Here is a 60,948-nt window from a genome sequence, read left to right as displayed (position 1 = left end):
TCAGTGTTAGGTACACTCAGACTTGATGAACGATGCCATGTCAGGCTTACAAATGTCCATTTGTGCAATGGGTAGTGACGAGCAGCCAACATTCTGGACGAGAACGAAGGGGTTGGGGCGTTGGGCCGAAACCCACCCGGGCCAGGCCAGACAGGCAGCAACCAACCTAGAAAAAGGGCATCGAGAAGACTGGGACCCCACAAGTCAGTGTGCTATAGGCTACGACGCGTCAACGACCGACATCCCCACGAACAAAATCTCCTCTGAATTCGGGCCGCGCTCCACTAATCCTCATCTCTCGGTCGCTAATGGCGTGCTGATCTTTCCACCGTCGCATACAGGCAGCAGGATGCTCTTTATTCCCCTGTGTCAGCTTCAGCGAAGCTAATCCCATTCCAGTGCCCGTACCGCGCCGTCCCTATCGTGCCGGATCGCCACCCGCTCGCTGCGCCCCCACCTCCCCCCCTCGCCGGTTCGCCACTTCGCCCCACCTCCGCGCCTCAGATCCATCCCCAATCCGGCAACCCTAGCGCCGGGTTCCTCCTCCTCGTCTCCGCCCGCCGCCGCCTCCATTGCCAGAGGTACCGCCGCCACCTCGTGCTAGAAGGGATTCCGATTTACGGCCGACGCGGGGCCTCGCGGGCTGCGGACGCATCCCGCCCCGCGGCATTGTGGGAGATTTACCATTTTGTTTCGACTTTTTCTGGCTAATAATCTGAGCGATGCTGTCTGTGTTCATGTGACCAGGTGATCGAGGGGGAGAGATAGAGCTTGGGTGGTCGGATTAGGGAGAGAGAGAGGGAGGGGAGGATGTCCAGAAGGTCGGTGAACCCGAGCCGGCGGGTGGCGGACGGGGGCTTGCCGTCCTTCGGCGGCCCGTTCCACCCTAAGTCACGCTCGCCTCCCGTGCTCACCATTGCCCTCGTCGTCCTGGTAATTCTAGCTTTCTGCTTGTTACCCGGCTGCTACTGCTGTTACTTCGAATTTTCCGGGTGCTCATGGTGCATATGCTCATGTTTGCAGGGTGTCATTTTTCTCATTGCCTACTTCAACAGCAGCCCAGGTCGGTTAAAGATTCTCGGTTAGACTTGCTCACTCATTTGCCTAATTAATGTTTGGAAGTTTCTTCTTGGCGATAGAACATGGCTTGTGTTGCGTGCAAATCAAACTCTTCATTGTAGGGTGGCGAAAGAGTTTGCGAGTTTTTAAATAAAATTAATCAATTACTTTGTAGTCAGTAACTCAGTACATTGTTTGAGAGTGTGGACACAGCAACCATGCACAATTGCTAGTTGTTTGTCAAAAAGTAACAATGTGCAATCAGTGTTTTCTTGTACTTCTTGTTTGACTCGTTCTTTAATGGCCAGGTGTAACTGTTACGAGCAAAGAGACCGTGACCAGGTCTGAAGGTACAATTTTTGTTTCTCTCTTCCATGTCTTGTTTGGGTCGAAAATCACCTGCTTATTATTTCTTTACTCATCCAAAATTCATTTTCCCTTAAACTTACTCTTTAACGTGTCATTAGGCTTGCAGCTTCAAATATTTGTTGGTCTCTCTGATTACAAGGTTGCACTTGCTATTTTAGTTTACAATTAAGATACTCAACTAGTTTTACTTCAGTCTCACGACATATCTTACTCTTGGCTATGTTATTGTTATCTTAGCATTGGTTAGTAATGCAGTTACCCCAGAATCTCACAGACACAACACAATCTGTATGCTTTTCCTTAAGAGCAATATCCTATGGAGACCCTGCATGTTCTGCCTCCATTTTTGCTGTAGTTGTGTCCTATTTCCTTTGTAACTTATTTGATGTTTGTATTCTTCAATAGGGTATGAAATATCTAGTAGTACATTCAATACTAGTAAGTAGTAACTGGCGATCAGTAATCAACCTCATGATAAATAGGATCCCCCCTCTGAACACTGAAACTCTGCTGTGGCACTATGATTTGGCTCCCTGATTCTTGGTAATTTAAAAAATGTGCCCCGTGATCAGGAAGATCAGTAGCTAATTTTCTACATTAGGTACATGATTTGAGAAATCGGTCATTATGGGTGTAATACAAGCCAAACTGCATAAATTGAATTGGCCAATATTGCAGTGGACAGTAGAGTGATTATTTAGCTTTAGTCATCTTCACAATTTTCTTTTCTCAACATGTTGATGAGGGAAGTTTTCTTCTCTTAATCTCAGACTTCCTGTCTACATCTGCATCCAGGTTCTTGCACATCAGAAGTTATGCGGGCGCTTCCATATCTTAAGAAGGCATATGGCAATGCCATGCAAAAGGTTCTCCATGTAGGCCCTGATAGTTGTACAGTAGTTTCTAACTTGTTGAAGGAAGGAAAGGTTGAAGCATGGGGAGTGGAGCCTTATGATTTGGAGGATACTGACAGTACTTGCAAAAGACTCGTGCGCAAGGGCTTTGTCCGTATGTCTGATATTAAGTTCCCCCTTCCATACCGTCCAGATTCTTTTAATCTTGTTATCGTGTCAGATGCTTTAGATTATCTGACCCCAAGGTATCTGAACAAAACACTTCCCGGTTTAGCAAGGGTTTCCACAGATGGCCTTGTGATTTTTGCTGGTATGTGTTTTTTCTTGAAATATTTATCGCCTTCTCTTTTTATGGGAAACCCTCATTGGACCTACAGATACCAATAGTTGTACCTTTGTGTGGTAAAATATATTTTATATAAGTGACCATGTGCACTTTTTTGCTATCACCAAATGGTGAAATACTACTGATTGTTTATATTCTTTTGGTTGCTGTTATATTCTAAACAAACCACCTTGTACTTGAAATATTCCTGTAGAATAATCTTAGATCTTGCTGTTGTTTTTCCACGTGTCTTTCTTTAACTTTATTAAGAACTCCTAAAAAACTCGACCCTTGTATTAATAACTCCATCTTAGCTGTGTGTCTTGAACTAAATGGATTTTCTTCCCAAGTGGAAACAAAAAGGGATCTTATGGATGGACCTTAAAGAAGTATGTGTTTCTATCTTAAGATAACAGATGATGCATGGATGATCCTTAAATATGTGCTAATGCAATATCAGATGATACAAGGAAGAACCTTGAAAGTAGTATGTGTTTCTATCTTAAGATGACAGATTTATATCTGGGGTACTGCAACATCAGATGATACTATTCGGTCAAAAAAAAACACACCAGATGATACTAACGTCTTGGAGACCAAAGTGTTATCAACTTTTAAGGTGTGTTCTCTGAAGTAGGTAGGTACATTGATTGAACTCTTGTGGTGGGTACTGGAGCTGAAACTTTTCTGCTCAAACAGATCTATATTCTTTTTTGAGTAGTCATTCAAAGTTGGCAATATGCTAGTAATGTCCACCTAGGCCCTGAATAATGCTTTACTCCTGTTCTTTTTATACCATTATCAAATGTTTAAACATAACTTTTTGTGGTATACGTGGATGGCTTAGATCATCTGAGAAATGTTTGTTTCATTTCTTCTTTACAGGCAATCCTGGTCAACAGAAAGCTAAGGTCTCAGAACTACCAAAATTTGGAAGACCGGTATGCATAGATGGTTTCTATTGGTTGCATGCACATTTGTTTTGCATATGACTTAACTACAAGCTGTCCCATTTACGAAGCCAAACTATTGTTCTGCAGTCTGCACATTTCCTGTTCATGATATAGCAACACATTGTATAAAGAGTTAAATGCATCAGTGGCCTCTCAATTTGTCAAGGGATGACACTTAGGTCAACAAACTTTGAAAATGCATTCCTAAGTCCTTGAACTTGTTAAGTGATTTATGGCTTGTGTTGGGTTTCAACTCTAGCCTACCCAAGGTATTTGTCATGGCCGGCAAATTAGATTCTTTCACTGACAAAATCTACCTTTGTTTGTGTCCAGGCAAAACTGCGGAGTTCCTCGTGGTGGACAAGATACTTTGTCCAGACTGGCTTAACAGAGAACGAAGGGCCACTGAAGAAATTTGAAGAGGCTACATCCCAGAACAAATACCAACCAGATTGTCAGATCTTCCACTTAAGTTCGCCAAGGTGATGCGCATCCAGAACACCTTGGGTTGTTGTCAGTTGTCACATCAGTTCTGTAAGCAGCACCTTTGCTTACCCCTGTTGACTTGCGCATCTTTCGTGCGGAGGAATGGTCACACAAACAGAGCCAGCCATCAGCAGTAGGTTAGCTTGTGTAGAGAGGGAGAGAGAGAGAGAGAGAGGCCTCGACACTTGTTCCTAGAAAATCGTTCTGGAAATTAAATTATGTGTAACCAATGACTGAAAACTGGAGCCCGCTGGGATATATATGTAAGAACTTCACGCTGTTGTACTACTCAGCTATGAGCTATCCATGGTGTGTCAGGTGTTCACGCTGTAAGCTCTTGATGGTCCAGGAGGGGCTATTTGGCCACCAGCTCCTTGCCTGCTTCTAGCTGGACATGGCAGCCTAAGGTCTTGTTTGTTTGTGCCGGATTGGTGGGTCGAAACGATTCATAATCGGATTATATCTTTAATTTATATAAACTTTAATTAGCTGGAACGATTTCGGGTGTAATCCGACAGAACCGAACAAGGTCTAAGTTGGATGATGGTGTGTCAGGTGTTGACGCTGTTGTACTACTAGTCTGGAAATTAACATTTGCTCCTTGGTTCTCGGAAATTCTTCCCCTCTTTTGCTCCTCGGAACAAATAAAGGCTCGGATGGAGATGATATTGATGAGGTCCAGCCATTCAGGGAGTCCTTTGTGAAAATAGTCTCCTGCCATTGTATATACGTGATCAGTCGGGTGATTGCCAAATTACAGGCTCTCAGACACGGTACATGCTTGTGCTTGCAATTGTATATATCACTATTAATATCCGAACAACTGAACCAAAAGCTCAGCTTTCACAAGTCTTCTCATAAATGACTATGCGAGAGCTGTTCAGTTTCTTGAAAGATTCTCAGCAACTTTTTTTTAGCTTTCGAGCTGTTCCCTAGTTCAGTTCTTACACCAAATCCATACAAACACAACTAGTATCTCACTGACGTGTCTCGGTGTCTGTAGTGTGTAGTGGTAGCCTGTCACCGTCTCACTGACGTGTGGGCCACGCACGAAAGCCGCCAGCCCGTACGCATCCACCAATAAGAGCAGTCCAATCCAAAACCCAAGCAAAGCCCTCCTCTCCCCTCTCCCTCGCGGCCTCGCCTTATCCCCTCCGTCACTCACCTCGACCACCGCCATGGCCATGGCCATGGCCTTGGCCTCCGCGACCGCCGCCGCACTCTTCCGCTCCGCCCTGTCCGCGCCACACGGCGCCGGCGCGCGCGTCCGGCCGCAGCGCCGGCAGCCGTTCTTGGCTCCGCTCCACGCGGCGAAGGGCCCCGGCTCGGCGCCGGTGGTGCTGGAGGGCAAGGCCAAGGGAAAGAAGAAGAAGGGGCCCAGCTCCGGGAACCTTCCCGCAGCCCTCGACGTCGAGATCAGGGAGGCGCAGGAGTACCTCGACAGCGACCAGCAGGTGGCTGTGACTCCCTTGTGCTTCGCGACTTGTTGAGTTGTTCAGTTCCTGTCGAATTATGTGGTGAACGTGTCCCCCCTCATCGAAGCAGCGGGGATTTCGCGAGTACAGGAATCGTGTTGAGACGTATTAGACAGGAATTTGTGGTGGAGAGTCTAGATGAGTCGGTTAGGTGGCCTTAATACGTGTTGAGTTCGAATGCCAGTGGAGCGAATTTTAGGCTAGGGAGGTTCAGGGTTTTCTCGATCTGGATAAGATATCTTCTCTATCGAGCAATGTCCTGGGGCTGTTTTACCCCCTAGGTCAAGTTTTTTTTTGATAGGTAGGAATTTATTGCTTTCTGCTCACTGAGATCAATACTCGTGCTAGCTACTAATTTACCATTAGTTTGAAGATCCATCTACAATTTTGTATGTTAGGAAATTCGCAACAATGCCTAGCAGTCATTTTTTTAGCTAATCTGACTACTTAAATGCTACTCTCTTCATCACAAAATTTGACACATCTTGAATTTTATAGGGCCTAACAACCATTTTCTGTGTGACCCCTTCTTCCCAAATTATAATGCATTTTGACTTTTCTAGATACATTGCTTTTAATATGTATCTAAACATAATGTATATCTAAGTAAAATAACAAAAGTATGTATGTAGAAAAGCCAATGAAATGGAGAGAGTACTTTGCATAAAGGATTTGATTAATAACATGTACTATACAATGGAATGGGTTTATCTCCTGAAAGGTAAATTTATTAGTTTATTACATCTTTGTGTTTGGTGGTAGTAGATCAAACAATTTCGTGTTCTTACATGGATCGTGTTTCCATCTGCACAACTTGGTATAAAAAATTCTCCAGACATAGTATATATATTCTGTTAGTAGAAATCATACTGCAAATATGCTATATGAGTTGGCCCTCAGAGCTGTTTTGTTCCTTGCATCTGTTATTCACTGTGTTCAATCATCCAATAAAGCACGCTGGCGTGAGACTGGCTCGATACCATGTTGCCTCTTCAATCTTCATTATATAATGCAAAAGAAATCCACATATTTTTTATTGTTTTGCTTCTGAACAGCAGCAATCATTCGGCTGATGTCAAATCACCCAATCATTCTAATGACTTTTACGGATTGTGACTTCAAAATTAGTGGGGACCAAAAACCAATGATTGAAATTTTTGAGAATCCGGCTTCAAGTTTTGAACTACTTATGTGAGAGCAATGTTCAAGCTGACATTGAGGTTGACTGATTATCTGGTGATGACCAGTCCTAAAATACTTTGGCCAGATGTTACTTTCTGAAGATTTGACATGTAACATATAAAAAATTCACTTTCCTGGTTCCACACCACTTTGATTCCTTGATTTTTGCAAATATATAAGGCTGTTAGCTATATTCATTTTCCCTCTTCTTTTGTCAGGAACCTGTTCCAGACAACTTCCCATTTGAATTAATCGACGAAGAGGGCATGAGCGTGGTTATTTTGAGAAGGGACTACAAGGACGAGAAGGTCGAGGTTACTGTCAGCATGCCTAATTTAGAAGGAGGCCCCGAGTTTGGTGATGAGGATGGCGAGGGCGATGGTGAGAGCGCTGTCAAGGACGACGGAGAAGCAGAAGAAGATGACGAGAGTGCCGGGGATAGCAGCATCTCTCTTAAGGTGGTAGTTTCCAAAGACTCTGGCCCAAAGCTCGAGTTCACATGCACAGCCTTCCGCGAGGAGATCACCATCGATGATATGCTGATAGTTGAGAAAACAGACGACGACGACGGAGAAGAGAAGTTCCCCTACGAGGGCCCCGAGTTCACGTAAGCAGTAATCAGTTTTGGCATCCATTTGGGTCCTTGTAACCATGAATGAAATGCTAGCTATACTAATCCACTGATTTTTTGTTCTTTTTTACTTGTTCGTTTGTGTTGCAGCGAGCTCCCTGTGAATGTTCAGAAAGGCCTGTTCAAGTACCTGGAGCAAAGAGGGGTAACGCTGTCGGCTACCAACTATATGCACGATTACATGGTGACTAAGCAGGCTCAGGAGTACATCCGGTGGATGACTAAGCTGAAGGATTTCGTGACGCAGTGAGGAACAGCGTCGTGATTCGGCAGCATTGTTTGGTTAGCCTAGCCTTAGCATGTGTTACAGCCTTACAGGAACACTACGACTACACCGAATTGGCCACACTCCCCAAAAAACAAAAAAGGGGGAGCATTGTATCTGCTTCAATGTATCTGTATCAGCTGGCAAAACAGTAGCAAGTAGATTTCCAGTAATGTTTAGTGGTGGGCATTAGGTATTACGATACGTATCTGGATGAATGTTTTGGAATTCTGGTGGCTGTTAGAAATAAATGCGACACAAAATAGGATCAATCACAGAGAAGACACAGATTTAACGTGGAAAACCCCTCCAAAGTGAAGGGGAAAAAACCACGGGCGCCGGCAGGCAACTTCTCACTATTTTCAGGTGGTTACAGATCGCAGGAGATTTACAATTGAGATGGATATCTCCTGCGGCTTACAAAGATATTTATAGAGGTGAAACCCTAAAACGATCCGTACCGCGGGGGGCTCCGCCCCCCGCACCCCCAGGCGTCCCTGGGCTGTGGGAAGGCCAGTTGGCCTCGCTGCGCTCCGGCCCAAGCCTCCCGGCGACGGGCCTCCGCTTCGCTCGCCAACTTGGCCGCCTTCTTCAGAATTTGGATCACAAACTCAACAAACTCCACCTTGAGACAAATTCCTTGTAGCATCATAATAGCAAGCTCCACCTTAAACAAATGCATCATTATCTTGCCGACGCCAACAGCCACTAAGGGCTAATTTATAATACCAACTAAGTTTGAGCATAGCTCAAACTTAGCAACAGAAACATGCTTTGTCATCATATCAGCTGGATTATTATCAGTACTGATCTTGCATACCTTCACCAACCCTTTTTCAATGATATCACGAATGAAGTGATAACGGATATCAATATGTTTGGATTTCTCAGTAATCATCTGATCTTTGGTGAGATGAATGGCACTCTGGCTATCACAATAGATGGTAATGCAAGACTTAATTCCACATAGCTCTGAATATATACCTTTCAACCATAAGGCTTCCTTAGTAACTTCTGCAATTGCCATATACTCAGCTTCTGTGGTAGACAAAGCAACAGTATCCTGTAAACGAGCTTTCCAACTCACAGCACAATCTCCAATAGTAAAAACATAACCTGAAAGAGATCTCCTCCTGTCTAAATCACCACCATAATCTGAATCAACATAGCCAATCAGACCATCTCCAGATTTACCAAAACATAAACAAGCACTAGAAGAACCACGTAGATATCTGAAAAATCCACTGAACAGCTTTCCAATGCTCTTTACCAGGATTAGACATGTATCTAGCAACAACGCTCATAGCATGAGACAAATCAGGACGAAAACAAACCATAGCATACATGAGTGACCCAACAGCACTAGAGTATGGAACTTTTGACATATATTCAAGCTCAGCATCAGTTTCAGCACACTGTTTAGCAGACAGTTTAAAATGAGGAGCCAACGGAGTACTCACAGGTTTAGTATTTTGCATGTTGAAACGACGAAGGACCTTCTCAATATAATTCTTCTGGCTCAAGTACAGCAGTCCAGACTTCCTATCCCTGACTATCTCTATGCCAAGGATTTTCTTTGCAGCACCCAGATCCTTCATATCAAATTCGCTACTAAGTTGTGCCTTTAAAGCAGTGATTTCCTTCATGCTCTTGGCAGCAATCAACATATCATCAACATATAGCAGCAAATATGTAGGTGATCCATTAACAAATTTTAGATAAACACAACTATCATATTGAGACCTCTGAAAGCCCTTAGAAAGCATAAATGAATCAAACCTCTTATACCATTGTCTGGGAGATTGTTTCAGACCATATAAGGACTTCTTCAACCTGCACACATAGTCTTCTTTTCCAGGAACAATGAACCCCTCTGGCTGGTCCATATAAATGTCCTCCTCCAAATCACCATGTAAGAAAGCAGTTTTCACATCTAACTGTTCAAGCTCATAGTCATGTACAGCAACAAGACTAAGAAAGGTACGAATTGAACTATGCTTGACAACAGGAGAATAGACATCAGAGTAATCAATTCCTGGAATCTGACTAAAACCTTTTGCAACTAGCCTTGCTTTAAAGCGCGGAGGCTCTTTTGGAGTCATACCTTCTTTTCTTTTGAAGATCCATTTGCACTTAATTGCCTTTTTACCAGAAGGCAGCCGAGCTAGTTCCCAAGTGCCATTCTTATCAAGAGACTCCATTTCTTCATGCATAGCACCCATCCACTTTTCACTATCAGTACACAATATAGCTTCTGAATAATTCAATGGTTCCTGAACATTATCAACTTCTTCAGCAACAGCCAAAGCAAAAGCAGCATTGCACTCTTGAATCAGTCTTTGGGGCCGAACTATCTGCCTCCTAGTTCGGCCTTCAGCAAGAGACTAGGGATGAGACTCCACAACAGGTGATGAAATTTCAGAAACAGAATTTTCAGCAGGTTCAGCAGATGGTGGAGCATGATCATCAACATCCCCTCCGTGCTCCACCTGCACACTGATAGACTCAGAATTCTGGTTAGTAGCACTGGTAGATACAACCGAAGGAAACATGGCAGATTCATTGAACACAACGTTTCTACTAAAAAATGCCTTCTGTGTATCAGGATTCCACAATTTATATGCTTTAACACCAGATCCATAACCCAAGAAAACACACTTAATTGCTCTAGGCTCAAGTTTACCATTATCAACATGTGCATATGCAGTACAACCAAACACTCTCAACTGAGAATAATCATAGGGGGAACCAGACCAAACCTCAATTGGAGTTTTCTTATCGATAGCAGTGGATGGTGAACAATTGATCAAATGACAAGCAGTGGAAGCGGCCTCAGCCCAAAACTTGCGGCTCAAACCTGAGTTGGACAGCATACACCGAGCCTTGGAGATTATTGTTCTATTCATACGCTCTGCCACACCGTTCTACTGAGGTGTATATGGTATAGTGTGGTGCCTCACAATGCCCTCCTTCCTGCAGAAAGAGTTAAAATCACCAGAACAAAACTCCATACCATTGTCAGTTCTCAGAACCTTCAGCTTCCTCTCAGTCTGCTTCTCAACCATAGTCTTCCAAACCTTGAAAGACTCAAAGGCATCTGATTTTTGCTTAAGAAAATAAGGCCAAACTCTGCGTGAATTATCATCAATGATAGTCAACATGTAACGAGCACCACCATGTGAAGGTATACGTGACGGCCCCCACAAATCAGCATGAACATAATCAAGAATATTTTCGGTATTATGAACAGCAGAACTGAATTTTACCCTTTTATGCTTACCGAAAACACAGTGCTCACAGAAATCAAGAGTATCAGCATGGCAGCCATCAAGAAGGCCTCTCTTGCTCAATTCTGCCAAACCAGGTGCACTCATATGGCCAAGGCGCATATGCCAAATTTTAGTAGTCTCAGAATCAGATGCAACAACAGCATTAGCAGAGCCAGAACTACCTCGAAGCACATATAAGTTTTCAGCTTTCAAATCACCTTTAATAACCACAAGAGAGCCTTTTGTTACCTTCATGACACCGTCACCGGCGGTATACTTGTAGCCCTTTGTGTCCAGAGTACTCAGAGAGATGAGGTTCCTGGACATGGATGGAACATGTCGTACTTCAGTCAATGTGCGTACAATCCCATCGAACATCTTGATCTGCACGGTGCCCATGCCAACAACAGTGCAAGGGGAATTATCACCCATCCGAAGAGTACCTCCGTTCTGCACAGCTTCATAGGTACTAAACAGAGATTTTTTAGTGCAAACATGATATGAGCAAGCAGAATCGAGGATCCATTGGGCATCATCAGCAGCACAACCAGCAAAGGCAATAAGAACATCACCATTATCAGAATTATTTTCGGATGCAACAGAGACAGTACCTCCAGTCTTACCCTTCTCCTTGTTCCTCTTCTCCTTGTTCTGCAGTTTGTAACAGTTCTCAATTACATGGTTCGTCTTCTTGCAGTATTTGCAAAATAATTCATCGGATGACCCCCTTGACTTGGAGCGACCCCTCTGGTTCTTCCCCTTTCCTTTGCCACCTGAGTTGGACTTTTTCTGATCAGTGCGGCCACGGACATACAAAGCTTCTCCACTCGAGCCAGCAGCATCTTCCGAGTTAACCATCTGTCTCACTGCGCTCCGGCCCAAGCCTCCCGGCGACGGGCCTCCGCTTCGCTCGCCAACTTGGCCGCCTTCTTCAGAATTTGGATCACAAACTCAACAGTGGCTGCGTGCGACCGTGCGATGAGCCTGTCATTGTGCAGAAATGAGGGCGCCCTAAATCTTGGTTGAGGCATCTGCTGTCTTTGGTTGGTGTGGTGAGCTGCGGTCTATGCTATGGATGTTCATAGGGTCATCTGAAGGAGATATGTGGTAGATTAGATCTGAGATGTTCGTTGTTTATCTCGTTCTAGCTTCAGTACGTGGCATGGGTATAGTAGTTGGGGAGCTTTGTGGCTCGTTTCTTCGCCTTTAGGCAGCTTTACCTCTCTATATCGTCTTCAATGCTCGACCCAAAAAGAGGGCAATCGACTTAAAAGAAGCGGATCAGTGTGACCTCGATCCATACGAATTATAGACCGGAATTTGATATATGATTTATTTATGTGCACTTGCACATCAATTCATCGACCATAGTACATCCTTTTTACTGACAAGCCAGATGACACGTCCTGGTTAGTTCTCTAGCGCTTAGAGCCGACCTCTTCAGGAGAGGCAACGCTCAGGGAAAAAAAACTAAATTTTATTGTCGTATGCAACGCTAAGAGAAAACACTAAATATCATATAATTTATATATCTATAAAAGCTAAAACACTCCATTATTTATAAATGCAAAAAGTAGATCTCATGCTATAATCCCTATATGGTTTTTTTATAAGTTCATACATTTTGGTCATTTTACTACTATACTACTAGTAAATCAACAGGGAATGGCACTCGCGAAAAGAACTGCGAGTACTCGTGCCTAATCCTACAGCCATCGCTACAAAAGACGGCGCAGCCGAAGTTCCACCCTTCCGCCACGTCGCAGCCGCCACCCTTGCAACTTTTTTCCGGCGGCGGTACCGGCACGGAGCCCATGGTCGCTCCGTCCACCACCTTCCATGTCACCTCGCGGACCGCGTGGACGGCTAGCGTGCGGCACCTGACGCACTCCCGGTTGGTCTTCCGGCCGGCCTGCTGCTCGCACCCTTGGGCGCCGCCGCCCTCGCCCCCGTCCTCGCCTTCGACTTGCCTGATGTACCGCTCGGCCTCCTGCCTGTCGTCCCCTCCGTAGTGGAGGACGCCGAGCACGTAGGCCGCCGTCTTGTGGCCCGCGGTGGCCGCGCGCCGGAGCCACTCGACGCCGCCGCGCACCGCAGCCTCGGCCGCGGCCGCGAAGACGAGCTCGAGCCCGCGGACGAAGCAGGCCTCCGGGTTGCCCAAGGCGGCCAGGTTGCCGACGAGGGCGAGGTAGCGGTCGGGCTCGAGCCACCTCATGCGTTCCTCCCGCTCCAGCGCCACGCGGCTCCCGACGGCGCCCTCCTCGCACGCCCCGCGCGTGGCCCGGCACCTGCAAGACAGACAGATTAATCTATAACGAACTCTGTAATAACACGCGCGCGCGTAAAGCGTGGTCTAGTACGACGTGAATGCATGCATGCATGCATGTCGTCGTCGTCAGTGCGGTGCGGTGCGGGGTTGGGTCGTCGTCGGTCGATGGCAAGCGGGCACGTACGTGGCGCGTAGGCTGCAGATGTCCTCCATCGGATGCGGCGATGTCGCGGCGACGCGGGCGGCGATCTCGACGAGCATATCGTGCGGGAGCTCCCGCACGAGCGGCGTCCGTCTGCTGCCCGCCATATATATATAGGGCGCTCGTGCACAGCAGCAGAACGACGACGATGCTGCCGCCTGCTGGCCGCCGTCTACTCGATATTATTCCTAGTGTTGTTTTTGTTATATTCTACAAGATGTATAATGCTATAGCAAACGGAGATGTTTGTCGCGGACGGGATCGATCGACCTGCTAGTCAAGCATCCTTTTATATCTATCTATATATCTATATGGATGACGACGGCGATCACAACGACGTACCGGCCTTTTTAAGTCGGACATGAATACCCGATCGAACGCGTGTAGGAAACAGTTTTCCGATTCCGATTGTGGCATCGGTCCAGTCCCTGGTAGTTGCCGATTTCACCGACGGCATCGCACGTACGCGCGGCTTGGCGTTCGGGTGGCTGTTGCTGCAGCCTGCAGCTCGCCACTCCAGCAGCCTGTGTATATATATCATCTCCGGTGGCTTCGTCGGCCTACACTGTTGGCGCAGACCACGGTCCTCGGGGTCGACGGCTGGCGCGTCGCCGCCTTCCACCTCGTGGCCGCCATTAGCGTCGTCGCCCGTCATCGGGATCCTCAACTGGTTTCCTCGCCGCTGACCCCCATTTATTTCACGAGGGGCGACGACGACACCGCAAGCAGGCTGCGACGGTGCGGGAGGTCGATCGAGGAGGCCAAGTTCGTGGTGCGGATCCTCAAGTTCCAGATCTCCGTGGCTTATTAGGGGTCAGCGGCTCGTTCCCGTGGTCGGCAGCGGCACTCTCGTTCGCGTCCATGTGGTTGGAGTCCAATAATGGCTTCCACGCCGTACGTGTACAACCGGCGGCTAGGCTTCGTGCCGCCTCGAGATGGGGAGACGACGATGAGTGGAGATTAAAATCGGATCTGATTAGAGGGACTCGCATCCTCCCTAAGAGCTGATTTGGTGACCCAGGATCCCGGGAGGATCGGAGAAGATTGAGGGGTAATTTCCCCCTCAGAGCTGATTTGGTGACCCGGGATTCCGGGAGGATCAGAAAGGATTGAGTGGGAAATTAGTTCATTTTCCCCTCAATCCCCTCCAATTCTCCCGGGATCCCCTTGTCACCAAATCAACCCTCAATCTTCTCCGATCCTCCCGGGATCCCCTTGTCACCAAATCAACCCTAACAGATCAACCACCTCCCATTTGGATCTATTCCGAACGTACGTTCATAAATATATGACACTGTTAATTTTTTTGAAAAATTTAACCACTCGTCTTATTCAAAATATTTATTCAAATATATAAAATTTTAAGTCAAACACAAACTACCTTAAATGATAAAACAAATCAAAAAATGATAACTTATTGTTTTTTTAATAAGATGAGTGGTTAAAGTTTTTTAAAAAAAGTCAACGTTGTTACATATTTATGAACAGATGGAGTACTCATGAAAAAACCTCGTTTTTTGGGAATTCATGGACCTATAAATTTTATGGGTTTCATTCCTCGTCGTCGCGCTATGATCGGGCCTGGTAAGTAAGGACCTTTCTGGAGCGAGCTCTGCTTAACTTACCACTACCGGTAGTCGGCCCAGAATGATCTGATCAAAGGCCCGTTATAATATTGTTAAGGCCTTACTTGTTTCCCTTCATTTTGAGGAATCAGAATTTAACTAATAAAGTAGGCTATTTTTTTAGAATATGACATTCTATAACTTTCTAAAATTTATAAATAAGTTTATCTCAAATTCATGAGAGGAGAGATGGAAATTGATTCAATAGATTTACATGCTACTTTTTATTCCTTGGAAGGAGGGAAAATCAAAGGAATTTTGAAGGATTAAAACCATGTAGAAAGTGTTCTATGTGGTTCATTGGAATAAAGGATTGAGCTGCTACAACTCCTATAAAATATCTATGGAATTGAGCATTGTAGTGAGATTTTGAAGGATTTTTAACATGAGGTCCAACCTCTCGAAAATTTTCCTATAGAATTGAAGGTGACATACAACTCTATTCCTAAATTTTTCTCATCCCTATGTTTTACTAATCCACCATTCCAAAGGAAGTCGTAAGGTACAACTTATGCACATTCTTCTACTTACTTTTCTATATCATAAGTGTAGTGTATAACTATCTCTATCACATGATTTAGAATAATATATAAATAATATTGCATATATCTACTAACTATTAAGGGGTTACTGTAGACTGCCCCCGCCGCTACCGCACGCCCGCCCGCAGCGCACACTCCGCGAATCCCGCCGCGAAACGCCCGCCTCCCTACGCCGCGGGTCCCGCCGCCGCTACCGCACGCCCGCCCGCGCGAACCGCCCGCCTCCCACCCGCACGCCCGCTCGCACGCACATTGCCCGCCGCAAAACCCGCCGCCATCCGTTCGCCACGGCCCCGAGCGATTGGTTTTCCGGTTACAGGCTAAAGAATGTTTTCAGACCCCCGATGGTGGCTACCTGCCTGCCTGCCTCCACCATCTTGCTGCCATTCCGTTCCTATTGGTCACACTGTCCTGATCTGGGCAAATTCGAGCTTTCATGGCGCTAATGTTCTGTAACCCGGGGCCCCGACCTTTAGCTTAGCGTGAGGAACCATCTTTAGCTTTGGTGAGCAATCTACAGGGACAAGGGCTGCCCACAGCCACAAAAGCAACGGCTTTTGCTAGGTGCCCCCGTCTTGCAAGGCCAAAAAAGTTTGGTTTGCATATGTTCTACTTCTTCCGGATTAGATTAAGTAAACTATGCTCGCGTTCTTCCTTCAACCTAATGCTTGCACACATCAAGCTATCGCTTCTTTTTCCTAGCTATCCGCGTTGAGTGCTAACATTATCTTTTTATTCATTGTTTGGCTGACTGATGCTAGGATGATCTGCAGACCGAACATGGTAAGAGTTCAATTCACATGCTGTTACAATGAACTGTGCTTCTTTTGTTGAAATCCTGAGTATTGATGCATTTGTTTTCCAGATTACACTTACAGGTTTCATGTTTCTACTGACATCAACATTCCTTGGCTTTGTAAATAAAGTTTTCAATACATATGAAATGGTCATGTATTGTTCTTATATATATAATATATGTGCAAGTTTTTTCCTTTCTTGATGATCATAGTACTACACTACTAATAATTCAGAAAGTTTGAGCATTATTATTGCTCCCATTCTACGTGCAGTTATATTCACCCCATCTAGATACAGCACCCCCCCGAGATGGGTTCACCTTGCTCATGGACTGCTTCTCTTTCTTTATCAGGTTTGAAAGTCTTTATGTGCACTTCTAGCACTTTTTTTTTAATTCAAGGCATCTTCACATCCATGGTATCTTGGTTTTCGTAATCAATTTTGTGGATCTTAGGACCCCTGGATATCTTTCTGAACTTCTCATTGGGGTTTTCGATTTTCCTGGGATCTAATAGCTTCATTTTTATTGAAATATCATGTCAATCCTTCCATTTTTTTAGTTTACATCTAATGGTGTTTATGCAGACTTTTGATGATGTGGATGGAAAACAAGCAAGGCGTACCAACTCATCAAGTCCTCTAGGCGAGATCTTTGACCACGGTAATCTCCAGTTGGAATTTAAGTAGATGTACTCAGTTTTAATAAATACCGTTTGATGCTGACAAGTTTGCATTCTGTGCAGGATGTGATGCGCTTGCGTGTGCTGTAAGACCACCTGTCAATATTTTTTATTTCAAGTGCAATGATTTTCAAGTCGTTGTGAGCTCATTATTTTTTTATTTTGTATACTAGCATCTGCCATAATGAAGAGTCATGACCTGGCTTGTGCTTGGTGAGTCAAGGGCCGGCAAACCGCTACAGCCTCAGCCGGCACTGGCCGCCAAATGGTGTCACGGACCTGCTGCAGCGTCATCGTCGGTTGAAGGTGTTGCCCTCGACAGGTAATCTCTAACTCCATTTAACAGAGATGTATGTTAATGAGGTTTTACTAGGAAGCATCTTTCGCTACGATTATGATTGCTGAAGCAAAGATTACGATATGTCAACCACAAAATATATTAACATTTATGTACAAGCAAAGCAAAAGTATGCGTCACGCCTTAGTTTGCCAGATTATCTGCAAAGCTAAGCTCAGGTACAAGTCCAGAAAACTTCATTTTTCGTAACATATATTTTGTTGTAAATTGTAATAGAGGACAATATCAAATTTTCATATTTGAATGAGAATGGTGTCGTTTTCCTTGTCCTTCCTATATTCAATGAAGCTATTCTTTTAGTACTTATCATGATGATTGTCATAGAAATAGAACCACACAATATGATTTTGGTTATTTTTGCATGAAAACGTGGGCAGCATTTACATGTATTCAATATCAAAATATAACATATCCAACTACTCGACTACATCTACCTCTTCTCATTACTATAACATCCACCTCGTTTGTTTCTACTGCCAACAGGGGGTTTACAGCATCCCTCCCTGCTGCCATTGAGGTTGAAGGGACAACAAGGGTGGTGGAAGAGCAAACGACTATGCAGATCTTGTTGGTCTATAGGAAAATGAGGTTAATATCTTCCAGAAAGGCGACACTTGGTACCCTGGTTGAAGCTAATATGGAGGAGTGTAGTTTATTTTTAGTTCCCAAACAGGTTGCCAACATAGTTTTATTACGTTCATGGAACTAGACTCGTATTTATGGGCTTTCATATTTACGTTAACTAATGTGATTGAAAACATTAGTGTTACCATACAGATTAGTAGGGAATGGTTGTGTAGAATTACAGTACGCATCTATTAACTAATGTCAAAAATTAGAATGTAAATGTTACTTCTAAGTCCATATGTTTGTATGACTGCCATTGCCGTCCTGATTTTCCCTTCTAGATAATTAGTTTGAGCATTTCTTTTTGATGCAGGCATTTCTTTAGCAGTCACCATCGACCTTAGTCCATATTTATTCATTGTAACAAAGGGCTAAACTACAACAGAGCAATATAAGCTTGATTTGTTCATGGTCCATATTTCCAGTTTGTAAATATACATCAAAATGTATTGGTAGAGGAACACTTGTTGCTACCCTTCCTTACCTAAAGTATTATCAGTGTAGGTATTCAATAATGATGTACCCTTTGCAGGATCTTATTGACAGTTTGTGTTCAGTACAGGTGTTTCAGATTCAAAGCAGTCCCTTCCTTTTTTGTACTGGTTATTTCAGTTTTTATTATTCTCGTTGAGCTATGACCTTTTACTTGAGTTAACTATTAGCCATTGTATATAGATAAAATGGTGCTAATTGCTTTGGTAAACTGTTGTTTTCCTCTACTATCACTGCTCCAAACCTCCTGGCCATTATCTGTCTCAAATGCACCCAACTTTGTTTTATTAACAAGTAGCAGTACCTGAAGCACACATAATTTGTTATAATGTAAGGAAATTAGCTACACTTTTTTATCTGTTCAGTGTACAACATATCAGGGGAAGATGTGATTCTGGTTTATGTCAATCAGAGTCGAATTCAGATTTTCACATGATTTTTAAAATAGGCCAAACTATAGTTTTCTCTGCTTAGTGTATAGAAGCAGGTCATGCTCCCTTTTGTTTTTCACATTGTGAGTTCAGTAGGAGATCAACTACCTTGATAGAACCAATTTGATTTATTCTTTGCAGGACTATAGCATCGACGACTTATTTATTCTTTACAGGACTATTGTGAGTCCAGTAGTAGTTACATTTTTATATTCTATATTGTTATTTATTCTCAACTATGACATCCTCTTATGAGTCTTATCCCATTTCAGAGAAAAAGGGATCAATTAGGTCTGCCCATCTACTCATAATTGCCATCACCACATATTCCTTGGTAAAATTCTCATCTTGATTGGTTTGGAGTTGTGTTATGTGTATTTGTAAAATTCTCATCGCCATATAATGTATTTTAAGTTATGTTATGTGTATTTGTATTGGTACTGAGCAGAGATATTTTAATTGCCATCGCCATATACCATGATGGCAATGATAGCAGTATAGATATCAAATAACGAGTAGAACCATGATCATTTATATATACAGTCTTATATCTTAGATGTTAGCATATAAACATAATTGAAAGTCTGGATTTATTGTGTTAAGGCAATGAGAATATTCCTTTGTAGTAGATGATGTTATTCCTTTGGACGCACTTCCTGATAAACTCTCAAAAATAGGCAAGGTAAGCGATTGTAGTTTTATTTTATTGCCTCTCAGTCTCCTTTTAGTGCCGCTGACTTGACCTGAGTTTCTAATATAATTTCTACCAAATTTCATAAGCTTTTGAACGGAGATATCTCGCGGCAACTGTTGCAGCTAGCGCCCTGCAAGAGGCATTGATCTCTAAATCCGTTATCAGGAACATAAGGTATATGGAGACATCTTTTTTACTCAAACCTAAAAACGAAACCCATGCATTTCTTTAGCAGGAAACTGGTGTGATTGGTGTTTTGTTTATTTCTCTGCGTAGACTACAACAAGTTCTTTGAAATTTGCGCTTCAGCAAGGGTCTCCAATCCATTCCCAAATGTAGATCTCTTCCTTGTCGTCTATGAGGATGCTCTCAAGCGGAAGACCAACGCTGCCAAGTTTGTGGCGACCAACGGGGCTGAAGAGGAGGAGTTGTTGGAGAAGAAATCAACTTAGCATTGGGTTGGCGATGCATTAGCCACTATTCTTGAGGCCCTCGAGTTGCTGAATGGTGCCACTGGACCCTTCTCTCGGACGAGGAGCAACGCCACCACCAACAAGCCAAGTGCATTTTCGGTGGAACCATCGAGGACAACAATCCTATTGAAGAAGCAAGCACATGGACCTTCAGCTTCAGCCAAGGTACAGTCTAAGGCGGTGGTGGTTTCACCAAGCTCCTCATCAAGGTGCAACACGTGGAGCAGTAACACAGAGAGCATGAGCGAGACAATCGAGTTTGCCAAGGCCCTACGACGTGAGATGTGCATGTGGTTCCTGACCTTCGTGTTCGAGGCACTGGATTCGAAGATCAGCATAATGTAGATGGCAAGGGAAGCAACATGCTAGCAGCCACGTAACGATGGTCCTCTCGTAGTTCACGAAGATCAGCGACTGGCTGAACCCGGTACGAAAGATCACGACAGCAGAGGGGGACGACAGGACCAAGGAAAAGATCGAGCGCTTGAAGCGCAAGATTTATGGGTTTGTCATTAGCCTCATGGGGTCTGCGTTGCAGAGCCCAGTCCCCAGCACTACAGTAAAACTATAAAATTCCGACGGTCGTATTATGTCCGACGGCCCCATAGATAACCGTCGGACATAAGGGTATGTCCGACGGCCAACAGCGGCCGTCGAAAATAACGGAAAACAGCCGACGGCTGCCAGACTGGCCGTCGGACATTACCTTATATCCGACGGCCCGCCCCCTGGCCGTCGGACATAAGCTTATGTCCGACGGCCTCGTACCGAGCCGTCGGACATAAGGCTTTTTAACGCGCGGATCCGAGCCGTTTCTCTCTCTCTGCCGCCGCCGCCGTCCGAGGAGCACGCCGCGCCGTCGCCGTCGCCGCCACGCTCGTCGCCGTCCCGCCCGGTCGCCGTACCGCCCGCCCCCACTGCTCGTGCTCCGGCCGCCGACGCCCCTTGGTCCGGCCGCCACCGCCCCGAGCTCGTGCTCCGGCCACCACCGCCACAGTCTCTCTCTGCCGCCGCCACGCTCGTGCTCCGGCCGCCACCGCCCCGAGCTCCACCCCGTGCTCCGGCCGCCGCCGCCGCCCCGTTCGACGGTCGCCGCCGCCCCGTGCTCCGGCCGCCGTCCCGTGCTCCGGCCAACGGCCCCGTGCGCCCGCCGCCCGCCCGTGCGCCCATCGCCGGCCGGCTCTCCACACCCGCTAAGTGAGTATACTTAATTAGCAATTTTGTTTATTAAAATTGTATGCTTGTATTAATGTATTTGATTAGAATTGTATGTTTGTATTAATGTATTTGATTAGAAATGTATGTATGAATGCATTTGATTGTTTAGTTTGTTATGTCCGACGGCCAAAATTTGATTACGTAATTAAAGTAGCTTGTTTTAGTTTATTTAGTGGTACTTTAGATAATTTAAATTTTTAATTTCCGAGAGTAATTATTATGCCCTCGGAAATAAGGTCATTTTATATGATTTGTCATTTATAACAATGTTATTTCGTATGTAATATTGTATTGTGGTTTATTAGTTTAATTATTTAATAATGCACGATGATTATAGTTAATCATAGTGTATCGTAGTGTGAACAAACGAAACCTAGGCGTCACCCGTTTCGGCCCAACACACCTTACAAGCGACGCATGTGAGGTATGTTGGGCCAGAATTGTCCCTTTATTGGACAGCCTTGGTGTGATCGACAGAGTCCGTGTTTATGACAAAAGCATGTGCTCCTGCTTAGTTACGGCAGCATAACCTCTCTGTTCTCCAATTGCACCATTTTTAGGCGTGCGATTGGAGAACAGCGGGGTTATGCTGCCGAAATTTCGCACGACCACATGTCTTGTCATAAACACGGCCTCGTCGGTCACTCCTGGGTGGGTTTAGGACCTATCCTTTCCTACAGATGTAGGGGCGTGATTTCTTCGTAAAAACGGATGGTCCGTGCATTACTTATCTAATTAAGTTAACGTCTCGTATCTAGTATGGAGGAGAATCGTCGATGGATGTATGAAGGTTGGAAGAAAAGAGGTGCTCTATCAAGTGAGTGGGTGGCCAAGACTGATGCTTTTCTCGACCATGCTTTTGCTCGGTCAGAGACTGGAACCGATGTTAGGTGCCCTTGTAGCAAGTGTCGGAACATTAATTTCCTTGACAGGAGGACTATGTCGATACATATTTGCAAGAACGGTTATATGCCAGGCTATGAGGTGTGGGTGCACCACGGTGAGGATCCACCTCCTCGTATTGTATCGGAAGTTCAGTCACATGAAGAGGAGGACTACGATAGGATGGAAGAGATGCTTGACGATGTACGCCATGAGTTTCTAACCGTCGATTCGGAGAACCCCGGTCAACTCACCGAGTTTGAGGATCCAGCTACACCTGAGGTTCAGAAGTTCTTCGAGCTCCTTAAAGCTGCCGAAGAGCCGTTGCATGAGCACACAAAAGTGACCGTCCTTGTATTTGTGACTCGACTTATGGCTATTAAGTCTAAGTTTGCATTCTCAAACAACTGTTACAAGGAACTTTTGAACTTGATCAGTGATGTACTTCCGGAGAATCACAAGATGCCAAAGGACATGTATCAGTCTAAAAAACTGTCAGTGAGTGACATATCATTGCTTAAATGTTATTGAAAGTTATGTTTTAATTTCTACATTGATTTCTGTTTGCAGGACTTGGATCGACGACTCGTTCACAGGCACATGACACTACAGGCAGGTGAACATGGTTCTTGGTAATCTTGTTCGTCTGCACTGGCCTGGTCTTGTGACTTTGCCTACTGGCGAGTCTGTCCCTGCCACCACTTGGGAGCATTATCGCTATGCTGTCTGTAGAACGTTTGGCAACACACAAGCACTAGTTTGGGATGCATTCTGGGTATGACTTGTTTATACTATTTTAGTTATTCCATATATGTTTGCTTTTATGATAACACTATGGTTTTTGCAGAAACGGTACAAGTTGCCGGACGATGGATCATATGATATGAACGCTCGTTACGTGTTTGAGTATAACGCGAACGATGCCGTTGCAGATGCAATGTACTATGCACGAATTCAGGCTATAAAGGCATGGTACAGAGCAAATGCTGATGATCGACCGATGCCAAATACAAAGGCCGAGTGGTCATCAATTTACTTGACGGAGGAGCAATACCTAGAGGTAAACAGGTTGTTGCCTCTCATATCGCACGAAGCCATGTATTTGCTTGCTTTATTTAAAAAATTTCATGTAGGTGTCGGTGCCGTGGATGGCCACCCGATCAGACGGTTATCGAGCATTGTGCAGATGGTGGGGTTCCCCTGAGTTTCGTGCCATTTCCGAAAGGAACAGGGGAAACCGTGGAACTGAGTCGTTCCACAACTACGGCGGTGATGGTCATGTGCGCTTGGCTAAGCGAATGGTAAGTCTCAGTTTGTCGTAACTTTGAATTACATAGAAATGTGTCAATATAACTTTTATGTACAGGAAGTCAAATCCGGCCGTACGCCCACGGATGTGGAGGTGTATATGCAAGGCCATAGGGGTTCTGATCCTCAGAATCCTGATGTGTTATGCACTCAGACGACCACCGACCATCTAGTGAGTTTTTGATACTCTATTATGTGTTTGATATTGTTTGCAATGGCATAGGGGTTATGCACTTATATTTGATATTGTTTGCATCCAGGCTTCGTATGGGCAGGAGATGGTTCAACGCCATGGGGAGGAGTACGATTGGAGGAGCCAGCCAATCGACCCTCAGGCAGCATATGCTAGTGCAGGAGGACAAGCCCATGGACGGTGAGATTATTTGATTTGGTTTTCAAAATTGTCATCATATGCTTGCGATTCAACTGAGGCATGAGTTACTATACTAAGTGCATGGTTCACTCTTGTAGGTTGGGTATTTTTGATTCTACGATTGATTCCAGAGAGCTGAGACGCCGTGGACGACAATCCACATCGTCGTCTTCACAGTCGTCCCGTTCACGATCAGCAGCCCATGAGATAGAGCTTGCGGTGTTGCGTCAACAGGCAGAGTACCATCAATCAGTCTTGAGGGATCAATTGGAGTACCAGAGGCAACAATCTGAATACCAGAGACAACAAGCCGAGTACCAGAAGAAGAGGGACGAGTATTATGCAAGCCTCCAGGCCCAAAATCAAGCTCTTCTCTCGGTAAGTTGAACTAACATTTTGTAGCTTATTTTGCAAAACACTTGATGTGTATCTTGTTTGCTCAACAATGACTTGTATATAATTTGTAGCAACTAGCCCAACAAGCGGGCGTCCCGATGCCGACATATGGGATGCCGCCTCCGGACTTTGCACTGCCAATGCCAATGTTGGCGCCTCCACCACCGCCTCCGCCTCCGTCACAATTCCCTATGGTATGTACACATATGCGTGTGTGACATGTTCATAGATGTCTTATGTGTTTAAATGAACAACTGAGTGGTTACTATTTCATGTGCTTGTGTTATAGGGATTTCAGACACCACCCGCTTCAGTTGCCGCACCTGGAGATGGGTCTGGTCAGGACGACACAACACATTCGTGGGTGAACAATCTTTTCAGCACGCATAGTCCAGCCGGAGGAGGTGGCGATGGATATGAGTGATACTGATGTAAAACACTTGTTGAAACCTTTCATGTGAAAGCCTACCCGTCGAATAATGTTCATTTTGGAGTTTGGACAACTATGTTTATGTAAACACTTATTGCAACCATTTGGAACTATGTTGTTATGTTAAATTTTGTGAATGTGAATGCTTATATGATTATATTTGTGAATGTGTGTACTTATGTGAGTATATTTGTTAATGTGAATGTGTATATGTGTATGAATTCTGTTTTGTATTTGCAAATGTCAGATTTTTTAAATTTCAGATTTTTGTGCAATTTCTGAAAAACGTTATGTCCGACGGCTTAGTGTAGGCCGTCAGACATAAGGTTTGTGTTATGTCCGACGGCTTTAAACCGTCGGACATATGCTGAATGTTATGTCCGACGGCTTTAAACCGTCGGACGTAGTAGCTGTGGGCCCAGGCAGCGGTTAAAACGGTTACTCCGCCTTATCTCCGACGGTTGGATAGGGCCGTCGGACATAGCGTATGTCCGACGGCAGCCGTCGAACATACTGTTATTTCGGACGCATTATCCACGACGGCTTAAAACCGTCGGAGATAAGTTAATGCCGTCGGACATAGCTTATCTCCGACGGTTTAGTTCTTATGTCCGACGGTTTTAGCCGTCGGAAATTTCCTCGTTTACTGTAGTGCAGCTCGGTTTCTTCGAGGAGCTGAGGGATGGTGGATGATTAGCATTCCACTAGAATATATGTTGCGTACTTGCTATTATACTTATGACATGCTACATTTTTTTATCGTTATTGCTGGTTAGCGTATGCGCAGAAGGTGGTTGAACTTGTACTTTGAGACCAAATATATATTGTGTACTTGCTATTATACTATTATTTGAGCTTGTCTTTCTTATTGTATTCTTATCTGTTCTTATGAATAATTCTCTTTGTAGAAGTAGAAAATAGGAGGTTGCTGAACCTAAGTTGATCCAAAAAGAGATCAAAGGACTATGTTTGGGGCGAGCGATTTTTGTGTGTGTCATTTCCTCTATACAAGGACTTGGAGAAGGAGCAAAGGAGGCAACCTAGCTCGAAGACGGCGTTGGTGTCCATGAAGGCATACTTTGCAAATGTGATGTCGTAAGACAGGATCAGAAGAACTGAAGCCAGTATCGGAGGGACATAAAAATTGCACTACAGCAAGATGTATCTCTCTCTCTTTCTACATGGTGTTTAGCCGTAAGCCCGTTGCATTTCTGCTGAGGACGTCTAGCATTTTTGATTTTGTCTTACAGGTGGCCAAGCTGAGAAGAAGCTGTGGCACGAAGAGAATGTCCACCAAGCTCTAGAGCGGGAATTCACGAGGCCGCTCGGCGCTCTGCCTCGCCTCCCTCCTTTCTTAATGTCTCAAGTTAGTGCCTTCCTTTGCTTTTCGATAAATTTCACAAGCACGAAGCAGCCTAATCAATAATCGGTTGTCCGTCTAAAGGACTCCGCATTATGATTTCCGACTCTTCTGAATTGTTCCCGGACATTGGAGCTTTTGGCCTCGTTGCAAGTAGCAAATCCCTTGTGCTTAAAGGTTGCAATGTAGTGGTCCGTTGCAACGCATGTGCACTCACCTAGTATAAATATATTAACTTAACTATTTTGTGTCTAAATTATGATTATTAGAATGGAATTCAATTCCGATGAACCAAACAGGATTTATCTTTGATCTTCGTAACAAGTACACACAACCAGTTGAAATAAAACAAACGATGCCCTCAAGGAGGAATGCAAACACTATATATCATAAGTGTAGTGTATAACTATCTCTATCACATGATTTAGGATAATATATAAATATATTATATATATATAAATATATTAACTTAATTATTTTGTGTCTAAATTATAATTATTAGAATGGAATTCAATTTCAACGAACCAAACGGATTTATCTTGATCTTCGTAACAATTACACACAACCAGTTGGAATAAAAAACAAACAATGCCTTCGAAGAATGCAAAATACCATCGGCACTGCTATCCCATGTCTAGCATATTGACAAGCCTTTTTCAACTGCAAGATCGATGCGTGCCAGAAAACTAAGACAAAGCAAGAATATATACTATAGAACACTCTCCTGCTCCCGTTACATGGCTAGTTGTCCACTTGAGGTTTGTTCCGTTAAGCTGGATTGACGAGGATTAAACATGATTAAATCTATTTCTATTCACATTTAAATAGGAGGTAATTTAAATTTTCAAAATCCTCTCCTGCTGGTAGTCCAGTACCACCCATAGAGCTAGTTTGGGAGCCACAAAACCGTACGAGATTGGAGTGGCTAAAATTCCCTCCTTATTCAATTTTGAATGAGAAGGGAATTTTAGCCCCTCTAATCCATCTCGCTCTTTGTTCGTTAATCACTTGGGTGTGGCCGGTCGTGCGGCCGGGGATCGGACAAAGGAAAGATACGTTGTTCCTGTTCACAACGTGCGTGCCCGACGCCTTCAATGCTTGTTACAAAATTAACATTGTCTAAGATTAATTTGATAATACAATATAAAACATAAAAATCAGATTTATTAGCAGATAATGTGTACGCTATTACTTTCGATTGACGTGGCAAATTAGGTGTGGTATTCGATGACCAAATAAATAAAAGGCAAAAAGAACACGTCACAAACTGATCTCGCATCGTCACAAGTCACGCGATAAATAACGTGAAAAAATGTGAAACGTGAGCGGGCGCGCGTGTGTGGGAGCCTCCATACCTTTTATTTGTCTCATGTAAAGAGTATTAAACTCTCACATATATAAGTTTGTTCTTTCCTACCTAAATGAGCAATATGATAATAAAGCCTCATGTCATCTCTACACACCAATTTGGCTTTCTTAGGGTGTGTTTGGTTGAGGAGTGGATGATAATGGAACGGTTCCATTCCTATTTTCTAGATTTTTGGTTTCAATAAAAAGCGAGCGGAGCGACTTTAGAGAAAATTTATCATAAATAGTTGGAGTGCTCCCGTTACTAGCACGTGTCTTCCGCCTCTCTGGCTCCTGCCTCTCCAACAGTGGATGTTCTTCCTCCCCCCCTCCCCTCACCTACCATGGCGACGTCTGACGACAAAACTGCTTTCCTCCAGCAAATCGCCGCCATGATCAAGACTACTCAGCATGCTGAGCAGCAGGCTGTTGCAGCACGCACCCGGGTCCAAGCTACTGCGTCCATTCTTGAGAAGGAACGGGCCACTGTGAAAGGGAAATAGGGTCAAACCTTTTCCTATAAATATTTTGGTGGTTGAAATGCCCAACACAAATAATTGGACTAACTAGTTTGCTCTAGATTATATATTCTACAGGTGCCAAAGGTTCAACATAAACCAATAAAAAGATTGAAGTTAGGGTTCAAAAGAAAGGAGCAAAAGAAACCGAAGTGAACCCTGGTCTGGCGTAATGGACTGTCCGGTGTGCCACCGGACAGTGTCCGGTGCACCAGGGTGGATCAACTTCAAACTCTTCACCTTCGGGTTTCTGAGGTTGCGCTCCGCTATAATTCACCGGACTGTCCGGTGTGCCAGCGGAGCAATGGCTCCCAAGCGCAACGGTCGACTCCAACGGTCGCCTGCAACGTGAACAGTGTGCGGACAGTTCGCGCAGAGTCAGAGCAGCACCAGAAGGCGCACCAGACAGTGAACAGTGCCTGTCCGGTGTGGCACCGGACTGTCCGGTGGCCCAGGTTGTCAGAGCTCCAACGGTCAAAACCGTCAGAACCCTAACGGTTGGGTGACGTGGCTGGCGCATCGGACAGTGTCCGGTGGCGCACCAAACTGTCCAGTGCGCCCATCGACAGCCGCCCTTCCCAACGGCTGTTTTGGTTGTTGGGGCTATAAATACCCCCAACCACCTCCATTCAAGACATCCAAGTTTCGAGCATATTGCATTCAATACAAGAGCTCTAGACTTCACTCCAAGACACAAACAAGAGATCAAATCCTCTCCTAAGTCCAAAATCACTCCAAACACTTAGTGACTAGTGAGAGAGAGAGATTTTCGTGTTCATTTGAGTTCTTGTCGCTTGGATCGCTTTTCTTCTTCCCTATTCTTGTTCTCAAGACATTTGTAATCAAAGCAAGAGACACCAATTGTGTGGTGGTCCTTGCGGGGTCTAAGTGACCCATTTGATTGAGGAGAAAAGCTCACTCAATCTAAGTGACCGTTTGAGAGAGGGAAAAGGTTGAAAGAGACCCGGTCTTTGTGACCACCTCAACGGGGAGTAGGTTTGCAAGAACCGAACCTCGGTAAAACAAATCACCGTGTCATCCGCTCTATTTCTTTGGTTAATTTGTTTTCGCCCTCTCTTTCGGACTCGATTTTATTTCTAACGCTAACTCCGGCTTGTAGTTGTGCTTAAAGTTTGTAAATTTCAGATTTGCCTATTTGCCCCCCCCTCTAGGCGACTTTCAATTGGTATCAGAACCCGGTACTTCATTAGAGTCTAACAACTCGAAGTGATGTCAGGAGAACACACCAAGAAGGAGATCGTGACCGGCGGTGACAAGTCTACAAGCCACGGGAAGGCTCCATCGGGGGAGTCCGGCAACAAAATGAAGGGAGCCCCTTCACATACCAAGTCACATCGGAGTGGCGACAAGAAAAAGAAGATGAAGAAGGTGGTCTACTACGAGACCGATTCCTCGTCGCCATCCACCTCCGGCTCCAACGCTCCGTCCGTCACTTCTAAGCGCCATGAGCGCAAGAAGTTTAGTAAGATTCCCCTACGCTATCCCCGCATTTCTAAACACACTCCTTTACTTTCCGTTCCATTAGGCAAACCACCGGTTTTTTACGGTGAAGATTATTGTATGTGGAGTGATAAAATGAGGCACCATCTAACCTCACTCCACGCTAGCATTTGGGACATTGTCGAGTTTGGAGCGCAGGTACCATCCGTGGAGGATGAAGGCTACGACTCGGACGAGGTCGCCCAAATCCGGCACTTTGACTCCCAAGCCACCACTATACTCCTCGCCTCTCTATGTCGAGAGGAGTATAACAAGGTGCAAGGGCTAAAAAGTGCTAAGGAGATTTGGGACGTACTAAAGACCGTGCATGAAGGGGATGAGGTGACCAAGATCACCAAGCGGGAGACGATCGAGGGGGAGCTCGGTCGATTCATCCTCAACCAAGGAGAGGAGCCACAAGCTATGTACATGTTGGGGACTTGTTCTCAAATGTTATGAATTAAGAACAAGGCAACATAAAATGTTAAATATTAATGCCCTTCGTCCGCTGAAGCATTATCTCCCCAAGGATTTAATGAACTTCGGACGAAGACCATGAGTAGAATATCACGAAGGTCGTACCTTCGTGATTAAACTTACAAAATAATATGAAATAATATATAAAACATAAAACATTAAAGATAGATGTATCAGAAATAGGCAACATCATTCACATGTTTTATTATATGAATCTAAAATGTCAGAACATAGTGTTTAAGTACATTTATACCTTTGCCTTGACAGATAATAATTCCCGAGCAATGCGTTTGCAATTACAGGAATGCGTGAACAGTAAAGGAATATTGTTCACTATTTATAGACACAGGACACAGCCTGTAAGGAGCCCCTTATAAAAGTTTACAATAATGACTCAGACCCTTATGGGCTAAAAAGTCATTCTATCTTTAAGTCGGTTCGATCCTTCGTCTTCGGACATGCTATAACACCGAAGCTTCATGAGTGGTAGCTTCGGTCATCATGTATAAGCAGCTTTAGCTGAAGCTGTTTCTTCCTGCAGGACCTTCGACGACGAAGCATGGTTTCAACAGTAGCCCCTTCGCGGTACTAGATCATTTTTCGTAACGAGCTTGATCCGTGAAAAAAAAGTCTCTAAGGCTTCGGGAAGCCGAAGGTCCGAAAAACACCTTCCCTGAGCTCGTTGCCGAGAAACGATACAGTTTCCGAGCGCAGAGCGGTCCCACCATGCAGGTTCACCTTCTTAGTTTTTGCGGCCCACCGTGCAGTGGGTGCGAGCGACTGTTTGCCCAGTGAAAAAATCCTGACGATTCACCTTCTTACCTGCAGCACTATATAAACATACAGGTAGGTGTGAAGTTACCACAGCATTCATTGCTATTGCACTGTTTTGCTGCCAAAAATTTAACCATAGCCGAAGCTTGATTTTTGCATTCAAACGAAGCTCCAGTTTGGATTGTGCTTCGTCACGAGGATAGCTTCAGAAAAAAGGTTATTGACTTCCAAAGAATTTTTTCAAGAAAATTTAAAATCAGATGGCCAGAATACGCTCCACTGCTAGGGTTGAGTGTGATGGAGACGAGACCGAAACCGTTGAAACTGTTCCGATTTCTGAAGCGATGAGGCGCTCTGGGCTGGTTCCATCAGAGGACACACCTGCTGCCGAAGCAACGCAAGCTGATGTTGAAGAAGTTGGCTCCGAAGATGAATACAGCTGCGGGATGCCAAGCAAACCTAGTCATTTGGACTTTGGAAAGTCCACCATCTCTGAAGCTGATCTTCCAAAAATGGTGAAGCTGGGCTACTTTAGTGAAACAAAAAAGGAGCTGGTTCGTTTTGGTGGGGAGGAGATTACTCCGAAGCCGGAAAAGAATGAGGTGGTTGTGTTCAAAAGCTTCTTTAAAGCAAGATTAAGATTTCCTTTGAATGGGATGATTGCTGATGTTTTGAAGAAGTTTGGGGTTTACCTTCATCAGCTGACCCCTAATGCTATTGTTAGATTAAGTGTTTATATTTGGGCCCTTCGTAGCCAGGGAGTGGAACCGTTCGGTGAAGGTTTCTGCCGAGTCCATGAACTACACTATCAGACTAAAGCCAGAGGAGATGGTCTTCATGAGAATTTTGGATGTTACAACTTTGCTTATCGCAAGACTACGAAGTTTCCAGTGATAAGCTACCGAAGCAAATGGCCAGCCGGATGGAAATCTGAGTGGTTTTATGTTAAAGTTGATAAAGACGAAGATAAATTGGTCCAAAGTCCACTAGAGCTAACCTTCGGAGAAACGAGGCCCCGATGCAACATGATAAGGGAGAGCCCGAGCCAAATTGCTTTGGCTGAATTTCGCGCGATTTCAGATCATATTGGCACTAGAGACTTGGTGCAGGAATTTCTGGCTTTTAAAGTGTTCCCAACAATGAGGGATTGGGAGATGCCGAAGCTGGAGGGAGAAAATAAAAAGGGAGAACTTGTTCGACTGCCGTATTACTACAAGTTTAAGAAACACTTTAAGAAACCCTGCCAGGAGTGGTTGGAAACAATCGAGATTATATGCAACGATATCCTCGGAAATTATTCTAAGAAAGAAGATCAGTTGATGACTGCAGCCTTCGGCACTCGTCCGAAGCGAAGATTGAATCGTGTGCTAGATGCTTTGAATTTTGATTACCCTGATTATGAGCAACTGGGCGGAGATGCCGAAGGCCCAAAGAGAAAGAGGATTGCCAGCGCCCTGGTCAAAGAAAGCACCAAATTGGCCAAAAGGAAAAAGAAATTTCTGAAAAACTGAGCCCTGGACCAAAGGTAGCTATTTCAAAGAAAAGAAAAGCTGCATCTCCAAAACCTGCATCTCCAAAACCAAAGACATTGGCCCGGGAGGAGGAAGCTCTTGCGACACCTTCTGCTGCCGAAGTGGAAGAGATTCTGAAGGTAATGACTGAACCTTTGCCTGTCAAGCTAAGTCCGCTGGCGCCAGAACTGACGAAGTTTTTTCAGAAGGGCAAAGAAGCTTCGGCAGCAGAAAGTCCCACAAAGCCGAAAAAACAAAGAATGATCCAAGTGGTAGATGTCATTCATCAGACACCGCCACCGACCTCGGCGTCAAAAATTGTCACTGCCGATCCCACAGCCATCGGAGCCGAAACCACCGGAGCTGAAACCGGGGGAGCCGAAGCCACCGGAGCCGAAGCTACCGGAGCAAGCACTGAAGCCGAAGCCATCGGTGCCAAAACCGGGACCAACGAAGATCCTAACCTGGAAACTACACTTGATGATATTGACAATATGCTTCTGAGAATGGCTGAAGAAGAAGCTGCTGTGGTTGCAGTGAACACGACAACAGAAAAAGGAAAAGAGCAGATTGAAGACATTTTGGAAAAAGAAAATTTTAATTTTCAAGATATACTTGGACAAGGGTTGTTAGACGCTGAAAAAGAAGAGCTGAAGAAATATGCTATATCTTGTGGATACAAACCAGGGTCTCTGCTATTTGGTGGAGTCAATGAAGGGAAGCTGAGATGCCTTCGAAACCGAACCGAGGCCAAGGTTGTTAGGACCTTCTCCAAAAGCGTTGGCCTGCTGAAGATAGAAGCAGACCTCTGCAGATACCAGCGACAGCATATCGCCGGTAGCTTGCTCTATGCTAATTTCAAGGTAAAAAACTCTCGATTTTTTATTATTATATTTTTTTTATTTTGAATTAAGTTGTTTTCTGACGAAGGTTGTTTTGGCAGAGTATACTTCTAAGTAAAGTGCTGAGAATGCAACAAGATCTTGAGGATGAAAAGAACGAAGCTACCATCAATGATCTAGAAAACAAAGTCAAAAATTACGAAGCTGCTCTGAAGGAAAAAGACTCTGTTGTTGAAGATCTTGAAATCAAAGTTAAAGATCACGAAGCTGCCTTGGAAAAGAAGGACTTCGTCATTCATTCTATGGAAGGTTCACTGGCTGAAGCCCAAGCCGAAAATAATAGGTTAAACAATGAATTACTCAAAAAGTCAGAAAAAACTGAGCAGGAAAAGAAGAACCTCGAAACAAGTCTCAAGACCGAAATCGAGAAGAATTCAAATTTGCAAAAATCATTGAAGGAGCTTCAGGAGAAATGCTTAAATTTCGGCAGCCGATGCGTGCAGCGGCTGAAGGATGTGTTTCACTCAATTGGAGCCAGCTCTGATAAATTTACACCTTCAGCTGAAAACCTGCCTAGCACCTTGGAATACATTGAAGGCGAGGTTGATGCACTTGACGAAGTTATTGCTGGACATGCTGACTTCTGCGCCCTGCTAGCTTCTCGAGGCACAGCCACCGCTTTCCTTAAGGCTGGCTGTACGCACGGAAAAATTGTAAATAGGCCAAACTTCAGCTTGTCACCAGCAGATTTGGTTGACATCCCAAGCCTAGCCCGAAGCATTGGAAACAGATTTATGACCCAGATTTGGGTAAATGGCGGGCGAAAAATGGTTGGTGACGAAGCTCGGCCACCTTAAGCCGGTGAGAAACTTATACTTGTTACTTTTACCTTCTCCTTGAAATTTGCACATTTCTTATTCTGCTTTAGTATGTGCAGGATGATGAAGTTGAAGAATGACGGGCTGAAGCTTAACAGTTGCTGTAAAAGACTTTCCTGCAAAAAAATCTGGAGAAATCTTTGTAATATAATTGTGTGTAACACCTAAATGTGGAAATCGTATGAAGAGAGAATATTTCCTTTATCTATATGTGGGTGTACCATCTTTAGTTACTACCACATGTGATTAAACACCATAAAAAGGGGATTAAATGACCAATAACACCTAAATAAATCATGCATCATGCTGAGTTTTTATATGATTGTGCATTAAATAAAATAATAAGGATAATAATAGTAAGGTAATATTTACTAGAAGTTGGATTAAAATCATAAATAGAAAACTAGGGTTGAAAATAAGAAAAGAAAAAGAAAGTATATAAAATATAAATAAAATATTTCCCAAAGTGGTATTTCTTAAAGTTCACAATATAATACGAGACAAAGTATGCACAAGGTTTGAATTTAAAACTTGAATTCAAATTGAAGTGGGGAATAAAGAAAAATAGAAATGAAATAAAAAGGAAAAAAAAGAGACCAAAACTCGGTTTGGGCTGGCTTCACCCTATTCGGCCCAACAGGAGATGCAACACGCGCGGCCCACACATTCCCTTCACCCGCGTGCGCGTGTATCAGCCACGGACTCGATCGGTGGGACCCACCTGGCTGCCACTCCCTCGCGCCCGCACCTTAACCTTCCACTGATTCGTGGGACAGCCCTGTCAGATGCGTCCTCAACCCCTCGGACTCAGAACGGAATTGCGCGCCGCTCGCCACTGGCCTCGGGATTTCGTTGGGAGATCGATCTGCTCGCTGCAATTGCCGCGCCAACAAACCCCGTGGTTTCCGCTACTGTTGTGCTTCGGCTCGGAATCTGCCTGAGCCTATAAAAGTCTGGCCACCGTGAGCTCCTTACCGCGCAGAGGGAGAGAGAGATCGAGCGCCTGTGCGGATCCTCAGCGAGCGCGTGATGATTGGCCTCGGTTCGTTGGTCGACGGCGAGCTTTGATGCTTGCGATATCGTCGTGGGGCGAAGCCTGGCCGTGCGACTCGTAATTGCTCGCCGACGCTCAAGTGCCGCCATGGAACCCGTGCGGACCGTGCACCGAAGCCACGACGGCGCGATTCACGGTAAGAATAATTCCATTAACTTCGCCGCAGCCCTAGCTTCGTATAGCTCTATTGGATCAAAATATAGACTGGGTGTTAGCTGGATGGCTCATCACCGGCGTACCGCCGCCGTGACGTCGCGGGCAGGGCCGCTCACGCCACCTTGCGTTTGGGGAAGAAGTCAAACACACCGTAGGATCTCTAACCGGTGGTCGGGCTTGGGGGCTAACTCATCCCTTCGTCGCGTTGAACTAGGGCCACAGATCTTTGATCATGCGGCCAGGGGCAGATCTTGGCGTCGTGGTATCAGGGTCGTTGATCCCTGATCGGACGACACCAGGGCCGTTGATTCGTGGATGGGCGGTCCCGATTAGTCTCTGCATATCGGTTGGCCTCAACCGTTGATCCAGGATCGTGTGGGTGAAAGCAGATCGTATTCACTTAAAATCCACACCGTTGGTGCGGGATCTAGAGGATCTCATTGCTCGACGCTTTCGGATAGTGATCCACCTAATCTCGGCCGCATGATTTAGATCCAACGGCCCTGGATCCGTGATACCCCTTCGCGGGTGCACTTTTGTAAAGAACCCCTGGGTTTTCTCGGATTCAACCCGCCGTCCTTACCAGGGGCGCTCAGAGTCTTGAGAATACTTACACGTTGGCCCCTGAACTTACCAGAAAATGAGGCGCGGTCCACAGATTAGGAAAACCAGGAAAAATATTTAGAAAATAGTTTTTAGTACAAATCTAATTGCAGAAACTTGTTTAAATTGTAGAAAATTCATATTAACTCCAATTTGGTCCATTCTAGTTCCTAAATTTTTATAATATTATTGTCTAACCATTTGTGCCTCTGTTTTGGCATGAAAGACTCATTTAAATTTATCTAATACTTAATCTTGTATTAAGTACATAAAAGCTTCATAAATTCATAACTTAAAATCTATAACTCCAAATTTAATGATTCCAGTTCCTATGATCTCATTTTAATGTCTAGATTATTACTGTGTATTTTATTTACATGTTTGGTGTGATGTTAATTTTGCCTATACAATGTTTGTCTGTATTGCTACGACTAGCAGTGAGGTCACGAGACACCTGAAGAGCATCCTGGTACCTGGAATCTCAAGTCCCAGGCAAGTTGTGCCCTTGATCACTTCTTTTTACCCACTCATGTTCTAATTAATCATAATGATCTGCATAGGTTAATTTTGATGGGTCCTAATAGGATACCCTAGTTTGATTATCTTTATACCTTGTTACCACTGAACTTTTTGGGTAGTACTTGCTAGTGCTTTATGTGGTTTTGGTATGAAGATACATTACTCATGATTATACTTTTGTTATCCGTTGTTATTTATCGTTCATGATAAGATCATTATGTTAATTGGAACATGGAGAACCACCCGGGAAAACAGTGCTACCACAAGGGTTTAATGGGACGCCCTTGGCTGATTAACTAGGAAAGCTAGTGGAGGGCTACCTTACCCGAAAGGGGCAAGGGCAGTAGGGGAGTGGTCAGTGTAGGGAGGCCCTCGGGAGGATTTTGCTGTGATGGCGGTCCTGCAAGGGATTCCTGCATTGGAGCTTCCTATAAACTGTAGCGGGTAGTCTGAAGCTAGTGGAACTTTGTAAAGGCCTCGTAGTGGTACCCTGCCTCGCTTCCTTGGTAGAGGTGTATGGAGTCTGATCAACTCCGTGGCAAATGGGTAACACGACTTGTGGGTAAAGATGCGCAACCTCTGCAGAGTGTAAAACTAGTATACTAGCCGTGCTCACGGTCATGAGCAGCTCAGACACTCACATGATTAAATTATGGAACTTAAACTCAATTTGTCATATGCATTGCATCGCAGGTGAGATTGTTACTTTTGTTCTACTACTTAATTGGGTTGGTATTTACTTATACTTAGTAATTGCTAATAAAATTTTGACCAACTTTAAAAGCAATGCTCAGCTCTAACCATCCTCTTTGGTAAGCCTTACACTTCACATGAACTCCCACCTTTGGCGAGTTCATTCACATTATTCCCCACAACTTGTTGAGCGATGAACGTATGTGAGCTCACTCTTGCTGTCTCACACCCCCCCACAGGTCAAGAGCAGGTACCACAGGATGAGGCGCGTGGAGGATGCTGTGATGAGTTCGTGAGTGGTCTAGGCCGTCGTCTCCCAGTCAACTTTGGGTTGCTGGATCATTTCCTCATATGATGTAATTATTTAATTATTTTGTATAGAACTCCTGTTATATAGTAAAGATGTGACATTCGATCCTGTGCCACTATACATCATATGTGTGAGACTTGGTCCCAGCATATTTTGTGTTTATGTTCGTGCCCGGGTCTTGGTGCCCCTAAAACCCGGGTGTGACAGAAGTGGTATCAGAGGAATGTTAGCTCCCATGCATGTGCATTTGCAGCGTCGTTAAAGACAAATGCCAGATATATAAACTCCAGCTATGTGGGTGCTTCCAAAGGATTACATTTCGTAGGAATGTTGACTGTAGGACGAAACCTAGATAGAACCGGACAACCATTGTCTACTTACCTTTGCTACTCTGATTCTTTCTAAACTTCTCTTAATCTTTTCTCATCTATTTCCGCTTTACTCTGATTATTCTTACCTTTTCATTCTAAAGACAAATGTGGATTTCACACTTTGAAATCCTGTGCCTAAAGTGACTTTAGGAATAGGAGTCCTACTCTTAGGAACAAAAACAAAACTATTTTTATAGGTATTTGTATGCTTGAATGTTTGTTCTTATGATACTTGTTTGATTTGGATCTTTGATTGAGTGTGATTAGTTGTGGAGTAATGTCCACAATCACATCTGCATATACATATAGAAAAAAACAGTTATAAAAATATCTAAATGAACTAGGTTATCCCTCATCAAAGAATCTAGCCTAGCAAAATCCATCTTATCTTGAAAAAGTCTATCCTACACTCATAGATCCATCTTATCCTAAAAAAATAGATTCTCATCTTATCTTGAAAAGATTTACCTTATCCTAATAGATCTATCTAACCTCAAAAGATTCTACCTTATCCTTATGGATTCATCTTACACCAATAAGCATATTTATCCTACTCTAAAGTAACAACCATGATCTAATTAATGAAATCTTATCAAGTCTATCTAGTCATAAAAAAACCTAACCTAAACTAACCCAATCTAGATTTTATCTAATCTATTATGATATAATCTAGAGTAAGTTACTTAATGTTGGTACAAAGGATAAGGCCATACTCCTAATTCACTTAAGACTAAATTGGTCACTTAAATCAACTCGGCTATACCCAACAACCTGACCTACATAACAGATCTATCTTAGCCTCTTGTCCCAAACCCGGACGGAGACACCAAAGAGCAAGGAGGAAATCAACCTCGACAAGAAAGGATATAACAGTCAAAGCGAATCTCGAGATGAATCAAGATTTAAACCTTTCGGATGAAGTCTTTTCCTTGCCATAATCTTTCTTACCTCAAACTTGTCCAGCTTATAACAATAAGTAGATGGATACCTGTGCTTTCCTAATCATCCACTATTGACTATAAAAAATGATGAGACTCTGGATTTTTGAAACAATTGTAGACTAAAAGCTGAATTACAAACCGATCATTCTATTTCCCTTCTCTTACAAATCTCGAGGACGAGATTATTTTTAAGGGGGGTAGGATTTGTAACACCTAAATGTGGAAATCGTATGAAGAGAGAATATTTCCTTTATCTATATGTGGGTGTACCATCTTTAGTTACTACCACATGTGATTAAACACCATAAAAAGGGGATTAAATGACCAATAACACCTAAATAAATCATGCATCATGCTGAGTTTTTATATGATTGTGCATTAAATAAAATAATAAGGATAATAATAGTAAGGTAATATTTACTAGAAGTTGGATTAAAATCATAAATAGAAAACTAGGGTTGAAAATAAGAAAAGAAAAAGAAAGTATATAAAATATAAATAAAATATTTCCCAAAGTGGTATTTCTTAAAGTTCACAATATAATACGAGACAAAGTATGCACAAGGTTTGAATTTAAAACTTGAATTCAAATTGAAGTGGGGAATAAAGAAAAATAGAAATGAAATAAAAAGGAAAAAAAAGAGACCAAAACTCGGTTTGGGCTGGCTTCACCCTATTCGGCCCAACAGGAGATGCAACCCGCGCGGCCCACACATTCCCTTCACCCGCGTGCGCGTGTATCAGCCACGGACTCGATCGGTGGGACCCACCTGGCTGCCACTCCCTCGCGCCCGCACCTTAACCTTCCACTGATTCGTGGGACAGCCCTGTCAGATGCGTCCTCAACCCCTCGGACTCAGAACGGAATTGCGCGCCGCTCGCCACTGGCCTCGGGATTTCGTTGGGAGATCGATCTGCTCGCTGCAATTGCCGCGCCAACAAACCCCGTGGTTTCCGCTACTGTTGTGCTTCGGCTCGGAATCTGCCTGAGCCTATAAAAGTCTGGCCACCGTGAGCTCCTTACCGCGCAGAGGGAGAGAGAGATCGAGCGCCTGTGCGGATCCTCAGCGAGCGCGTGATGATTGGCCTCGGTTCGTTGGTCGACGGCGAGCTTTGATGCTTGCGATATCGTCGTGGGGCGAAGCCTGGCCGTGCGACTCGTAATTGCTCGCCGACGCTCAAGTGCCGCCATGGAACCCGTGCGGACCGTGCACCGAAGCCACGACGGCGCGATTCACGGTAAGAATAATTCCATTAACTTCGCCGCAGCCCTAGCTTCGTATAGCTCTATTGGATCAAAATATAGACTGGGTGTTAGCTGGATGGCTCATCACCGGCGTACCGCCGCCGTGACGTCGCGGGCAGGGCCGCTCACAGCACCTTGCGTTTGGGGAAGAAGTCAAACACACCGTAGGATCTCTAACCGGTGGCCGGGCTTGGGGGCTGACTCATCCCTTCGTCGCGTTGAACCAGGGCCACAGATCTTTGATCATGCGGCCAGGGGCAGATCTTGGCGTCGTGGTATCAGGGCCGTTGATCCCTGATCGGACGACACCAGGGCCGTTGATTCGTGGATGGGCGGTCCAGATTAGTCTCTGCGTATCGGTTGGCCTCAACCGTTGATCCAGGATCGTGTGGGTGAAAGCAGATCGTATTCACTTAAAATCCACACCGTTGGTGCGGGATCCAGAGGATCTCATTGCTCGACGCTTTCGGATAGTGATCCACCTAATCTCGGCCGCATGATTTAGATCCAACGGCCCTGGATCCGTGATACCCCTTCGCGGGTGCACTTTGCTAAAGAACCCCTGGGTTTTCTCGGATTCAACCCGCCGTCCTTACCAGGGGCGCTCAGAGTCTTGAGAATACTTACACGTTGGCCCCTGAACTTACCAGAAAATGAGGCGCGGTCCACAGATTAGGAAAACCAGGAAAAATATTTAGAAAATAGTTTTTAGTACAAATCTAATTGCAGAAACTTGTTTAAATTGTAGAAAATTCATATTAACTCCAATTTGGTCCATTCTAGTTCCTAAATTTTTATAATATTATTGTCTAACCATTTGTGCCTCTGTTTTGGCATGAAAGACTCATTTAAATTTATCTAATACTTAATCTTGTATTAAGTACATAAAAGCTTCATAAATTCATAACTTAAAATCTATAACTCCAAATTTAATGATTCCAGTTCCTATGATCTCATTTTAATGTCTAGATTATTACTGTGTATTTTATTTACATGTTTGGTGTGATGTTAATTTTGCCTATACAATGTTTGTCTGTATTGCTACGACTAGCAGTGAGGTCACGAGACACCTGAAGAGCATCCTGGTACCTGGAATCTCAAGTCCCAGGCAAGTTGTGCCCTTGATCACTTCTTTTTACCCACTCATGTTCTAATTAATCATAATGATCTGCATAGGTTAATTTTGATGGGTCCTAATAGGATACCCTAGTTTGATTATCTTTATACCTTGTTACCACTGAACTTTTTGGGTAGTACTTGCTAGTGCTTTATGTGGTTTTGGTATGAAGATACATTACTCATGATTATACTTTTGTTATCCGTTGTTATTTATCGTTCATGATAAGATCATTATGTTAATTGGAACATGGAGAACCACCCGGGAAAACAGTGCTACCACAAGGGTTTAATGGGACGCCCTTGGCTGATTAACTAGGAAAGCTAGTGGAGGGCTACCTTACCCGAAAGGGGCAAGGGCAGTAGGGGAGTGGTCAGTGTAGGGAGGCCCTCGGGAGGATTTTGCTGCGATGGCGGTCCTGCAAGGGATTCCTGCATTGGATCTTCCTATAAACTGTAGCGGGTAGTCTGAAGCTAGTGGAACTTTGTAAAGGCCTCGTAGTGGTACCCTGCCTCGCTTCCTTGGTAGAGGTGTATGGAGTCTGATCAACTCCGTGGCAAATGGGTAACACGACTTGTGGGTAAAGATGCGCAACCTCTGCAGAGTGTAAAACTAGTATACTAGCCGTGCTCACGGTCATGAGCAGCTCGGACACTCACATGATTAAATTATGGAACTTAAACTCAATTTGTCATATGCATTGCATCGCAGGTGAGATTGTTACTTTTGTTCTACTACTTAATTGGGTTGGTATTTACTTATACTTAGTAATTGCTAATAAAATTTTGACCAACTTTAAAAGCAATGCTCAGCTCTAACCATCCTCTTTGGTAAGCCTTACACTTCACATGAACTCCCACCTTTGGCGAGTTCATTCACATTATTCCCCACAACTTGTTGAGCGATGAACGTATGTGAGCTCACTCTTGCTGTCTCACACCCCCCCACAGGTCAAGAGCAGGTACCACAGGATGAGGCGCGTGGAGGATGCTGTGATGAGTTCGTGAGTGGTCTAGGCCGTCGTCTCCCAGTCAACTTTGGGTTGCTGGATCGTTTCCTCATATGATGTAATTATTTAATTATTTTGTATAGAACTCCTGTTATATAGTAAAGATGTGACATTCGATCCTGTGCCACTATACATCATATGTGTGAGACTTGGTCCCAGCATATTTTGTGTTTATGTTCGTGCCCGGGTCTTGGTGCCCCTAAAACCCGGGTGTGACATTGTGGAAAAAACTTATGTAAATTTGTGCATACCTTGTAATATATCTTTTCTCCTTTATCCGTGTACAATCTGCTTTGCTGTGAACGAAACTTCACTTTTGAGCCGAAGGCGAAAACCACCTTCCCTTCTTTTCGTACACAACGAAGCATGAAAATTTCCTCTTTCTCCGAAGTTTTTCCTCATAGCCGAAGCATCTGCCTTTTTTGTATGGTATGATGATGATGATCCTATTTATGTCTAAATGAATGTTTATGAATGCAAATGTCATGGTGTAATGCATTGTGCAAATGATTATCCGAATGTACATCCAAAAACCATAATCATAGCCTCACTCCCTTGGGAATGACTCAAATCTTTTTGCCGTTTATTTTTCGGCTTCACCGTTTACTTTTCGGTGTATCAGCGCTGACTTTTCGCTGTAAGCCTCCCTTAGGAGCTTCTTCGCCTTTTACTTTCGGCGGAATCAGCGTTTATTTTTCGTTGTAAGCCTCCCTTAGGAGCTTCTTCGCCTTTTACTTTCGACGGAATCAGCGTTTATTTTTCGCTGTAAGCTCTGCATTCCCTTAGGAACGACTTTTGAGCTTCTCCCTGTTTTCTTTTCTCTTTCCTTTGCACTCGACGGTGCTTTCTCAGTTTTTACATTTACATCTTTGGGGGATATTGTTCTTATAGAATTTAAATAAGGAAAAGAAAAATTACATGTTGTGGCCCCATTAAAAACCTTTCTCCCCCTTTGGAAAGGAAAAGGATGCCACAAAAAAGAACAGAAAAAATTACATCAAGCTATACATAATATCGCTGAAACTCGTCCGCATTCCATGATCTAGGAATGTCGTTGCCGTCCATATCCTTCAATCTGTAGGAACCGGGTCTTGACGAAGATACTACCATAAAAGGTCCTTCCCACTTCAGCTGTAATTTGCCTACTGTCTCTGGGTTGGCTACTCTTCGAAGCACCAAATGTCCTGGTTCAATGTTCTTTAGCCTAACCTTTCTATCACGCCATTTTATTGTTTCAGCTTGGTATTTGTTGATGTTTTCCACAGCTTGAAGCCTGATCCCCTCTATAGCATCTTTTTCCACAGAGTGATCAGCTTTAGCTTCGTCTTCTGCCGAAGCTACTATTCTTATTGAACCTGCTTTGGCTTCTTCCGGAGTTATTGCTTCGTCACCAAACAATAGTTTGAATGGTGTAAAGCCTGTTGATCTTGATACTATTGTGTTGTGGCTCCACACCACTTTGATTAATTCGTCTGGCCACTTTCCCCTGGGCTGATTGAAGATTAACTTCATTATTCGTGTCATTATGATACCATTAGCTCTTTCAACAAGTCCATTTGACTCCGGATGTCGGACTGATGCGAAATGGATCTTCGTGCCAATTTGATCGCAAAATTCTCTGAAAGCTTCGGAATCAAACTGTGTCCCATTATCCACAGTAATGGCCTTCGGCACTCCGAAGCGACAAACAATATTTTGCTAGAAAAAACTTTTGAATAGTGACCGAAGTTATTGTGGCTAAAGGCTTTGCCTCAATCCATTTAGAAAAATATTCCACTGCCACTACAACATATCTTAAGTTCCCTTGTGCTGGTGGTAACGGACCTAACAAATCAAGGCCCCACCTTTGCAACGGCCAAGTGGGTTGTATTAACTGAGTTAAAGACGAAGGTTGTTTTTGATCTCTTGCACATTTCTGACAACCTTCGCACTTCTGGACTAATTCCGCTGCATCCGAAGTTGCCTTTGGCCAATAAAATCCTTGACGAAAAACTTTTCCAAGCAAAGGCCTAGATCCAATGTGAGATCCACATAGGCCTGCATGTATTTCCTTCATCAATTCTATACCTTCGGCTCTGGATAAACACTTGAGTAACGGAGAACAGACGCCACGCTTGTATAGTTCCCCTTCTATTATAACATATGGTCGAGCTCTTGCCTCTATCATCTTGTTATAAGCTTCGTCATCTGAAAGAAAGTTACCCTGAAGGAAAGAGATGATCTCAGTTCTCCAGTCTTCACTATAAACAGGGGATATGTTGAGGACTGCTCTTTCAAGAAGCTCAACCGAAGGTACTTTTATTGTTTCGAAAAATACTTCCGAAGGTATTGGCAGCCCCTGTGCTGCTGACTTAGCTAATAAATCAGCATATTCATTTTCTCCACGAGGAATATTTTTAACAGAAAACCCTTCAAAGGAAGCCTCAATCCTTCGGACCGTGTCTAAATATTTTTCAAGCTTCGGATCTCTTGCTTTATAACTTTTGTCAATATGACCAGAAATAACCTGGGAATCAGTTTTAAGAACCTCCCTTCTGATTCCCATTGCTTTTAGCTTTCGAAGACCCAGGAGTAAAGCTTCGTACTCAGCAATGTTATTTGTGCAACTGAAATCAAGTCTTATTGCATAACAAGTTTTAACTTTGGAAGGTGCGACCAACACAGCAGCTGCTCCTGCTCCGAAGGTTCCCCAAGATCCATCGCAAAATACTGTCCAAACTTCAGCATCTTTACTCGCTTCTTCTTCTTGAGCCCCTGGCATCCAGTCAGCAATGAAGTCTGCCAATGCTTGGGACTGAATCGAAGATCTATGCACATAATCAATACAAAATTCATTGAGTTCCGCAGCCCATTTTCCAACCCTTCCAGTAGCTTCTCTATTTCTCATAATATCCTTCAACGGTTGTGAAGAAGGAACAACTATATTGTATGCCTGAAAATAGTGCCGAAGCTTCCTGGAGGCCATCAAAACAGCATACAACACCTTCTCCAATTCTGTATAATTTTTCTTTGATAAACTAAGAACTTCGGATACAAAGCATATTGGGGCTTGCTTTTTGACTTGGCCTTCAAGCTTCTCCTGGACAAGCGCTGCACTTACCGCTGAGTGCGAAGCTGCCACATATAACAACAGAGGAGCCCCTGGCGTTGGTGGAGTTAGTGTTGTTAGGTCTATCAAATATTGCTTCAGCTCTTCGAAGGCTTTCTGCTGAACTGGTCCCCATTGAAAAACTTCGGCTGATTTCAGCACTTCGAAAAATGGTAAATTTCTCTCTGCTGATCTAGATATAAATCTGTTGAGAGATGCTAGTCTTCCTGTCAATCTTTGAGCCCCCTTTTTTGTACTTGGTGGTTCCATTCGAAGGATAGCTTCGATTTTATTTGGATTAGCCTCAATTCCTTTTGTTGAAACTAGACAGCCAAGAAATTTCCCTTTCTTCACTCTGAAAACACATTTTTCTGGATTCAACTTTAAACCGGCCTGTCTAAAATTAGCGAAGGTTTCCTGCAGATCAGCATTGTGATTATCTTGCTTCGTGCTTTTTACAATGATATCATCAACATAAGTTAGCACATTTCTGCCTATCTGAGAATGAAGAACCTTCGCTGTCATTCTGCTGAAGCTTCCTCCAGCATTCTTGAGCCCCTCGGGCATCCGAAGGTAACAATATGTTCCACTAGGGGTTATGAAGCTGGTTTTTGACTCATCCTCCTTCTTCATCCAAATTTGATGATAGCCTGAATAACAATCCAGCAGACTCATAAGCTCTGATGAAGCTGCTGCATCAACTAGAGAATCTATCCTTGGCAATGGAAACTCGTCCTTCGGACAGACCTTGTTGAGATCAGTAAAATCAATACACATTCTCCATTTACCATTGGCCTTTTTTACCATAACAGTGTTAGCCAGCCATTCTGGGTATTTTACCTCTCTGATAACTCCGGCACTGAGGAGCCTTTTCACTTCATTCCGAGCACCTTCGGCCTTGTCATCAGACATCTTCCGAAGCCTCTGCTTTCTGGGTCTAAAGGATGGGTCAACATTGAGCGAGTGTTCAATAACATCCCTGTTGACTCCGCAAAGATCATTAGCTGACCATGCAAAAACATCTTTGTTGTTGAACAGAAATCTTATCAAGGTTTTCTCCTGTTCTTCAGACAGTTGGGATCTTAATAGCACCTTCTGCTCTGCTATGTCCTCACATAAAAGCATGGGCTTCGGCTGATCGGCCGAAGCAGTTTTCTCCCTTCTAAACTTGTACTGCTCACAAGCTTTAGCTCCATCTATGTTATGGATTGCTTTTGAGTCTGTCCAATTTCCTTCGGCCCTTCTGGCAGCTTCCTGGCTTCCATGAATGGCAATAGGTCCTTGGTCCGAAAGTATCTTCATGCAAAGATATGCTGGATGAAGAATTGCTTCGAAGGCATTGAGAGTACCACGACCAATGATTGCATTGTAAGGGTATTCCATGTCAACAATATCGAACACAACTTGTTCAGTCCTTGTGTTATTGATAAATCCGAAGGTTACTGGCATTGTGATTTTTCCAAGTGCTACAATCTGCCTTCCTCCGAAGCCACAAAGGGGATGTGTGGCATCATGGATCTTGTCTTCGGGCTCTTGCATCTGTCTGAAGGCCTTAGCAAATATGATATCAGCTGCACTGCCTATATCAACCAAAACATTATGGACCAGAAATCCTTTGATCACACAAGAGATAACCATAGCATCATTGTGTGGGTAATCCTTGAGCTGAAGATCCTCTTGAGAGAAGGTAATTGGAATGTGAGACCATCTTGACTTGATGAAGGGTCCTTGTACCCCTACATGTTGTACTCTTCTCTGTGCCTCCTTCTTCTGTTTCTTGTTAGCCGGCTCTGAGCATGAACCGCCTGTTATCGGGAGAATCAGCTTCGGAGCCGAAGCAGTTCCAGCTTGGTTCTTGAACGAAGCCATTGTCTCAAGAAAGTGGAAGTGAGTTCACCGGAGGTGGGCGCCAATGTTGGGGACTTGTTCTCAAATGCTATGAATTAAGAACAAGGCAACATAAAATGTTAAATATTAATGCCCTTCGTCCGCTGAAGCATTATCTCCCCAAGGATTTAATGAACTTCGGACGAAGACCATGAGTAGAATATCACGAAGGTCGTACCTTCGTGATTAAACTTACAAAATAATATATAAAACATAAAACATTAAAGATAGATGTATCAGAAATAGGCAACATCATTCACATGTTTTATTATATGAATCTAAAATGTCAGAACATAGTGTTTAAGTACATTTATACCTTTGCCTTGACAGATAATAATTCCCGAGCAATGCGTTTGCAATTACAGGAATGCGTGAACAGTAAAGGAATATTGTTCACTATTTATAGACACAAGACACAGCCTGTAAGGAGCCCCTTATAAAAGTTTACAATAATGACTCAGACCCTTATGGGCTAAAAGGTCATTCTATCTTTAAGTCGGTTCGATCCTTCGTCTTCGGACATGCTATAACACCGAAGCTTCATGAGTGGTAGCTTCGGTCATCATGTATAAGCAGCTTTAGCCGAAGCTGTTTCTTCCTGCAGGACCTTCGGCGACGAAGCATGGTCCCAACAGTACAACCGACTCAAGACCTTGGTCAACCAAGTGCGCAACCTCGGGAGCACTAAATGGGATGATCATGAAATGGTCAAGGTTATTTTTAGATCACTCGTATTTCATAATCCTACTCAAGTTCAATTAGTATGTGGTGATCCTAGATATAATCTAATGTCTCCCGAGGAAGTGATAGGAAAGTTTGTGAGCTTTGAGTTGATGATCAAAGGCTCCAAACAAATTGTCGAGTAAGGAGGCACCTCCACGCCCAAGGTACAACCCGTCGCATTCAAAGCGACGGAAGAAAAGAAAGAAGAGTCTACATCAAGTAGGCTCCCCATCGACGCCTCCAAGCTCGACAACGAGGAAATGACGCTCATCATCAAGAGCTTCCGCCAAATCCTCAAGCAAAGGAGGGGAAGGATTACAAGCCCCACTCCAAGAAAGTGTGCTACAAGTGTGGTAAGCCCGATCATTTCATTGCTAAATGTCCATTATCAAGTGATAGTGACAGGGGCGACGACAAGAAGGGAAGAAGGAAGGAGAAGAAGAAGTACTGCAAGAAGAAGGGCGGCGATGCCCATGTGTGTCGGGAATGGGACTCCGATGAGAGCTCCACCGACTCCTCCTCCGACGAGGACGCCGCCAACATTGCCGTCACCAAAGGCCTCCTCTTCCCCAACGTCGGCCACAAGTGCCTCATGGCAAAGGACGGCAAAAAGAAGAAGGTAAAATCTAGAGCCTCCACTAAATATACTACATCTAGTGATGAAGGTAGTTCTAGTGATGATGAAGAAAATTTGCTTGCCCTTTTTGCCAACCTTAACATGCAACAAAAAGAAAAATTAAATGAATTGATAGGAGCTATTTATGAGAAGGATGAACTCTTGGATAGCTAAGAGGAATTCCTTATTAAGGAAAACAAAAAGCATGTTAAAGTAAAAAATGCTTATGCTCAGGAAATAGAGAAATGTGAAAAGTTAACTAGTGAGCTTAGCATTTGCCATGACACTATTTCTAACCTTAGAAATGAGAATGCCAAATTACTTGCTAAGGTTGAGAAGTTAAATGTTTGTGATGATTCTCTTGTCAATCTTAAAAATGATAATGCTAGTTTAATTGCTAAGATTGATAAATTGAACGAATCACTTGCTAGCCTTAAAAATGAAAATGACAAATTAATTTCTAAAGCTAAAGATTTAAATATTTGCAATGTGTCTATTTCCAATCTTAGAAATGAGAATGCCATGTTCATGCTAAGATTGATGAATTAAATGCTTGCAAATCCTCTACATCCACTTTCGATCATGTTTCTATTTGCATGAGATGTAGGGATATTAATGTTGATGCTATTCATGATCACCTAGCTTTAATTAAAGAACAAAATGATCACATAGCTCAAATAACTGCTAAAATTAATGAGCATGAGATAGAAAATGAAAAATTTAAATTTGTTAGAAACATGCTCTATAATGGGAGATGCTCTGGCATTAAGGATGACATTGGCTTTCAACAGGGAGGCAATGTCAAGCTTAATGCCCCTAAGAGATTGTCCAATTTTGTTAAGGGCAAGGCTCCCATGGCACAGGATAACGAGGGTTACATTTTATATCCTGCTGGTTATCCTGAGCATAAAATTAGGAGAATTCATTTTAGGAAGTCTCATTCTGGTTCTCATCATGCTTTTATGTATAAGAATGAGACATCTAGTTGTAGGCATTCTACCCATGTTAAAATGCCTAAAAAGAAATCTCCTGTTGCATCAAATGATCATAATATTTCATTTAAGACTTTTGATGCTGCTTATGTGCTTACTAACAAATCAGGCAAAGTAGTTGCCAAATATGTTAGGGGCAAACACAAGGGCTCCAAGACTTGTGTTTGGGTACCTAAGGTGCTTGTTTCTAATGTGAAAGGACCCAAGACCGTTTGAGTACCTAAGAACAAGGCCTAAACTTGTTTTATAGGTTTATGCATCCGGGGCTCAAGTTGGATCATTGATAGCGGATGCACAAACCCCATGATAGGGGAGAAAAGGATGTTCTCCTCCTACGAAAAAACGAAGATCCCCAAAGAGCTATCACATTCGGGGATGGAAATCAAGGTTTGGTCAAAGGACTTGGTAAAATTGCTATATCTCCTGGCCACTATATTTCCAATGTTTTTCTTGTAGATTCTTTAGATTATAACTTGCTTTCAGTTTCTAAATTATGCAAAATGGGCTACAACTGTCTTTTTACGGATAAAGGTGTTACTGTCTTTAGAAGAAGTGATGATTCAGTAGCATTTAAGGGAGTATTAGAGGGTCAGCTATACTTAGTTGATTTTAATAGAGCTGAACTCGATACTTGCTTAATTGCTAAGACTAATATGGGTTGGCTCTGGCATCGCCAACTAGCCCATGTTGGGATGAAGAATCTTCACAAGCTTCTAAAGGGAGAACACATTTTAGGACTAACAAATGTTCATTTTAAGAAAGACAGGGTTTGTAGCGCATGTCAAGCAGGGAAGCAAGTTGGTACCCATCATCCACACAAGAACATCATAACGACCAATAGGTCGCTTGAGCTACTCCACGTGGATCTATTCGGCCCGATAGCTTACATAAGCATCAACGGGAGTAAGTATTGTCTTGTAATTGTGGATGATTATTCTCGCTTCACTTGGGTATTCTTTTTGCAAGAAAAATCTCAAACCCAAGAGACTTTAAAGGGATTCTTGAGACGGGCTCAAAATGAGTTCGGATTGAGAATCAAAAAGATAAGAAGCGACAACGGGACGGAGTTCAAGAACTCACAAATAGAAGGCTTTCTTGAGGATGAAGGCATCAAGCATGAGTTCTATTCTCCCTACACACCACAACAAAATGGTGTAGTGGAGAGGAAGAATAGAACTCTGCTTGACATGGCGAGGACCATGCTTGATGAATACAAGACTTCGGACCGGTTTTGGGCTGAGGCAATTAACACCGCCTGCTACTCCATCAACCGATTATATCTTCACCGAATCCTCAAGAATACATCATATGAACTTTTCACCGGTAAAAAGCCCAATGTTTCATATTTTAGAGTCTTTGGTAGCAAATGCTTTATTCTTGTTAAAAGAGGTAGAAAATCCAAATTTGCTCCTAAGGCTGTAGAAGGCTTTATACTAGGATATGATTCAAACACAAGGGTATATAGAGTCTTCAACAAATCCACTGGATTAGTTGAGGTTTCTTGTGACATTGTGTTTGATGAGACTAATGGCTCCCAAGTGGAGCAAGTTGATCTTGATGAGCTAGATGATGAAGAGGCTCCATGCGTCCCACTAAGGAACATGTCCATTGGGGATGTGTGTCCTAAGGAATCCGAAGAGCCCACTAATGCACAAGATCAACCATCATCTTCCGTGCAAGCATCTCCACCAACCCAAGATGAGGATCAAGCTCAAGGTGGTGAAAATGAAGATCAAGAAAATGAGCCACCTCAAGAGGAGGACAATGATCCAGGGGGAGATGACAATGATCAAGACAAGGAAGATGATCAAGAAGAACAGGGTCAAAGGCCGCTCATTTTTGTGAACATTACTCTTTTGTGTCTTCTATTGAGCCATACAAGGTGGAAGACGCATTAAGAGATTCGGATTGGGTGTTGGCAATGCAAGAGGAGCTCAACAACTTCACGAGGAATGAGGTATGGCATCTTGTTCCACGTCCTAACCAAAATGTTGTAGGAATCAAGTGGGTTTTCTGCAACAAGCAAGATGAGCATGGTGTGGTGATAAGGAACAAAGTCCGACTTGTAGCCAAAGGATATTCACAAGTCGAAGGTTTGGATTTCGGTGAAACCTATGCACCCGTAGCTAGGCTTGAATCAATTCGCATATTACTTGCCTATGCTACTTACCATGGCTTCAAGCTTTACCAAATGGACGTGAAAAGTGTCTTCCTCAATGGACCAATCAAGGAAGAGGTCTATGTTGAGAAACGTCCCGGCTTTGAAGATAGTGAGTAACCTAATCATGTTTATAAACTTTCAAAGGTGCTTTATAGGCTCAAGCAAGCCCCAAGAGCATGGTATGAATGCCTAAGAGATTTCCTTATCACTAATGGTTTCAAAGTCGGCAATGCCGATCCTACACTCTTTACTAAAATCATTGTAAATGATTTGTTTGTATGTCAAATTTATGTTGATGATATCTTATTTGGGTCTACTAACAAATCTACTTGTGAAGAGTTTAGTAGGATAATGATTCAAAAATTCGAGATGTCTATGATCGGGGAGTTGAAGTATTTCTTAGGTTTTCAAGTGAAGCAACTCCAAGAGGGCACCTTCATCAGCCAAACAAAGTACATTCAAGATATTCTTACCAAGTTTGGAATGAAGGATGCCAAACCCATCAAGACACCCATGGGAACAAATGGGCATCTCGACCTCGACACGGGAGGTAAATCCGTAGATCAAAAGGTATACTGGTTGATGATAGAATCTTTACTCTATTTATGTACATCTCGACCAGATATTATGCTTTCCGTATGCATGTGTGCAAGATTCCAAGCCGATCCTAAGGAAGTTCACCTTAGGGCCGTGAAAAGAATCTTGAGATATTTAGTGGATACACCTAAGTTTGGCCTTTGGTACCCCAAGGGATCCACCTTTGATTTATTAGGTTACTCAGATGCTGATTGAGCAGGGTGTAAAATTGATAGAAAGAGCACATCAGGGACTTGTCAGTTCTTGGGAAGATCCCTGGTGTCTTGGGCTTCAAAGAAACAAAATTTAGTAGCTCTTTCTACCGCTGAAGCCGAGTACATTGTTGCAGGCCATTGTTGCGCACAATTGCTTTGGATGAGGCAAACCCTTAGGGACTATGGCTACAAATTTAGCAAAGTCCCTCTCCTATGTGATAACGAGAGTGCAATCCGCATGGCGGATAATCCCGTTGAACACAGCCGCACTAAGCACATAGCCATTCGGTATCACTTTTTGAGAGATCACCAACAAAGGGGGGATATCGAGATTGCTTATGTTAGCACCAAAGAACAATTAGCCGATATCTTTACCAAACCATTAGATGAGAAAATCTTTACCAAACTTAGGAATGAGCTAAACATTCTTGATTCTCAAAACTTTAATTGATACTTTGCACACATAGCACATTTATGTACCTTTGATCATATCTCTTTTATGCTTATGACTAATGAGTTTTAAAAGTGAATTTCTATTAAGTTATAGATTGAAAGGGAAATGGAGTCCTCGGCGAAGACAAGGCTTCCACTCCACTCTATCGGTATTGTTTACTCTTCACCGTCACTCCGCACCGCTCTCCATTTTGGTATAATCTTCACTCATATTTACTTGTACCATTGGGGAGAAAATAAAAAGGGCTCATATTTCACTTACAAAGTATCTGTTTTGGCGATTCATGCCAAAGGGGGAGAAAATATTAAGCAAAAGGACCGCACCACCACCAATTTCAAAAAGTCTTTCAAATGATATTAAGAAGTTTTTATATTAAGAAGTTTATCAATTGGTATCTTATGTTTGATATAATTTGAAATTGGTATAACCTCTTTCAAAATTGATAACTAAAACCCTCTTGAGCACTAAGAGGAGAATTTCAATTCTGGGGGAGTTTTGTTTAAGTCAAAGGAAAAGCATTTGAAACAGGGGGGAGAAAATTTCATATCTTAAAAATGCTTCTTGAAATCTTATTTATATACCTTTGACTATTTGCAAAAGTACTTTGAAAATATTTTTCAAATGAATTTGCAAAAACAAAACAAGTGGTGCAAGCGTGGTCCAAAATGTTAAAAAGAAAGAAAGCAATCCATGCATATCTAGTATAAGTAACAATTGGTTTAATTTCAAGCAACCTTTGCACTTACCTTATGCAAGCTAGTTCAATTCTGCACTTATATATTTGCTTTGGTTTGTGTTTGGCATCAATCACCAAAAAGGGGGAGATTGAAAGGGAAATAGGGTCAAACCTTTTCCTATAAATATTTTGGTGGTTGAAATGCCCAACACAAATAATTGGACTAACTAGTTTGCTCTAGATTATATATTCTACAGGTGCCAAAGGTTTAACACAAACCAATAAAAAGATTGAAGTTAGGGTTCAAAAGAAAGGAGCAAAAGAAACCGAAGTGAACCCTGGTCTGGCGCACCGGACTGTCCGGTGTGCCACCGGACAGTGTCCGGTGCACCAAGGTGGATCGACTTCAAACTCTTCACCTTTGGGTTTCTGAGGCTGCGCTCCGCTATAATTCACTGAACTGTCTGGTGGGTCACCGGACTGTCCGGTGTGCTAGCGGAGCAACGGTCGACTCCAACGGTCGCCTGCAACGTGAACAGTGCGCGGACAGTTCGCGCAGAGTCAGAGCAGCGCCAGAAGGCGCACCGGACAGTGAACAGTGCCTGTCCGGTGCGGCACCGGACTGTCCGGTGGCCCAGGTTGTCAGAGCTCCAACGGTCGAAACCGTCAGAACCCTAACGGTTGGGTGACGTGGCTGGCGCATCGGACAGTGTCCGGTGGCGCACCGAACTGTCCGGTGCGCCCATCGACAGCCGCCCTTCCCAACGGCTGTTTTGGTGGTTGGGGCTATAAATACCCCCAACCACCTCCATTCAAGGCATCCAAGTTTCCAGCATATTGCATTCAATACAAGAGCTCTAGACTTCACTCCAAGACACAAACAAGAGATCAAATCCTCTCCTAAGTCAAAAATCACTCCAAACACTTAGTGACTAGTGAGAGAGAGATTTTCGTGTTCATTTGAGTTCTTGTCGCTTGGATCGCTTTTCTTCTTTCCTATTCTTGTTCTCAAGACATTTGTAATCAAAGCAAGAGACACCAATTGTGTGGTGGTCCTTGCGGGGTCTAAGTGACCCATTTGATTGAGGAGAAAAGCTCACTCGGTCTAAGTGACCGTTTGAGAGAGGGAAAGGGTTGAAAGAGACCCGGTCTTTGTGACCACCTCAACGGGGAGTAGGTTTGCAAGAACCGAACCTCGGTAAAACAAATCATCGTGTCATCTGCTCTATTTCTTTGGTTAATTTGTTTTCGCCCTCTCTTTCGGACTCGATTTTATTTCTAACGCTAACTCCGGCTTGTTGTGCTTAAAGTTTGTAAATTTCAGATTTACCTATTCGCCCCCCCTCTAGGCGACTTTCAATTGGTATCAGAACCCGGTACTTCATTAGAGTCTAACAACTCGAAGTGATGTCAGGAGAACACGCCAAGAAGGAGATCGTGACCGGCGGTGACAAGTCTACAAGCCACCTCAACAGGGAGTAGGTTTGCAAGAACCGAACCTCGGTAAAACAAATCACTGTGTCATCCGCTCTATTTCTTTGGTTAATTTGTTTTTGCCCTCCCTTTCGGACTCGATTTTATTTCTAACGCTAACCCCGGCTTGTAGTTGTGCTTAAAGTTTGTAAATTTCAGATTTGCCTATTCACCCCCCTCTAGGCGACTTTCACACTGCCGCTGCTCTGGAGGAGCAGGCAATCACCGTCGCCAAGCAGATGACGCCTCCATACACTGGTGCCTCTTCTTCATCATCGCTCGAGCCCTCTCGTGACTATGAGGCGAAATCAGCACCTCCAAGTTGCTAGCATTCAGAACATCCGTTCTTTGGTTCCAGTGACACTCGAGCCGTCCTCCACCAACTTGCAACCTGGCGTGGCCATCTTCTTCTTACCCTCAAACGGTATGCCTTGATGGATCATGTTCTTGCTGACTCCTACTTTCCCAACGACCCGGCATGAGATTGCATGGACAACATTGTTTTGTCTTGGATCCTTGGCACCGTCTCCATCGAGCTGCAGGAGCACCATGGACAACAGTACCGTCCGCAAGCTCCGACGCGGTCCTATATGGCTGCACCAGGTCTACCTACCCTACAGGCTTGTCTGCTTAGACCCCCCTCCTGTGCCCATGTCGGCCCCTCCTGCACCTCCTGTAGCACCTCCAGCTCCTCAGTCCTGGTCCCATTGGACTGGATCTTGGGATCAGCGTGCTCTCGCCAACACCTTCAGTATAATGACTCTTCAACCGCCGGCCACCATTACAGATTGGATTCCTGACATGGGCGCCACCAACCATACCACACCTCATGCTGGTAACATCTCTCTCTTTCGACCCCCTGATCTCACTACTACTTCTATCATTGTTGGAAATGGCGCCACTCTCCCTGTCTCCTTAGTAGGCGACACAGTTTTGCTAGGACCTTTATATCTTAATAATATTCTCCACACCTCACATTATTCAAAATCTTATATTTGTTCGTCAGTTTACTACTGATAATTGTTGCTCTATGGAATTTGATCCTTTTGGTGTCTCTGTGAAGGATCTCCGCTCCAAGAATGTGATTATCAGGTCCAATGGTGCTGGCCCACTTTACACCCTACGCCTGCCCAGCTCATCCCCATCGACAACTTATGCCCTGGCTACAGTTTCTACTCCTACTTGGCACCGACGTCTTGGTCATCCCGGCATCGATATTTTGTTCCAACTCACTAGCTCATTGACCATTCAGTGCTCTCGTAGTTTCCTTGATTTCTGTCATGCTTGTCAATTAGGTCATCACACTAGATTACCTTTTTCTAGCTCGTCTACCTGTACTGAGCAACCCTTTGATATCATACAGTGTGATCTATGGACATCCCCAATTGCAAGTGTGTCGGGTTATAAGTACTATCTTGTCATTCTTGATGATTTTACTCATTACATGTGGACTTTTCCTTTGTGTCTTAAGTCTGATACTTTTGATGCTCTTTCATCCTTTTTTGTGTATGTCACAACACAATTTGGTCGCTCCATTAAACATTTGCAGTGCGATAATGGGCACGAATTCGACAACTCCTCCACTCGTTCTTTTCTCCTCGCTCGTGGCACTCTTCTACTCATGTCTTGCCCCTATACTTCTCAGAGAATGGTAAGGCCGAGCGCATTATTCGCACCATGAAAGAGAAATTGGCTTACACCTTTTCCCTAAATTGATTTTGGTGGTTGAAATGCCCAACACAAATAATTGGACTAACTAGTTTGCTCTAGATTATGAGTTCTACAGGTGCCAAAGGTTCACAACAAACCAATAAAAAGACCGAGAAAGGATTCAAATATAGAGAGCTAAAGTCAGCCGAAGTGTGCCCTGGTCTGGCGCACCGGACTGTCCGGTGGGGCACCGGACTGTCCGGTGGGGCACCGGACTGTCCGGTGTGCCAGCGGAGCAACGGCTACTTCGCGCCAACGGTCGTCTGCAGAAGGCATTAAATGCGCTACAGTGCGTGCCAGAGTCAGAACAGAGCCAGATGGCGCACCAGACACTGAACAGTGCCTGTCCGGTGCACCACCGGACTGTCCGGTGGCCCAGAAGACAGAAGCTCCAACGGTCGGAATCCAACGACCAGGTGACGTGGCAGGCACACCGGACAGTGTTCGGTGGCGTGCGACAGCAGCCTTCACCAAACGGCTAGTTTGGTGGTTGGGGCTATAAATACCCCCAACCACCCACCATTCATGGCATCCAAGTTTTCTGACTTCCACACCTTACAAGAGCTATAGCATTCAATACAAGACACACCAAAGAGATCAAATCCTCTCCCAAGTCCTTAGTTCATTCCAAATCAAAAAGTGACTAGAGAGAGAGAGTGACTTGTGTTCATTTGAGCTCTTGCGCTTGGATTGCTTCTTTTTCTCATTCTTTCTTGTGATCAACTCAATTGTAACCAAGGCAAGAGACACCAATTGTGTGGTGGTCCTTGCGGGGACTTTGTGTCCCGTTTGATTGAGAAGAGAAGCTCACTCGGTCTAAGTGACCGTTTGAGAGAGGGAAAGGGTTGAAAGAGACCCGGTCTTTGTGACCACCTCAACGGGGAGTAGGTTTGCAAGAACCGAACTTCGGTAAAACAAATCCTTGTATCTCACTCCTTATTTGCTTATGATTTGTTTTCGCCCTCTCTCTCGGACACGTTTATATTTCTAACGCTAACCCGGCTTGTAGTTGTGCTTAAGTTTATAAATATCAGATTCGCCCTATTCACCCCCCCTCTAGGCAACTTTCAATTGGTATCAAAGCCCGGTGCTTCATTAGAGCTTAACCGCTCGAAGTGATGTCGGGAGATCACGCCAAGAAGATGGTGATCGGCGGTGAGAAGTCCGCTACAAGCCACGGGAAGGCTCCATCAAGGGAGTCCGCCAACAACAAGAAGGATGGATCCCCTTCACGCATTCGATCACACAAGAGTGGCGAGAAGAAGAAGAAAATGAAGAAAGTGGTCTACTACGAGACCGACTCTTCCTCGCCCTCTACATCCGGATCCGACGCCACGTCCGTCACTTCTAAGCGCCAAGAGCGCAAGAAGTACAGTAAGATTCCCCTACGCTATCCTCGCATTCCTAAGCATACTCCATTACTTTCCGTCCCATTAGGCAAACCACCGACGTTTGACGGTGAAGATTATTCTAGGTGGAGTGATATGATGAGATATCACCTAACCTCACTCTACAAAAGTATATGGGATGTTGTTGAGTTTGGTGTACAGGTACCATCCATAGGGGATGAAGATTATGATGAGGACGAGGTGACCCAAATCATGCACTTCAACTCCTAAGCCACCACTATACTCCTCACCTCTCTAAGTCTAGAGGAGTATAACAAGGTGTAAGGATTGAAGAGCGCCAAGGAGATTTGGGACGTGCTCAAGACCGCGCACGAAGGAGATGAGGTGACAAAAATCACCAAGCGGGAGACGATTGTGGGGGAGCTCGGTCGCTTCCGGCATCGCCAAAGGGAGGAGCCACAAGAGATGTACAACTGGCTCAAGACCTTGGTGAACCAAGTGCGCAACCTCGGGAGCACCAAATGGGATGACCATGAGATGGTCAAGGTTATTCTTAGATCACTCATGTTTCTTAACCCTACGCAAGTTCAATTAATACGTGGTGATCCTAAATATACACTAATGTCTCCCGAGGAAGTAATAGGAAAATTTGTGAGCTTTGAGTTAATGACAAAGGCTCAAAGAAGATCATCGAGCAAGATGGCCCCTCCACGCCCGAAGCACAACCGGTCGCATTCAAGGCGACGGAGGAAAAGAAGGAAGAATCTACATCAAGTAGACTCCCCATTGACGCCTCCAAGCTCGACAATGAGGAGATGGCGCTCATCATCAAGAGCTTTCGCCAAATCCTCAAGCAAAGAAGGGGGAAGGACTACAAATCCCGCTCCAAGAAAGTATGCTACAAGTGTGGTAAGCCCGGTCACTTTATTGCAAAATGTCCATTATCAAGTGACAGTGACAGGGATAACGACAAGAAAGGCAAGAGGAGAGAAAAGAAGAGATACTACAAGAAGAAGGGCGGCGATGCCCATGTGTGCCGCGAGTGGAACTTCGACGAGAGCTCCACCGACTCCTCCTCCGACGAGGACGCCGCCAACATCGCCGTCACCAAAGGACTCCTCTTCCCCAACATCAGCCACAAGTGTCTCATGGCAAAAGACGGCAAAAGGAAGAAGGTAAAATCAAAATCCTCCACTAAATATGCAACCTCTAGTGATGAGGATAATTTGCGCACCCTTTTTGCCAACCTAAACATGCAACAAAAAGAAAAGTTGAATGAATTAATTAGTGCTATTCATGAGAAGGATGAACTCTTGGACACCCAAGAGGACTTCCTAATTAAGAAAAATAAGAAGCATGTTAAGGTTAAGAATGCTTACGCTCTAGAAGTGGAAAAATGTGAAAAATTATCTAGTGAGCTAAGCACATGCCATGATATTATTACCAACCTTAGAAATGAGAATGCTAGATTAATTGCTAAGGTTGATTCAAATGTTTGTGATGATTCAATTTCCAATCTTAGAGATGATAATGTTAGTTTACTTGCTAAGATTGAAGAATTGAATGTATCTCTTGCTAGCCTTAGAAATGAGAATGAAAAATTAATTGCTAAGGCTAAAGACTTAGATGTTTGCAATGTTACCATTTCCAATCTTAGAAGTGAAAATGACATTTTACATTCTAAGATTGTTGAACTAAAATCTTGCAAACCCTCTACATCTACCGTTGAGCATGTTTCTATTTGCACTAGATGTAGAAACATTAATGTTGATGCTATTCATGATCACCTAACTTTAATTAAGAAACAAAATGATCACATAGCTCAACTTAATGCCAAAATTAATGAGCATGACTTAGAAAATGAAAATTTTAAATTTGCTAGAAGCATGCTCTATAATGGGAGACGCCCTGACATCAAGGATGGCATTGGCTTCCAAAAGAGAGACAATGTCAAACTTAATGCTCCTCCTAAAAGATTGTCTAGCTTTGTTAAGGGCAAGGCTCTCATGCCTCAGGATAACGAGGGTTACATTTTGTACCCTGCCGGTTATCCCGAGCACAAAAAATTAGGAGAATTCACTCTAGGAAGTCTCACTCTGGCCCTAATCATGCTTTTATGTATAAGAGTGAGACATCTAGTTCTAGACAATCAACCCGTGCTAAATTGCCTAAGAAGGAAACTCCTATTGCATCAAATGATTCTAACATTTCATTTAAAACTTTTGATGCATATTATGTTTTGACTAACAAATCCGGCAAAGTAGTTGCCAAGTATGTTGGGGGCAAGCAAAAGGGGTCAAAGACTTGTGTTTGGGTACTCAAAGTTCTTGTATCTAATGTCAAAGGACCCAAAACCGTTTGGGTACCTAAAATCAAGAACTAAATTTGTTTTATAGGTTTATGCATCCGGGGGCTCAAGTTGGATCATCGACAGCGGGTGCACAAACCATATGACAGGGGAGAAGAAGATGTTCTCCTCCTACGAGGAAAACCAAGATCCTCAACGAGCTATCACATTCGAGGATGGGAATCAAGGTTTGGTCAAAGGATTGGGTAAAATAGCTATATCACCTGACCATTCCATTTCCAATGTTTTTCTTGTAGATTCTTTAGATTACAACTTGCTTTCAGTTTCACAATTATGTAAAATGGGTTACAACTGTCTTTTTACAGATACATGTGTTACTATCTTTAGAAGAAGTGACGATTCAGTAGCATTTAAGGGAGTGTTAGAAGGTCAGCTATACCTAGTAGATTTTGATAGAGCTGAACTCGACACTTGCTTAATTGCTAAGACTAACATGGGCTGGCTCTGGCATCGCCGACTAGCACATGTTGGAATGAAGAATCTTCACAAGCTTCTAAAGGGAGAACACATTTTGGGACTAACAAATGTTCATTTTGAGAAAGACATGGTTTGTAGCGCATGTCAGGCAGGGAAGCAAGTTAGTGTTCATCATCCGCACAAGAACATCATGATGACTGACAGGCCACTTGAGCTCCTACACATGGATCTATTCGGCTCGATAGCTTACATTAGCATCGACGAGAGTAAGTACTGTCTAGTTATTGTGGATGATTATTCTCGCTTCACTTGGGTGTTCTTTTTGCAAGAAAAATCTCATACCCAAGAGAC

General features: G+C 43.8%; 2 protein-coding genes, 1 long non-coding RNA gene and 1 pseudogene across 3 annotated transcripts; all 4 read left to right on the top strand.

The window, feature by feature from the left end:
* The first annotated feature begins 233 nt into the window (after positions 1 to 233).
* Positions 234 to 4,420, top strand: LOC100276063 (uncharacterized). Its single transcript, NM_001149944.2, has 7 exons — positions 234 to 581; positions 748 to 933; positions 1,024 to 1,063; positions 1,368 to 1,409; positions 2,224 to 2,592; positions 3,493 to 3,548; positions 3,894 to 4,420. The coding sequence occupies exons 2-7, from the start codon at positions 811 to 813 to the stop codon at positions 4,044 to 4,046; spliced, it is 783 nt and encodes a 260-aa protein (NP_001143416.1). The 5' UTR covers positions 234 to 581; positions 748 to 810; the 3' UTR covers positions 4,047 to 4,420.
* Positions 4,421 to 5,155: 735 nt separating this feature from the next.
* LOC100283099 (uncharacterized) lies at positions 5,156 to 7,795 on the top strand. The gene is given in 3 exon segments (NM_001156001.1): positions 5,156 to 5,500; positions 6,922 to 7,310; positions 7,425 to 7,795. Coding segments are annotated over 3 exon segments (819 nt in total). The 5' UTR covers positions 5,156 to 5,230; the 3' UTR covers positions 7,585 to 7,795.
* A 9,383-nt stretch (positions 7,796 to 17,178) lies between these two features.
* Positions 17,179 to 21,260, top strand: LOC103636767 (formin-like protein 20; annotated as a pseudogene).
* Positions 21,261 to 24,391: 3,131 nt separating this feature from the next.
* Positions 24,392 to 24,809, top strand: LOC109941582 (uncharacterized). Its single transcript, XR_002264242.2, has 2 exons — positions 24,392 to 24,430; positions 24,526 to 24,809. It is a non-coding gene; the product is annotated as an uncharacterized lncRNA (long non-coding RNA).
* Positions 24,810 to 60,948: the final 36,139 nt, after the last annotated feature.

The sequence above is a fragment of the Zea mays genome, chromosome 8, assembly GCF_902167145.1.
Source record: "Zea mays cultivar B73 chromosome 8, Zm-B73-REFERENCE-NAM-5.0, whole genome shotgun sequence".
In the NCBI taxonomy this organism is placed as follows: Eukaryota; Viridiplantae; Streptophyta; class Magnoliopsida; order Poales; family Poaceae; genus Zea; species Zea mays.
The sequence above is the reverse complement of the archived record's forward strand: the minus strand, read 5'-3'. Positions and strand labels throughout refer to the sequence as shown.

Excerpts from the sequence above, each read along its gene's own strand:
- LOC100276063 (NM_001149944.2), top strand. The coding sequence starts at position 811 with ATGTCCAGAAGGTCGGTGAACCCGAGCCGGCGGGTGGCGGACGGGGGC. Across the intron at positions 1,410-2,223 it reads GACCGTGACCAGGTCTGAAG|GTTCTTGCACATCAGAAGTT; the intron begins GTACAATTTTTG and ends ATCTGCATCCAG. Across the intron at positions 3,549-3,893 it reads TACCAAAATTTGGAAGACCG|GCAAAACTGCGGAGTTCCTC; the intron begins GTATGCATAGAT and ends GTTTGTGTCCAG.